The sequence below is a fragment of the Ammospiza nelsoni genome, chromosome 15 (genome assembly GCF_027579445.1).
Source record: "Ammospiza nelsoni isolate bAmmNel1 chromosome 15, bAmmNel1.pri, whole genome shotgun sequence".
NCBI lineage: Eukaryota > Metazoa > Chordata > Aves > Passeriformes > Passerellidae > Ammospiza > Ammospiza nelsoni.
The window spans coordinates 12,660,648-12,721,595 of NC_080647.1; the positions used below are offsets into that span (position 1 = coordinate 12,660,648).

Here is a 60,948-nt window from a genome sequence, read left to right on the forward strand (position 1 = left end):
CCTTTTGAATTTTAAATAAACTACAAAGAGAAGTGTTTTAAAGGTAAAAGATTGTAGGAAAACAAAGGAGTTCAACTTCCAATACACACAAATGCACAAAACTTTATATGTCTAAAACGAAATTGAGTTAACAGGGTGGGGAATTTGGGTTAATCTCTGTATTCCAGGCATGAATTAACCACAAAAAACCACCACAGACTGGATGAAGCATTTGGAAGTATTAGCTGCTCCCAAAGAGAGCACACTGAACTCAGTGGCTCAGTAAACCAGTCCCACAAGGCAACTTCTTTGTTCCCTCACACAAAGCACATTTAAGCACGTTTTTATGCAGGATTTGGTTCCGGTATTTTAAAAGTGGTAAAATGTGTGTACCATGTTGAATGCCATCCTGAGAGTCAGGAGTCCTGGCTTCTGTTCCCAGGTAAATTCCCCATTTCCATGTGATCTCTTCCATGGCTGGTCACCCAATCTTGCAGTCTTTCAGTCTACCAGCCTGCAGTATGGGTTTAATGGTATTTGTCTGTGTGAATAAGATATTTAAGACTGACCATTTACAGCAAGCTTTAAGAGTCTCAGATGAAAAGTATTACATAAATCCAAAGGATTTAATGCTTAGGAAGATGAAACATGATATTATTTTCAGATACTTTAAACCATTGACAAGAAGAGTTTTAAAAACCCATTTTGTTAAATTTGAACTTATGTTTATGAAAAAAGGCTTTTGGGGTAAAGTTTCTAATTCTTTTTTTATTACCCATTTTTAACAAGTTTGCTTCATTTGCAGGAATGGGAGAGAAATTGAAATGAAACTGTGAACCAACAAAGTCAGAATATATTGTAGATGTATACAAAACCTACCAGTTTACAACCTGCAAAAGCTTCCATTCAAAAAGGAAGGCAACTTGCCACACACTGCAGAAGCAATCCATTTTGATAAAATGCATGTCTTTGTGAATCATAAGCAGACTTTCCACAAAACTGTCTCTCTTTTTCTCCTGATTCCCTGCAGACGTGTGCAATTTTCACTGCCTGTCAGTTTATCAAAAAGACCAGAGCATCAAATTTCAGCTCTGGATTGTCAGGTCTGATCCCTATTTCCTTTCAAATTCCAAAATACTGACACATTGATTGGAGTTCATAGTGTCAGACAACAGCACTTAAGAGACATTTTTGCTAAAATATAGCTTCTGATCTATCTTTTATGTTGGGTTGGAGTTTTTTTGTTCCTTTTGCAGCCTCAAGAGTATTGATCTGGGACTCATTTATATATGATTTTCACCAAGTAGAAAGCAATTCGCTCAAACAAAACAGTTCTTTTGTATAACCTTTTAAAAGGGGGCCCATCAGAGGGGAATGATCTAGCTTATTTAGCTTGCCAGGACATCCCCCTCACACTTCCATGAATTGCCTGGATTTTTAAGTTCCCAAATGCAAGTGAGAAAGATCTATAACAAGTGCTCACAGCTACACAGAGTGTTCAGTGTATCGCAAAGTTCTGGTGTCTTAACAACATGTAAAAGTTGTGACCCCGAGCAACAAACATTTTTATATACACAGAGAAAAGCACTGAATATTATCTGTAAGGCATCTTTAGCAAATATGTTATCAGAGCAGATTTTCTCCATGAGATAATATCCAGGAATGTCTCAACACAGTGTATTGATTTTAACACAGAGTTCTCTCTAAAGTGTGGATCTCTGAGGTACTCAAAGAGTCATCCTGTCTCCTGAAGAGCTGCCCTTTCCCACTGGAGGCTGTGAGACTGTGCTGGACACTGCCCACACCTGTAATTCTGAGGCAGGAGCAGCATCTGGGGTACTGCAGTAGCTCCACAAATTGCATAACAATGGATTTGAAGCACTCTAATTCACGTGTACACTGTAATTTAATGTAAATGGTTAATTTGATTCTCCCTCAAATGTGGAAGTCAGAGAATGCTGCAGTGTTTCTCCAATTTCACTAACTAAGCTCACTTTCTTCCAAAAGTGCATGGGGGGGGGGGGGTTACTTCCTCCCTCCCCCCAGCAGTATATTTAGTGATTTGTGCAGATTGTATGGATTTGGTTGTGATGCAGAATGAAACGTTTGTTTCTGTCTTCCCCTTCAGAGAACACACTTTCCCTTTGACTTCAATTTTTCATATTTAAACCAAGAACCCTTCAAGGGTAATCTTTCTATATAAATATACATGTGTGTTTTTAAAAAGTGTGTGTGTATGTATATATGCACATACACAAGTATTTTGATCCAATAATCACCTTTTTCTGGGATGGCCATAGAGGGAGCACAAAATGAAATACCTGTTCCACCATACTCTCAACTAGGCACCTCCTTTCAGGGACAAAAATCGTCAGGGCTATTGTTAAACTGTGGTCACACATGGGAGAAAGATGGACAGGGTAACACTGTTTGTACTCACTGAATGAAAACTTGCAGAAGCTTCTCCAAAAAGTTTGAAAGGAATGAGGAGTAAGTGGGAAATTTTACAGAGTTTGAACTGAGACTAGAGATTCAATGAACAAGCAATCCTTAGAACTTCCAAAGATGAAATGAAGCCTAAAATAATATAAAATAGATTAATATAAAATAATAGATTTTATATAAAATAATATAAAATAAGTTATTTATTTAAAGAAAAAAATTCTTATCTAAAATTCTTTGCAAGAAATCTACCCCCTTCAAGAATGCTGTATGAAAAGTTACATGAACTTTATAATATTCATAATTTAAACCTTATCATATTTTAATATGATTTAAGGTTTAATATTCATAATATTAAACCTTATCATATCTGAGATGTGATACAAAAAGCTTTTGCACTATCCTTATAATTAATTTTCTATTCGTGTTAATTTCAGAAACCTTCAAAACATGTATATTATTTAAAAAAAAATACTAGGGAGACAATCATGGTGGGGGAGGAGAAAACAATACAACATTATATCTGTTCTAATTGGTAAAACCTTAAATTTCCAAAAGCAGAAATGCTTTTGTCAAGCACCTGAACACAGAATGGAGGAAAATACTCCATAGGCAGCTCAGACACATCATGCAGCCAAGGGAAAAGATGTATAATTAACTGAAGAGGAGCCTAGGAAGTTGTGCTGGCAGCACAGAGCTGGTGGGAGCCGGCCCCGCGCGGGCGCTGCAGCGCGAGCACAGATCTCCTTCTGCGGGAACTGACCTACATTCATCACACGAGCTGGAGCTGCTGCTTGCTCCCCTCAGCAAAAGGGACCTCTGTTCTAAGGCTTCCAGAGAGCACTGGTTATATCCAGACAAGACATGTACAGAACAATGAAACCATGAAAAGTGAATATCTAATTACAAGGATACATTTATTGTTAATACACAGTATTTGTTTATTGTGTACTCATTATAGCACACACTTATACAGCTACATATACTAGCTAAAAGAGCTGGTTTTCCTTTTGAGACATAAAGGAAATTGTAAAACCTATAATGGCTAGAAGAAATCCTTTTTATTTTTTTTTTGCAAAATACTTTGCTTCTTTGTGAACATGGAATCAAAGGATAAACAGATGAGTGACAATAAAGAATATGTGCTATGATGCTCTCCCTTTATTACAGAACCCTGTCTTTATGGAAGCAAATGAGTACTTCACCAAAAAGGTAAAAATGCCTTTGGCTAAATGAGGGATTGGTTATGAAGTTTTCAACATTATTACTTTTGATCCATTAGCACCTGAAGGCCAAGCCAAGATCAGTGTAGAAGTCTTGTTGACAAATCATTTACAATTTAGTTAATTAATACCAAAAGAAAACCAAGGCACCGAGAAGCTGAGTGACTTGCTAAGGGTCATAAAGTAGTTCAACAGCAGGGGCAATAAAAGAGTCCTGGTTGACTTTCAGCCCACTTCCCTTCCCACTGTGCCTTTCACCCTGCAACACACAAGACCCAATTTTCTCCATGTGTTACTTACTCTGTCAGATAAAAGTATAAACTGGCAAAAAACCCATGGAATTCTTTTTACTGGAATGAACTGGCATTGGTATTTCATTTCTGAGAGGATTTCATCATTTATCTTTCATAAAATGAAAAGGAATTCCTTGTTACTCAACCCACAAAACAAGAACAAAAACAAATTAAAAACAAAAACCAAAACAAAACATTTCCAAAGATCTAAAATATTTCCAATGCCTTTTAAAAAGAAATTGAGCAGAAAGCTATCTTTCACAGTTTCTTAATTCTTCATGTCAATTCTTCTATAATCAGAACCTCATTACTGTTAAATTTTGAGAGAAGCAGGTATGGGAAAGCTATGAAAACTCTCAAACTATGAATGCCCTCAAATGCAGAAGACCCTTCTGTCAGCATGAATACACATCTGTGGGCTGGGATGTGACATCTCTGCAAAGGCATAAAGCAACTGAGTGTGAGCTGGTCAAGAAGTCAGATACTTTTATTTTTAGGGAGATGAATCAACATATGACTCAAATATTGTGCAGAAACAAAACACACAAAGTAAAACATGCCCTCAACTCCCCTGGAATCACCATGGTGAGACAGAGCTCCTTCTTTCCTCATCAGCTGTCATGAATTGCTGTTTATGTGCAAACCTTCTATGCCATCTATGAAGCACTTAGACAGTGAAGTGTTGGACTCAGCATCCACTGGCAGAGCCCCTTTTCCTCCCTGTCTGTCCTCCAGTGCAGAGACAATTTTTCAGATCTGTTTCTAGTCAGGTTAAGGCTGATCCAGCTTCAGTCAGACTCAGGTTTTGCCTATACAACTCTGAGTAGTGCAAGACCAAATCCACCTGTGAGACAGGTTTCTGTACAAAGCAAGCTGTGCTCAGAGCAGGCAGCAGTGCTGTCAGCTGCCCATGGAAGCTCGCAATCAGCTGGCAGTGATGCCTCTCAGGAATGGGCAGTGAGCTGGGCAAGTGGGCACAGTGCCACACCAACAGATGGGCAGGGGTCTGAGGCAGCCAAGAGAACATGTATGTGTGTCAGGAGAGGGTACTTAGGGCAGGATTCCCATGGCTATCCAGCCTAAGCTTGCACTTTGACAAAGGAACGCGCCATTGCTAATCCAGCTCAGGGCTGGATTAAGTAGCAAGGAAAAAGAACAGCTCCTATCACCACTTGGGACTCAAGGTGGCTGGGGGGCTGGAACAGAGAAAAGCCTATTGCTGCATTTGCTTTTGTCTTTTACCACAACACTCACATGGGAAACTATGTTCTGAGTGGACAGGATATGAAAACCAGGAGCTGCTGTCTTCAACTGAGAAAGAGCTTTACTTCCTCTTTTTAATATACATACATATAAGGAATATTCCTCTTGCCAAGCCCCTTATTCATCTCAACAAGAATGTGAAGCACCAGTAATCATTTCCCTTTTTCTGCTGTACTTTGGTTATGCAATATTGGGGATAACTGCAATGTAAAACATACACCACACATTCCACTTACGTTCCACTTACTCAATTTTTCCAGTCCCTGCATGGAATTAATGTGAGGTATTGCAAGGTAGAGTTGTGGAGCAAAACCTCCATTGATGTCAAAACCTAAACTGAGATAGAAGTCAACATTTTGGGTCCAACCCTACCCTATTTTTCAAAGTAAATCATAAAACAATCAATAGGATCACAGAGGATCAGGTAAGGGCTGGATGTGTAGCTTTAGTAACCACAGAAGTGATTACCTACATTTAATTTGATGTAATGCATGCATAAACCTTCTGAAAAAAATATTGTAAATAACCAAATATTCAATAATCAGGACTAGTTATACTTAGATGACAGCATTTAGTACTTCTAGGTTATTCAGGATAATGGACTTTAAATAATTTCCATTACACTTCTAAGAGGCAAAGAGGTATTATCACCATACTACATGTAAAGAACTGACACCACAAACAGCTTTAAGGAGTTGGTTACTTTGGATGAAACAAGTGGCAATGGTGATGGATTTACAAGGAAGTTTCTGGTTCCTAATTTTGTGACCAAACCACTAGATTTCACCTAAGGTTTTAGGGCCAGAAGAAGTAATTTTTGCTAGGACTGCTAGGATTGTAGCTAATATAATGTGTATGCTATAAAGAAAAAGCAGTCATTCTGAAAATTAAAAAAAAACAGGATTTGATTCACAATGGCATTTGCAGGAATGCTGCACAGAGGAATAGGAAGCAGAACAGAAAGGGACTGCACATCATTTGCAGACCTTTGCAGTCCTTTGGGCTCATTGAAAGCACAGAGCCTAGCAACTAAGGCCACTGTGAATAGGTTTGAGTGTGAATGCAAGTATTTAAAAAAACTTTAATATTTATTATCTTCATAAGACAAAGTTATGGTTTTTTATTATTTTGCTCGATAGGGTTAGAAAAAAATTACATTCATGTTCTCACCAGTATGTAAATCACCACATTTGTCTGAAGAGTTCCCAAGACTTTTCTGAATTTAGTTGCATACCCTTAAAAAGCAGCATACATTTCAAGAATGAATGAATGATGTTCTACTATATGATATGATTTTTTAAAATCATCCTAAATTTGACATGCTGACCTTTCACTTACATCTCCTTCAGTCAGAAAAAAATAGAAAGAAAAGAACTTGGTTTTAATGAAAAAGGTGCAGTGTAGGAATCCTCAGTTCTATTTAGAAACTCAACAATCAGGCTGTATTTGAGCTGCAATCTTTTATTAGTGAATGATACTGATAGTTCAGTACAGCTACAACTAGGCTTCTGTACCTTGGCTCTCATATTCCAATAGTTACATCATGGTGATTAGTTACAATTTCCAGTGGTATACCAAGGGAATATTTTCTATTTTTATTACACCTGAATTTTTTTCATCAGTCCCACTCATTCTGCAGAACCAGGAAAAACATCATGAAGGAGAAGTAACAGAATGCCAACATTTAACACAAGAACAACCCCATCCTCTTTAAACATGGGTTGATGAGCAGAATGCTTTTGGATTTGCCTGTCTGTAAGAGGTTCTGTGAAGAGAACATAACAACATAAGCTTTGTGAAGCTCCCAAAAATGAGAAAAGCATGTTGTGCTGTATCTCATTTCTATGTAAAATTAATGAAAATAAAGCAATGCACTTCCCATGCATAATGAATAACCATGCCAAACTGTATCAACTTTTTCAGACTTTCCCTCTAGAGGGCTTTTAAATGAGGTCAACAGCAAACATATCTTTACATTTGATCTGAGTGGGAGCAGCACACAGTAACAGTGCTTGGCCATGCAAAGTGCAGTAACAAGCTCTTCTAATTCTGGTGATGAAAAATAGAATACTAAATACTGTCCTTGTATTTGTACCAGATATGGATTTCACAGATTCTGTTATGGAGAGAAGACAGGACTGTGAGTAGAGCTACACAGTCCCCATTAACAATGCTGAAAAGATCAATGCTAGCTAAGCACAAGAATGACAACCCCATATGTCAGATTCAGTAGGACCAACAGCACATGCCTGCTGAGGGGGAATATTATTCCTTAGAGGAATTTCAAAGAATCAGGCAAAATGCTCCCTTTCTACCTCAGAAACTGATAATTATGATCCTATCTTAACAGAAAGCAGCACCAGTATGGCCACAATAAGGAAAAGGCAGCACTAATTAAGTAAAGCTACCACAAAAGCACATGTTCTGTTTTCCTGGTTGGAAGCTGACCAGATCAGCACAGCTCAGTTCAATATTGTACATTTTTTTCCTGGTCCATGCAAAGACACTATTTCTTGTCTATGACAGACCACATTTTGGAAATACAATAATATACAGCAAATGTGTTGCATAACTCAGACTCTTTCGTTCTGTGCTCAAAATAAATCAACTACTGTTTTATTGCTTTCATAAATGTGCTTTTGTTATAGAAGAGAAAAATTCCATTAAAGAAATTATTGGTAGTGTTCTGGAGATCTCTCTTAGCCCTGGCATCTCCTGCTTATTTCTCACTTACTGTTAGTCCCTTTTTATGCCCAGCAGCCTCACACTGGCATGTCCCAGGGAAGTGACAGACATGGGAGTATTGGGGATCCTTCCCAGACATTCCCAGGATCTGTCTGCTCTGCACTGCCTTTCCCAGGCTGTTTCACAACCTCCACTCAGGACTTCCTGAGGCATCTTTGCTGCTGAGAGGCTGCAATGTAGTGGCCATGGGTAAAGCAGCAGCCCAGCAGCTGCAGGCTTGTCGTGCAAGGATAAATTCAGAACATGTCACAGTTCCCTTCCCCACAGCAAGATCAAACTGGAGCAGGCAAGGCTGGAGTCCCCAGGCCGAGCAGCTCCCTCTCCTGGAAGGATGCTCTCTCTTCTAAGTAACGAGATCTCACCCAGCCACCTGGGAGAGGGCAATTTGTGTGAGGGAGCTGTACATAAGAGTCTGTTGCAGGTGTTTTATTAACAGAACTAACCTAATTAAGAACCAGTCTTCTATACCAGTGGGGATAGAAGCTGAAGATAACATCCTTGCCTAAAATTTTCAATATTAAGGGTTATTTTTTTTTTCAGGGGTGTTGGCTTTTTGTTTTTTGCTAGTTGTATTACTATTATTTTAATTATCATTAAATATATTTCCAGCAAAACTTACAATACCTGATTTCAATTGAAACCATACTGTACTAGGAATGGGAAAATACACTCCAAAGGACAAAGTCGCTTGTCCTGGACATCTTGTAATCTGTATAGATTGTTTTATTTGGTTTTTTAGATGGAGGACACAATCACTGACAGAGTGATCTCATAGGCAGTCTCACAGAAAATGTCACTCCAAAAATGTTACTCTAATATTTCAAAAGTGAGGCAATTACTTTTATAGATATATTAAAGTTTTTTATTATTGTTATAATTTGAAATATTTCCCTTTTCCAAATCTTCACTCCCTCCAAAACTTTCTAACTCTGGAATAGAAATGCTTGTATTTAACTGGCAATTATCCATGATTTTTCATGAATTAGTACATTCTGTGAAGTTCAAAGTAAAAAGGCTACACTTCCATAAATTCATTCTTTCTTTTTGGATTCTATGCAGAGGCATTGTTGGAGTGTTTCTCTGCAGCCCCTTTTGCACCACTCACAGGACAAATCAAACCAGGCATCAGGATTCCAGAGCTGGGCCACCAAAACTTTAAAGACATCTTGATTACAGACACATATATTGTTGTTTGCTTCTCAACAGAAGCAACCATAAACCATAAATCACTTCACAGTTACCTCTTAGCAAGGATTAATCTCCACTTAAAATGGCAATAAAAAGAAAGAGGCACCATTTCTCCCCTGAAATGCTGAATCCTGGAATGGGGGCCTCACAGATCTTGTCAAACTTCTTTTTATTTGCATTTGCTCACCTAATTTAGGACTTGTTGGGGAAAATCTGCTTATTATGTTTGAATGCAGGGTCTTCTTAAAATTATGAGAAAAGCCTAATAAGTACAAACATAAAAAAAGCTTCTTCCTTTAACCCAGCTCTTGCCACACTGCATCTCTTCAGCCAGAATCACAGCCATGATGGTGGGAACACATTTTTATGTTGATCTTCAAAGTGATAATTCAAAATGGGTGTTTCGACATCCACCTCTCATTGAATTGAGAACTTGGAATGTATTTAAGTTGTTTCTGGTGTACAACTTGTTAAATACATTTATTTGCATAGTAAATTCTAATGTACTCAGGCCTGCCATTAAAAGCAAAGAGAATCCTCAGTACAATTACAGGTCAGGAATGTGAACTGCAAAGCCATCCCCACCCTGTTCTGATATTCTTCTCATCTCTATGTCAGCATTTCTCCCCAGGATGAGAGTCAATGCAGTTGATTTTGTCATTTTCTTTATACATGTTATTTAAAACAAAAGTTACTAGGTAATGATACTTCAGTTGCACTGAACTGGCAGAAAGGGATTTGGAAGAAAAAAGACATCCTAAAGTTCCTGGAGAAGAAGCTGCAACTATGCAAATTGTTCACAATCTCAGGAGTCTGGATGGAATTTAGGGAATTTGGGTTAAGCCCCCAAAGTGAGCAGAACCTACTGGGAAGGTGGAGTGGCTAGGCTAAGTGATCACTAATTTGGGCTCTCTAAGGTAATTTACATTATAGTAATTAAAGTTTAGATTCCCTTGCTGTTCTATTTACGAACTCCATTAACCTATGACCTTTCTCTGAAGTTTACACCCAACTGTTTTAATTTTTTTTCCTGAACAAAAGAAAAGCAGTTCCTATGGAAGTTATTTCTCACAATAATTAATTGTATTTAGAGCCCGAGAGGTAGATACACACTTTAAGACAATCCAGCAATGCTGTACTGTGTAATTATACTACAGATCCATCTTTTTGATCATTCAGATGAACCATTGCTAATATTCTTGGTTTTGTTTTCCTTGATTTTGCTTTAAGTACAGCCTCACAGCCTGCCATATGCTTTTCATTTAGTTGAATTTAAAATGATGGGTAAAATTCTGCTGCAAATTACAGAGATGCAAACAAAGAAACTACTTTGACCCTACATTCTTATTTGCCTGTTGTTAACTCAAAATTAATGACATTTTAATAAGTAAGAGCAATAACTTTTATGTTATGCATAGACACATTACATGGCAAGAATTAAAAAAAAAATCTGCAGCTGAAACATTATGGTATCTGCTTCTCTGAACAGGTATGACCACAGATCCTCAGATATCCCAGCCAGTGAGTCACAAACCAGCTCATTCTATTCCACAGCTGAAAGGCTCTGAAATAAATGTCAGTTTCTTGCTATGTCCTTATATTTGTCTCACACTCTTCCAGCATGTTATGATTTGGAGAGTGCTGCTTCTGGATGATGGACCTTGAAAGCTGAGGGCAATTGTTCCCATCCAGAGGCTCATCCTGCGCAATACAATGGCCTAAGAACATGGAGTAGAATAAAGAGCCTACTTAGAAGTGTGGGGGAAAAATGCTCTCCCAAGAAAGGGAAGGGAGTTAATCTGAGACTTTCTGCTTTGGGGCGCTGAAAATGGGCAACATGGATGGAGATTTGTGGAGAAAGGGGCACGTGCTGGGCCACAGAAAGGGCACAGTGCTTCTCCCAACAGGGGGAAAGACTGCACAGAGAGAATTCATGATTATGTTGGGCACCAGTGAATAAAACAGCATCATAAACATCAGTAAACAACAAAGCTCCAGAGCTGGTCTCAATTTGTAGAAGACCAGGCCTCAGGTATCTACTGCCTTTCTACTGGACCAGCTGCATCAGGCATTGAGAGCTACATCTATAGATTAATACATTTATATGGAGCTAATGTGAGGAGCAGAGATATGTGCACATTCACAGAGACACTGCCTTTCTGCTGTGGGAGGTATGAAGGAATATCTTATGCTTGGCTCCAGAATTATATTCATATAGATATCTCATAGATTCTTTTCCAGAAATAACTTATGACAAGATCTTTATATAAAATAAAGTTTTAATTAAAAATGGATTTCCCAATACCACAAGCTAACTATCCTTCAAGTTCACATTTTCCCTGAGAACCTGTTTTTTTCAATTTACATCACTAAAATACACAGCCTGTTCATTTGTTACATTGATACAAAGATATGACCATCTGCCATCCTCAAGACACCTACAAGGGATTGGTGTTTTTCTAACTAATCTTGGAAATGATATAGTCATACCAGTTTTGATGTCTCTGAAAAGAGACATCAAGAGCTGAGACACCAGAATTCGAAACAAAAAGTAGCCTGCACTTATTCCTTTAATAAATTAGAAATTTTGTCTCTTCCAAATTGCAAGTAAATTTTGAGTTAGTGCAATAGATTATGTTAATCAGATCATCAAGTTGTCATGCTGTTAGTCCTGTTCTACCAGTAAAATGTTAAGGGATGTAATGTTATTCATAAACAGAGCTACATTTTCAACCAAAAACACGAGTTAATTGAATTCCACAAAAATTGCTGTCCCTAGTCAATCTAACAGTTTCTTATCCACATGTGCTCACCAATATGTAAATAGGGTGAGTGATGTCTGAGAGCATCTTATTTATATGCTGATTAAATAGTAATCATTCCCAATAATTTCCCAGGATGTAGATGCCACTGCTTGGGATTGGTTTAAGATTATTATCAGTGAAAGTGCAAGAGTTGTTTAATTAAAGTTATTTCAAATTATGATTAAAGCACTTCTATTTTGACTAATGTGTATACATCATAACCCATGATATATGTGGTCTTGTATCTGTTATTCTAATCTATTAAAGGGTTTGTATTCATAGACGACAGATCTGTGAGTGTTTTGCAGGAGAGATAAAGATAAAATGCACATCCTGAAGTAAGAAACTAAAGTGATCTTTTGTGAAATCCAAAAAGGAAAACTTCTAACACATGTTCATAGGCATGGAGGAGAAATGTATTTGTGATAAACTCAATGTACATCAAACAAGCTGTACCTTAGGCTAACCTTTCCTCCTGACTAAAGCAAAGGCATTGCTGATAACAGAACAAAAACTGTCTCCAAACAGGATTTGAAACAATACAAAAAACTTTCAGTTTTCAAATAACTCTTGCTAATTTTCTCACATAAAAACATAACAAAATTCATTGGACAAGAACACTGGACATTCACTGGAAACTCCTGTATAACTTTCAAACTTGCATATTAGTCTTAGACACATTCCAGAAAAACCCAGAATGATGTAAGACATAATTTCTAGTTTCCCAGGGTTTTGTTAAAACTAACAAACTAATTGCATTTTTTACATAAGTTTATTTTAAAAAATCATATTTTCCATACTTCACATGAATAGAAATTCCATTTTTAGTGTTGTGCAAGCATTTAACTTTTGATTAGGAAACAGAAGTTGCAAATCCATTAGGTAAATAATTAATCTGTAAATTACTGAACTAGATTTACCAAATAACTGCACTGGCAATAATTTTGACATTTCACCTGAGAAGAAAAGGGGCTTTTTATTATATTTTTTCACTCTGATCTATACAGAAACATTTACTGTGTAGGTTCTGGAGTATTTTAAAAAGATTCCACAATCTGAATTAATTCTTAAAGATGTTTCCAAAATGTTTATAAATCACATCAGTCCCCTTGGGCAGCAGAAAACCTATCTATTTTCTCTGCTTGATTTCAGACTGTGCATACTGTGTGGTATCATTATTAGATATCAAGAACAAGTGTGATTTTCTTCCTTGGTGTGAAAAGAACATACAATCACTTAGTCTCCAAACCTACAATATAGGCTAGAGCAGGCACCTTTGTGTTAGGGTAGCTTCAAATCTATAATTTCCATTTATTCCCTGCTGGCATTGTTATTTCTTATCTCCTCTCTGCTCCCCCAGTAACATATGAGAGGGTACTAGAAAAATAAATAAGTGGACAGATGAATGAAGCATTCCTCACTTTAAAAAGATACTATCTAAACCCCAAAACTAATCCTAGTCCCCAGTATTTCAGAAATCACCTGCTAATTTCCACTACAATGTGTTTTTTTACCACACTCAAATCAACAAAGATTTGTAGTAACTATATCCCTGACCAAGGTTTTAGTGATGACCATTCTGTCAAACATACTACAGACAGCACAGAAGAGTTAGTATTTTCTCTGTTTTTTCATTTATAGTCTTGCTAGTTGCAAGAAAAAAATTATGTAAAATGCCACCCTAAATTCATCTCTAGATTTAGCACCACGTTTTTAGCAGAGCTACAGATTGACTCAGAATACTTTGAGGACAAATCTTGTCATAAATACCATGTATGAAAACTTCTCCCCCCTCGTTTATCTGCTCTCCTAAGAGAGTAGTTAAGATATTTTTATATTCAATGTGAAAACTTTTAACTGATGTCAATCAGTGTGGTTGTTGACTTCACACCAGTTAACAAATCAGTGGGTAGTTACTGATAACATGTATATCTAAAGCCCACCACTAATCCCAGTGGTTCTAGGATGTTTCCCACCTGGCTGAGCCCACATGCAGTGTTCACTGCAGGGTGCTGTGTGTGGCATCTGACCCTTCCCACTGCAGAGTGAGCCAGACACTGAGGGATAGTGAAACAACAGAACTACAAATGTCTCGTTCTGCATTCAAATGACAGAGATGACAGCTGGCACAATCTCATCCTATTCATTTTACCTACCAGTTTATCCTTAAAAGTGTCTCAAAATCACTTGATGCAGTAAGATCTTGAAATCTGAAGACCAAGTGCCCCATTTCTCTATTGCTTATTAGTCTACACATTTTTGCAAGGCAAAAATATAATTGTCTCTGTGTGTAAAGCTATCTGGGGGGAGCCAGTGTATTTGCATGCTAATATAAGGCACTGTTTTTAAAGATAGATCCCTCCATTATAAATGGAATATCAGAAAGGTGCCAATTTTGAAGAAGGAGTGTACTGCATTATAAACCAACTGCCTTGTGCAACTAACTAATTGCTCTACATGCTGTACAATCCGAAGATATAATTGACCCTGTCTGTATAGCTATTTTTGGGAACAATAAATCATTAGCATGCCAAAACCAAGTGCCAGTTACAAAGCAGGGAGTATGACCACTGTGACCATCTGCCTCCTAGATGAGAGAGCTGCACTTTTTTTGGGGGGGGGGAGAGAAAAAGACATCCTCCCCTCCAATCCTCTCTTTCTTACTGCTGTCCAAAATACAAACAGGGCTTATAGGATTTTATGTATAGGGCATTTGCAGTACTCTGCAGTACAGGAATATCTTTCAAAGGAGTCTTCTGTTCAGGCTGGAATCCTGATGGGAAGGATCCCTGTCAATGGCAGTACTGTGTCTTTGAATACTGTTTTGGGCTAGCAGTGACTCTCTCCTAGGGATGTTCCTTATTTCCACCTGGAGGATGGGTTCCACTCAAATACGTGCAGAAAGTCCTTTAGTCAAGCAACAGGCTTAACTTTTTCCATTACTAAGCAATAAACATCAGTGAATTAGAAACACAGGGGAATAGCTCTCTGTGTACTTGGAATAACAACAATGGGACAGATGCTGCAGCTTATATGATCCCAACCCATCGTGATTAATCAGTCGTGCCAGAAAAATACCCAAGATTTTGATATGTTTTTGTGTTCAGAATGCATGAAATGGTTCAAAACTACCTGCGTCTTTCATGTATAAAGCACTTATGTATTTCCATGATCCAGAAATACTGATGTTTACATTAACCATCTTTGTCCAAATTTATTATGCACTGAGATATTCATAAGAAGAAGTTTCTTCTTCACAACTTTATTACCCTTAGGGAAAGCTGCAGAGAAGTTTCCATTAGATTGTACCACTTTAAGCAGCTCCTGGCAAATGCTTCTGTTTATTTTTCTGGTACCATTAATTCTCATAGTAAAATAATCCAAATGTGTCTTTATAAGTGGACACTGTCTTTATAAGTGACATTGTGAGTCACTAAAAGACACTTGAATTTTAAACTGAAATTAACTGGATCATTTTTTGGAGATTCTGATGGGACCTGGTAAGAACATGAGTTTTCTCCTGCGTACATCTTGTAGTGAAGCAGGTAAGTGGAATAGAGTTTATGAATTGTGCACCATTTCTTCTGTGCCTTCAAGGATTTCCCAACACACACTGCTCATGTGAAATGAATTCTACAGTCTGCATTTGAGAATTTTGACTTCTGGGCTTTGATCCACAGACTTCAGTTCATCTTGGGAACATGCCAGTAAAATCCCTGGTGAAATGCAAACGAATAAACTTCTTGTAAAAGGGTTTACATGTGTATACAGAGGTGAGCTCCTGTCAGTAAATATTATCTCACTAAACCCAAACATCTGCCCTACTGTGGAGCATAAGTAGTTTCGCTGCCTCACATTGCCTGGTCATATTTATTTGCTGTTTTTAACTAAATGTTTGTTACAGACCTGTATTCCAATTTTAATACATTTTAACTATTTCTTCTAGAATGTCTATAATGACACTGTAGAATGTCTATAATTTACTCATTTTTAGTAGGCCTTCACTTTAAACATAGAACAGATTAATTTAATTTCACAGTATTTTAGAAGAGGCATGTACCTCTGAGCTGTGCTTGGAATGTTTTGTTTACTTGAATTTTCTGCCTAACCAAATGGAAACTGATAGACTGAGTCAGCAGGAAAAAGAAAAAAAGTAAAAAGAAAAGAGAAATGCAGTCAACAAAGATCTTCTTCCAAGAAAGTTTATAGTCTAAAATATCCCAAAGTGATGATTAGCAAACAAAGGCTACCAATCTGAACAGTGGAGTTTTATTTTCTGTCACTATCCCCACTCTGTTCAACATGCTTACATATACTTGCTTGGCTTCTCACATCAGGAGAAACAGCAGATGAAGTCTGCCCTCAAATTATATTACAATAAATAATTACACTGCAATAACTAAATAATCAATCTGATTTACTAGGATAATTTTCTAACTTTCCCACATCATACTTTACTAATACACAAAATTGTAGCATACATTTATTAATAAAAAGTGATTCTATTAACACAGCAATGTATATTAATAAAACTAAGCAGAGTTTTACAAATAATCAAAGTTTTGCTGTCATCAGAACTTTGTGGTAATTTCTTTTTTCTAAATACACTTTTTCAAGTCTGTTGATAGGCACTGGAATATAATGCTTTCCTACTGTGAATTGTTTTGAAGTAAGTGCAATTCCCCATCATTTTTTATTCATAACTTTACAAACACCCAACTGCAGCAGTGAAGGCAGCCTCACTTGTGCTGGCACATCTGGCCCGGAGTGCAAGCCCTGAGAGCAGGGACTGAGAGCTTCTCCCCCGAAAACTCAGCAGCTGCAGTGACATAACCAACACTCCCCTTATGAGGGCATTAAGGCACATGACTTTCCTTTCTTTTCTAGTTTCTGTTCTTTTCTAGAACCAGGAGAAATGCCTTGCCAAGGTCCTGAGGAAAGCCCAGCCCCTGCAGCAGCAGCAGCCCAGGAGAGGCTCCTGGTGATGTCAGAATTACTCAGCTGCAAACGCCGCGGTTCCTGGGGGTTCAGAGCGCTCAGAGGAGGAAGTGGCTGGAGAGGAATACAGAGAACTCGCTGCTCTTACGCAGCAACGCATTTTCTGTTTCCTATAATTGCAATAGGATCCGTATCTGATGCAGCCCCACTGTCCATACTTGGTGCTGTCATCAGTTTCAGCTTCCAGAGCTCATAAACATTATCACAGCTCACATCTCTCATAGACATCATATTCACAAAAATTATTTGCTCTGATATGAAACTCATCTTAAAAGTCAAGCTTCCTAACAAGCACTAAAGCCACCTCTAAAATTTAATTTATCGGACTCTAAAATACAACTACTATTTTATAGGCCTATTTAAATTTTAAAAAATCTGCAGGAACTGTAATATTTTTAATTAAGTTTCAAACTGAAAAAAAGCAAATGTTTATACTAAGCAATTCCAACTTCAGGCTGAAAAGCTGGTGTGCTCCCAGTGGTCATAGCAAATCTATAAGAATTACAGTGCATTCTCAAATTATCTTGAGTAATTCCAAACAAACTAACACAGTTTGCAAGACATAGAACATTTGAGCAATTAAAAAAAATACAAAACCAAGAACAAAAGAATAATAGCTGACAAAAAAAAAATTCCTTTTTTCCATGCCTTTAACTCACTGCCCCACTGAGAAAGCACTATTTGACTTCTATCATGCAATTAAAACAATGTTAAAATCCTCTTCAGTGTTACTGCAGCATCTGCTTCACTGATTGGTGTCAGCTGAGGTAAAATTTTAGTCTTTATTTTGCAGGATTCTGCAGTGCCTAGCAGATGCTTAGCTATTGTCTCAAACAAGCAGAATCTAAGCAGTGAAGACAACCATATCACAAACAACTGTTAGAATAATCATGTAATATGAGTATTCAATGCACTGCCTCCTGCATTTCTTAGATCTCACAAACTATAAGGAAGACAAGAATTTTGTGATGTAATCCTCCTCCTTCACTTTTCCATGGGGAATGTAATCTGTTAGAATTTTAATAATTTAATGCAAATACATCCATCAAACCACATGTGGAAACAGGGCCCCCAAATTTATAAATACATTTATTTAATCAATTTAAGTTTGATAGCTTTAAAGGACAATTATTTGAGGGTCACGCACTGTGCACCCTAACAGTTGTACACAGGCTGCCTGGCCAGGGAATGCAGGGAAAGTGTGAATTCCTTCTGTCAGAAAGTCTTTTTGTTAGTGAGATTCAGTTTGTCACCACTATTTTGAGGTTATGTAACAGAATAAAAGTCAAAATGTTGGAAAAGGCTGTCACAACTCCCAGCTCTCTTTGGCACCTTTGGCTGAGACAAGGAAATAGCCCAACATGCTGATTTCAGAGGCACCCAGAGCTAGGCAAGAACTGTCCCTTCTCCCTGCAGCTCTGCACAGGCGCCTCAGCCCTGGCCCCCAGTATCCCCAGCTTCAGCTACCAAACCTCTCCTGTCAGAACCTGTCACTTAGGGAAAACTGGGCCAGACTCCAGCTTGGTTTTGTAATTTGGATTACAAATGTCTTCTTGGAATCAAATTGAGTAAGCCAAGCTCATTAAACCTGTCCTAGACAGCTTCTGAAGCAAGGTCACCAGAGGTAGAATGTTATGAATTAATATACACACTCCAAAACTTGACCTATTAATTCCTTTCTTTTAATTTTGCTTCTCTCTTTCAAGAGTTATTTATGCTCATTTATCAAAATTTTTGGTAGCCAAACAGGAAAATATAATAATAAACAATAAATAATGAATAAAAATCAAAGTATTTATCTTCAAGTTTTACAGGAAATAAAGCATAATAATGGCACCTTGAATTTATTCTGTTCTTCATAGGATATGAAATATGAAGAAAGAAAAGACAGCAGGAACTGTCATACTGTCCTCAACACAGATCTAAAGAAGATGCAAAGAAAACTCAAAGAAATAGCTTTATGATAGCTGACTAAAAATTAGAGGTATACCCTACTAATATGTAGGGTATCTCTTTGTTAGAGGAAACACTACATATTCTGGATTAACTTGAAAGCATGTGAAATGACCTTGCTGAACTTTTTTCAAGAGTTTCACCAGACCTTCATTCAAATGTTCTGAGATCAGTAGTATTTTTCTGATTGGCAAGATCTGCATTTTGATCAGAGACCTGCAAAAAGCACCTGAGCATGTCCAGCTGCTGTGAATGGATCCTGGCTTTTGTTATTTATGGCCTGGTGGAAATGCAGTCACCATACCGCTACATGTCATCCTGTTTCAGACAGTTGTACTGCAAGGAGATGAACTTTGTTAGTGGTCAGGCTGTCATAGGCATTGTAATAAAGTCCTTCTTTGTCATCCTTCAGGTACTGAAGTTGAAGCCTCTCTCCCCCAAAGCTTTACTCCAATCATTGAATCAGGGTTGAGACTAAAATCTTACAAAATTAGAACTGCCATCACAGTGATCTCACTGTTGCAGTATCTATATAATCTCACTGTTGCAGTATCTATATATCTATACATTTATACAGCTATAAAATCCTTTCCCTGGCTCCTTTGCATTACTCTGCAGTATTACTATTCAAGGCTTCCTAGTGGGAGCTGCTGCTGAATTGTGTGGTGACAGGGTTTGCTTTCATAATCAATTACGAATTCCACTGAAAAAGGCAATCCAATTATTCCCTAGCTCCCAACTATGCCAAGCACAAGAGCTTATGAGGCCACACATTCAGTCAGATAAGGGAACTGATCCAGCTTAAAACTGACTTACCAAAGAAAATAGTAAGCCCTCATTTGGGTGACCCCATGGCCACATGCCAATGGAAATGGAAAGAATCTTCCTCCAAGAACAAGAAATTCACAGTCTCAATATCATCATTTCAATTCACCTATGGATTTTCCATTCTCACTTCTCAGAACACAGCCCCTATTTTTACATAGATTGTATTGCCTGTTCCTATCCATCCAGCTTTATGAGTCTGTATTTGTCTGTACTAAATGAATAGGTAGATTTGTTTGCACAGTCTGAGGTCACAGAGTAGCACAAACTACTCTTCACGGGTGCCCTGACCAGGTCATGACCTGCCACCCAAACAATTTTTCCATCACCCTTAGGTACCCCAGGATGATTTTATATCTATCATTCACGTGCAGAAATGCAGAGAGTCAGACCTCCTACTGTCCCCACATAAACACGGTAAAAACTTTCCCATTTACATGATGATTCTCTATTAGCAACTGCTTTTTGATAACTGTTAGTTATCCAGCACTTAATCCACTTAAGATGGGCTTTGCTGATATTGTAGTGTTAATTTTTTATCAGAATGTCACACAGTAGTAAGTCAGATGCTGTACAAAAGCCTAAGTCCATTACATCTACATACACAATAAAGCCCACCCTATCATCACCAAAATTTTACTACTTGAGCTTCCAAAGCTGCTGAATTCTTTTCCATTTTTTAATATTCCATGTCTAAGTTTTCAACCTTGAACAGTAAGTGAAAAAATGGAAATTAAATAATTTACCAGTTTGAGATTCTAACCAGTAAATTGCTGTGAATTTGTAACTGCACTATCATTTTCATTGTACTACATTGGCCATTTAGGTGAATGATAACCCAGGAGACAGCACCATGCAGGGCTAGCAAACAAGTAAATCATTTAGATTGCACACTGCTTTCAACTGAAAAAGGGGCAGTAAATCTGTCCTGCCATTGCCTTCTCTTTTGTTGAATTTTCAGGATGGTGCAGTCTTTTCATTGAAACAAATAAAAAAAAATTCTAGAGATTTAATTTATTGTCTGGGTTTTGCGCATAATGACTGAGGCTGACCAATGCAAGGCAGTGCCCTGGAAGAATAGGCTTGGCCATTTAAGATCGTGCCAGATAGAACACACAGCTGGTTTAAGCAGACGAGGAGAAAATTCTGGTTACTGCATGGCACCATCTAATGGCTTCGGCTTTAACTGCAGGAACTCAACCAGTGTTTAGTGCTGGCCATACAAATTCTCCTTCTATCATTATTTTGCTCACTTATCTCACTATGTAGCAAAGCCATATTGAAGAAAAAAATAGGAAATAATGTAAATTTAAAATATAAATCTGCGCTGACAGCTTACATGGTAGTAACAACTGCAACCTCTTTTTAAACCATGACTGAACACCAAGAGAAGTACTTTAACACAAACAAAATTTAAGTATACAAAGAACACAGTGTTGTCTATATACAGAAATAACAAAATACTGTATTTTTAGAGAACCCCAAAATGGTTTGGGTTGGAAGGGACTTCAAAGATCATCTACTTCCAACCCCACTTCCATGGCAGGGAACATTCCACTAGACCAGGTTGCTCAAAGCTCCATCCAGCCTTGAACATTTTCAGGGATGGTGCATCCACAGCTTCTCTGGGCAACCTGTGCCACAGTCTTCCAATCCTCACAGGGAAGAATTTCTACCTAACATCTAATTTAGAGCTACTGTCTGTTAGGTTGAGGCTATTCCCCCTTGTCCTGTCACTACAGGCCCTTGTACAAAGTCCCTCTCCATCTTTCTTGAGGGCTCTGCAAGGCCACAATTCAGTCACCCCAAAGCCTTCTCTTCCTCCAGCTGAGTGGTCCCAATTCTCTCAGCCTTTCCTCAGAGCAGAGATGCTCCATACCTCTATCACCTTGGTAGCCTTCTCTGGATTTGCTTCAACAGGTTTCTGTGTGGAGGACCCCCAAATTTCTACCTTACTTTTGGAAAATTTCTGCTAAGGAAAGGTATGCCTAGATTTTAGGTTATTTTTCATGGTGGAATTTCATATTTCTTTGAAATTATGCTAAGGAGACCACATAACTTTGTACCATACTGTGACAACTACTTTTTTTGTTTGTCAGCAAGTTCAAGGAAAGAGGTAATCAGGACACTTGGGTTGCATTCCCATCTGCTGGTGTTGTACTTCCTGTGTTATACTGAGCAGATCAGTATGGCTGCAGGAAAATTGGTTTTGTTGCAAGTCTGGAAATGCTAATATTAAAATTCCTTGTAAGTATGCCAATTATTTAATAGTCTTTAAAGTATATCAAGTACTAAAAACATGCATTGTCATGAGACAAAAAAATATTGTTATAGCAATTTCCTTGCAGGAGATGTAATGGCCAGTATCTATGCTCAGAACAGCCACAACATAGGCAGAAATCTTCATTTGAATATAAGGTGTTGTATAAGACCATGACTGACATTTAAATGTTAATAAAAACCAAGTGGTACTTGAAAGTGAAAGGCTCCATAACTTTACCATTCCATCAATTCCATTCAACACCGTTAAAATGCAGTTTAAACCTGAGAAAAGGCTGATTGAGCAGAGGAACAGGTTCCCTGGAGGGGCTGTGTGGTCTCTGCCCTTGGAGGCACTGAAAAGCCAACACAGCTCAGCCCTGGGCATCCTGCTCTAGCTGCCCTTGCTCTGAGCAGGGATGGAGTGGCTGCTCTCCAGAGGTGCCTTCCCATTTCAGCCATCTGTGGGGCTGTGATTTTCTAAAATTTCTGTTACTGCTTTAGAAACAAAACCCAAAACCCCAATGCAGAATTAAATTGTGTTCATCTCCAAATCTTGTGATTATCCTTCAAATCTTTTAAGATTTAGAAAAGTTCCCTCTCTTATAAATATTTAGGATAATATCTCAGGCTAGCTAGGGAGTGTACTACTGGAAAGATTTAATACTGGATCTGGAACTAACTCAATGGCTCCAGAGACAAACTAAACATAATGAAAATGTTACAAATCACTGAAGTGGAATTCAGTCACAGCCAGTATATTCCATAAAACACAGTTTTTTTTCATTTTAAAAATAACTCTTTGAATAAATCAGAAAAAATTTAAAGGCAGATCTATAATGTAATTTAACTGTTCTCACATACTGAAAAAATACTTACAGAAGTTCTAAGAATTGAAATAACACTTTATGAAAAGAGTGAATAGAAGCACAAAATCTAATGATAGGGAAATAGAGTTAACACACATACCCCCCTCTCTCTTACCCTTTAAGAGACACAGTCAGAAGATCTTGCTACTATTTTCTCCATACACACTTTCACATGTTCAACATGTGTCCAGCTAATCAGTTATTCTTGTGACCACTGCTGCCTTGGAGCCTGTTCATACCACTACTGCAAAAGCCTCTGCTGGCTCAGCTGGAATTTGGTTGTCTGCTTTTAGGGTTACAGGGAGAAGCTTTGGAAGTGCAGCTGAGTGTGACTCATGTTGCAGGCAGCAGGATGTGTATGGACACACACTTTGGCAAAGCCTAAAGCACCATGACAGTGCACTTCTATGAGATCCCTCAGGTTAAACTGGATCCCGAACACAGCCTTGAGGTCTGTGCTTCAGGGATGAACTAACACCCTTGTCCAGCTCACAGCAAACTGAGATGTGAATAGGGAGCTGCTGCTTCCAATGCTTTGAACAATTAAAGTCATGGTCACTTGGACAGGAGTGCAGTGTATGCCACAACCTGCACAGATAAAAGAGGAGATAGTCTGAAATACACTGTTATTAATTGTAAGAGCAGATACATTATTCAAACATGTAAAAAAATTAAAAAGCAAAAATAAAAAAAATATTTAGTGTACTAGAAGCACCTGCCTGTGGAAAAAACCCAAACATAAAATAATTACATGCTCAGTCACAGAATCATATATTATAACTTTGCATTTATGTAATATATTTACAGGTCTGTTCCAACTACAGATTCTTGCAATTGGAATACAAAAGCCCTCTGGCAAAATTTAAGTATGAAAGTGTAGTCATAGTTCTTGTTTACAGGGATAGTTGTAGAAGCAAGAAAGAGAAACAACAGCCTCAGGCACTGACAACAAGTTCTTTCCATCTGGAAACGCCATGCACATAAGGTAAGCTGCTTTACAAGGTAAGCAGAGGAACAGATTTACCATGGTTGTACAAACACACAACAAAAGATCACCAGAGGATATACATGGGGAAATAAATAATAAGTGCATAAATGTCTAAATGTATTTTTTTGTATGAGAAGAAATCAGAGCATTTGTCATTTGTATGAGAAGAAATCAGAGGATTTTAATACTAGCATGGCTAGTATTAAAACTAGGGAAAAAGATTCACCATCTTCCTACACTGAAGAGAAAACAGAACACAGATCCAGACCCAGTGGACTGCCTCCTGTTCAGTAGAAATATTTGTAGAGTTGTATCCTTTATGTGCCTTTAAATTCTGTGAAATTCTTCCTCTTCCTTTAATACATCATTCAAGCTTGGTAGCAGAGAACAGACCTTTCAACAAACAGCACACTTTCCTTTCTGCATAAATTAGGTTCATCTGGCTGGACAATCTTCATCCAGGGGTTGAAAAAACTGGTTTTGTAAATATTCTGCACTCCACTATCAGTCAGAATCTCTGCTTTCCCCAGTTCTCTAAAATCATGTCACATCCTATTGAAGTGTTAAGTAGAAAGACAGAAAAATGCAAATTGCTGTTCACATTGAATGACAGTTTAGAGGGTTTGTGTAGCACAATTCAGAAACTCTACATTATTTCACTGCTTGCATGTCTATCCTCTGCTACTGACTGCTCCAACTACAGTGCCACACACTCCTTCTCAGAAAACAACTACATCATAATTTGTTACTTGAACTCTTTTTTTCTTAGCAGAGTACTTCCACAAATTTCCTCCCAACTAGTTCCTCTAATAAAGAATCTATTTCCCTTTTAATGTCCAGCCCTTTGTATGTTATACATACAATTATTACATTATATTCTGTGGTTTTAAAATTAATCATTTGGATACATCAACAAGGAAAAATACTGTTTTCTCCTTTGTACAAAAAGAAGCCTTTCTGAAGAATGCCTGTGCAGATCTGATAATGCTCCTAGAACAGAAAATACATCACATCTACCCAGCAAGAACAACAGTTTCTCAGCAGCCACTATCTGTTGTTTCTCCTCTTGCTGACAATAACCCTTCTGCTGAAACTGTTCACTTTCCCTAAATTGCTATGTATTACCAGAACTGGCTTCCCTTTTTTCTGTATGTGCTCCCTCCCCACAAAGCTCTCCCAGTCACCACCTTCCACCTGGTCTCATGAAAATGATGTTATATAATAATTCTGTCCTCTACATTCAGGACATTCTCCAGCTTACATTTGCCTATGTTGTTTATCAGGCAGACCAAACATCTTGGAATATAAAATGTAACTCAAAGGCCTTCCATATATGATTCTCTGTATTTTCTTGCTACGATGATTTACCCTGGAACTTCCAAACTAAAGATCAGCTCAGACTATGCATTCCCTACTGACCAAAAAGCTTTTCTCTGAATTTTCTTTCTAAGAAACAAAGAACCAGAATAGCACTGAGATTCTGACACTATGCTGCAACAAACATGACTCTATCAGTTGGCATGAAACGTAGATGAATGGTTTGAAATTGATGCTGAACTGGAAGTGTGTATTACACACCAGCTTTTAGCTATATGAACCAGTCAAGTAATAATTTTCAGCTATATTTACAGCAGAACTGAGTTTTAGTTCAAGTGCTTCAGATGGCCAGAGGCCCATAGAGATGCCAAACTCCTGCCTTTTTGTTCCAGCTGGATGGCTTTGCAGGACAGCAGACTCTGTCAGTGGCAGCACAGCCGTGCTGCACAGCAAGCTTCACACCACAAGCACTATTTCTTCAGCCTTTCTATCTTGACTTCTACTGGGCTAATTTAGGTGGATTTATCATTAATTAATACTACAATGAATACAGCAAAGCCAAACAAAGTTCAACTGCCTACAAATAAAATATAAAATAAGGCACTGAATATGTTCACTGCTTACCAACTTCAGGTTCTGAAGATTCATTCCCAGTGTCTATTTTTCAGGCAGTTGAAATAACATTCAAGGAAGTGATTACATGAAACAGTAATGAAAATATATTCAGAGCAGTTGATGAAACAGTTCCAGGGTAGTTTTATTTTGTATATCTAGAAAGAATGTATAAGGTTTTGTCTTAAAGTCTCAGTAATGAAACAAAAACCTTGGGAGAAGGATTGTAATACATTTGTAAATAAATAACCTGCCACTGTAAGGTGAAAAAAGGCATTTTATAAGAGGAAAGGAAAACATTATAAATGCTGAGATCATACTTCTAGATCTTGTTTCAGCAGCATCCCATGGCATACATGATAAGCTTAACCAAACAGTGACTTACATTTTAATTTAATTTCTACAGTTCTTAGCAGAATTCTCAAGACAGCGGAATAATCAGAACATAGAAGGGTGAGCAGTCCAGAGCCTCCCCACAGGAGATCCCTCACCCTGCATTTTAATCACTCAGGAATGTATGAAGAGGAAATACTATATGAAATACATATATAAAATAACTTGAATACATTACAATGCTGTCTGCTTAAGATGATTCCACACTTCTTTACCTCTAAATCTTTCACTAACTCTATTCTGGTGTTATCAGCAAAGCTGAAAGGGGCAAATAAAGCAGGGGAGAGAAGCATAAAAAAGGCCATACTATTAACTCAGATATAATGAATAGTCACTTATGGCACTTTAAACCATTCTTAAAATTCATGGAAACTTTGCTGATGTGAAGTTTCTCTCCTACACAGTCTTCTCTGAATTACTCTTCAGTGGGATTTCCTCTGTGATCAGCAGCTCTAATAACCAGGCACTGCAGAAGGGTTCTGCTCTGCTGGTGCTGGGTGGTCACAGTGATGTCTGACAGACTGTACAGATGAGAGGCTGTGCAATACTGGAAAGGGGTAGGAGGCCATTAGTCTCTTTTCCACAACCTTTCTGTCCTTTTGCTCCCTATGGGATGATTTTACAGTGGCATAATGCAGGGTTTGTACACCCCATTATATGAGTCTGGAAGGAGCTCATGGGCTGCTGGGTACCTAATCAGCCTCTCCCAGTGGCAAACAAGGGACTTCAAAGGAGGAACAAAAAAGGAAGAGCCCTGCTTAATTAGTGCTCAGCTGAGAGGAGCAGACTTGGTGGAAGACACAAGGAGAACTGATTCCTGTCAGAGTCCCCTGGTAGAGAGGAAGGTCTGGCAAAAGCTGTTCCCTTCTTTGGCTGCCAATGCTCAGCTTCACCTTCCCTGAGCCACGGCACCACAGACACTTCCATGAGTCAGCAGTTCAGAGAAAAGAACAAAGAATCTGCTGTCACAACACCCTAGAAGCAAACATAAACTTCTGTATGTCCAGGTCTAATTTTATATACACCAAAAGAAATAGAGGTTGTCCTATCTTAAGCAGAGGGTTACATCCATGCTGTCCTTCAGGTGTCCCAGGGCTGCGTGGAGCAGCAGAATGAAGCTGCAAAAGGCTTTTAAACAATAAATTTGTGAACTTTCGTGCCTTTTATTATAAAATACATTAAAAGATTTGGTTTTGTCATAACAGGGGTTTTTAGGTCTTTTTCTTTCTTACATTTTACCTAAGAAATATCAGAAACTAAATCTGGTTTTTGGTGACTTGCCTGTGGGAATGGACAGTATCTGAGGAGAGAACAATGTTCCAAGACAAAGATATGTTCATAAGGAGCTCATAAATTATACTAAATATATAGGAACAAATGAAACCTGAATTTCTCTTACAGAACTCCTACTTCCCAGAATTGTGAACCACATGTGACTCTTAGCATGTTATCAATATATTATTCAAAACAATAAATTTTAAAAAACTAGGAAAATTAAAAGGATAACCAAGAAAACTTTCAATGGATTTTTATACCTGTGCCTTGTCTTTAGCAGAAATGGATTATGAGAAAACACTGTTACAGAAGAAGTTTTTTCTAAAAGATTTCACTATCAAACCAGCTAGATATTTCCTGCTTAACTCTTTTATGTATGCATGTGTATACATGAATATATTTAAATAAAACCATTTTCTCCTTTTCCTTGGTACAGTTAATTTTAATTTTAAATGTTCTTTCTCAATTCAATTTTTCTCTCTCCAACTGCATATTGGATCAAAGTTGGGATAACTAGGTACACAGGTATTAACAGAATATACCATTTGAGTGTAGAGACCTCCAACATGAATATTTTCTCTTAGAAACATTTTAATTTCTTGCTTGCATCTTGCTGTGTTGGAAACAAAGTAGATTGATTTCTCACACTACCCAGGAGAACTCCAGGCATTGACAGCTGAGGAAAGGGACACAGAAGCTTTGGAGACATTAAAATAACAGAGACAAGAGTTTAAAAACAGCATTTATACAAACTGCTTCACATCCTATATTATGAAACCTACTCACGTCTAGAGCCTACCACTTTGTTTTCAAAGACCAAATGAAGTGCACAGTCAGATTTATTATATGCTTCAAAAAAAGAGATATGTTCTCTGAATAAGGAATCCATGCTCTAATGCACAGCAAAACAAATGTACAATTTTCCTATTTCACATTATTCATACTGAATATCATAAAGGTGCACAAGCATTTCTATGCAGGTTAATTTATAGACAGGGAAATAAAACTCATGTTAATAACAGAAATCTGTAAAAGCTCAAGTTCTTAGAACAGAGGTTTTAAAAGCAAGCAGAATTAAGAGTGGCTGCTCACCACAAGGTAACTCAGGGAAAAAATGTTAAGGATGGATAAACTCTGGTGACAGTGTCTGTTTATTCTTTATCTTAAGATAAAGAAGATAAAGGCCTTAAAATGGGCTTTAGAGGGACATAATATATAATATATAATGTGACAAGTGAAAGAGCAATCCTAAGTGTGCAAGACCACAGGTTTCCTACTCTAGGAAAGTACATGGTTTGAAGGCATGCACATTGGCTCTGCCATCTGAGCACAAATAACCTTGTGTGCCTCAATTTCCACTGCTGCAAAACTAACAGCATTTGGGTGCTGCTTTTGGTTGGGATCACTAAAACCTCATGGTTCCACAATATGGTTTAGTGGGCATGGGGGTATTGGGTTAACACCAGACTTGATTATCGTGGAGGTATTTTCTAACCTTGATGATTCTATAGAGTTCATTTTCTTTATAGAAAGCCACTATATATATGGTTTGGATTTGTGCTGAGAGCAGTGTTGATAATTCAGGGCTGGTTTTGTTATCACGAGCAGCACTAACACAGAGCCAAGGGCTTTCCTGCTCCTCACCCACCCCACCAGCAAGAGGCTCCCAAGGAGCTGGGAGGGGGCACAGCCAGGACAGCTGACCCCAGCTGAGCCAGGGATATCCCATAACATGGCACCAGCTCAGCATGGAAACCTGGGCAGGAGGAGGAAGGGGGGACGTTTGCAGTGATGGTGTTTGCCTTCCCCAGTCACTGGCACAGGTGATGGAGCCCTGCTGTGCTGGGCATGGCTGAGCCCCTGCCTGCCATGGGGAGTGGGCAATGAGGCCCTTGGTTTGCCTCACCTGTTAAACTGCCTTTATCCCAACCCAGGAGTTTTCTCATTTTTATCCTTTTGATTCTCTCCTCCAATGAGTGGCCCTATGGGGCTGAGTTGCAAGCTGGATTTAAACCATGACAACTTATAAACTTATCTAGAGGGTCCTGAGAATTTAGAGGTGATATCAGACAACACTGGTACAGACATAAGATGCATCATTCTGTTACTATTTACTTAAGACATGGGACACAGATCAATAAGCAAAGATGTGAAGTGTTACTGTAATACTTTCTCATTATTTACTAGAAGCCATCTTTCCTTTACATTCAAAGTAATCCATATTTCTCAAGGATAATAGAAATTCTTAATTACAAAATGATGATTTAGTCAGTGCACCTGCCTTTTAAGCATAAAATACCTTCTTTACAAAGTATGTGCCTCTTTTGTGATTTCAAAGAACCCTGCAAATGTAGAAGAGTGTGAAGATCAACAGTCAGCAAACAGTCAAAAAGCTTTCTGATGATGAATGGCCTCCTTTGAAGTGGTCTACTTCAATATTGTTATTTCTGGAATTTCAAGCATGAACTCTATGAGCAGCCAGACTACACATTTCTATTCAGTGGCAATAAAAGTCAGCTAATTTGGTACCAACTACAACAGGATATTATCATTTATGTACGGTTTTTATCTCATAGTTAAGGACAAATCTGCCAAATTCCACAAGATATTTCCTTATTAAAGGGAAGTTTAGAAATGGAGGAGCTAAGGTGTTAGAGTGCAGATCTCTAATTTTTTTCCATTGAAATGAAAACTTCACCCTTGGAAAATATACTTCAGTGCTGAATATATTCATTAGCTTTCTGCATTTGATTCTAATTTGATGACAAAGAATTAAAAGGATGTCATATTATAGTAAATGCAGTTTTGACAATGGGTTCACTCATCCATTGTACTAAGTCAAAAAAAGTTCTTGTATTAAAACGGCTTAAAATTTTCAACAAATCATCTCAAAAGGTGATTAATTTACATCTTAGCTTAAGAAAAAAAATCCTGTCACATTCATTTTCATTTTATTCCTTAAAAAATAGTCAAAACATATTTGCACATTGCAGCACCACTGAGTACTCCCCTGAAAAATGACAGTGCATAAATTACAAAGCAGGCTTTTTACAGCAAACACAGATCTGTGCACAAGTTAGAATAACATTCTCTTAATCCCTAAAGCAGAGCAGTGATAAATGCATCTTTAATATATTCAAAAGCTGTTACTTTTGCCTTTTTTTAAACCAAACTGCAGCGCTATGAGCTTAAACTTCTCTCATTGCATTGCTCCAGGCAGTGGATCTCTGAGCACACACGCTTTCATCCTGTGAATGTGAGAGAATAAACCAACGCCTGTTTGCCTGCCTTCAGCATAAAGGCATTTGTAGCTAGACAAGAACCTGTGAGATATCAATCATGCTAATGAAACCTGACTGCTCTAAAAGGGGCTGGCTGAGAGCTTGGCTTTCATTTGATAAATAAACATCTGAAGTTGTTATCTGCTGCAAATGCTTTCACTTGGCGTACAACAGGAACTTTCTTGTTGTAACACTAATATTTAAAGTAACACTAGAATGGCCTGTATGTTAACTGACTCATAGTATTTGTCTGTAATAACTATATTAATATTAATTTCAGAAACTTCTATGCATTGAAAATATAAGCTTCTATAAATCTGACAGAAAAATATAGGTATACTTCAGTGCCTGAATAAAATTTCCCAACAGTTGTTTCAATTTCCTACCACACAGTCTACCTAGAAACTAATTAGCATCAATAAGAAATCTTATATCTCTTAATATGTACCTATGTTTTGGTGAAAATGTAGTTGGATTATAAAACAGCAAAATAACAAAGTGATATTAGTGAGAAAACTACTGATGCACTCCATCCCTTGTACCTACTCAACATGCTGTATTTATATGGCAGTCAGCTGCCAAATAGATGGCACCAGAAGATCAAAATAGTTGCTTGTCACAGCATGCAAAGAGAAGGGAATTTTCTTTATCTTTACACACAGTTCTTTGAAGCTGTCCTGGTCCCGAGGTATCTCTCAATTAAATATCGCTATTTCCCCTCTCTTCCCATAAAAAAAAAAGAAAAAAAAAGAAAAAAAAGATTGCAAACCCTTTTATTATGCCTAGGGGGAAGGATGAAAAATTACAAACATTGCCAAATGTGTAACTAGAAAAACTGCCTTGAAGTGGGTGGGGGTGTTTAGATCTTGGCAGCTGCTGTGTAACCAAAAGCTTTTACAAAAGCTAAAGTAATTTAAGTATTTTCAGAGAGGCTCCCAATTCTGGTAGTTATTTTCCTGCAGACACCATAAGTGGATCAGCTTTTCACACAGCATTCACGGGGGCTCTCATCCAGAGTGAGTGCTCTGTCTGCCCCCTCAACAGGACCAACCCACAAAAGGACAACATTTTAGAAACAATGCAAAATACATCCTTTAGAAAGCATGAAATGTAGCTAAGAACTGAAACTCTGCCTGTTTGTTCGCTAATTTCTTTAAGTCCTGTTAACCAAAGAAATCAGTAAGGTCTAGAAAGGTACCTTCTGTGGCTGACAGGGATACTCAGTACATCTTTACTGAGATTTCTAAGGGAAGCCATAGGCATTGAACACACTAAGATTTTTTTTTTTTCAGCTGCCTTTTGCTTAGAAAGCTGAAATTTCATGTCAACTCCTCACTTTCTCAGTTTTGAGGAGCTAGAGGTCCAAGATGGTGCCCTCACTATTATGCCTTGGGTGATACAAAAATGGCTGGAAAAAGCCTCAACACTTATAACAGCATCAGCATATGCAGACAGCAAGAGTAAGGTTTCATGCTAGAATGGGATTTTGAAATTTTCTGGTTCTAACCTATAATTCAAAAGAACTACAGAATGTGGAAGTCATCTGCACCTGGGCAGAAGTTGAATAGCACACATGTATACACAGCCTGTGAAGAACTGCTAAGCATCAAGCAGATTCAAGTTTTTGTTTAAAAGCCAAAGAGCAAGTACAAAAAGCTTAAGTACAATCAAGCAACAAGTGACTTTTTTTTAAAAAAAAAGAACATTAATCTTTTCCTGAATTAGTAATTTTGTATTTATAAATCATATATTCAGTTGATCAGGTGTCTTTTGAGATTCATATTGAGTAACATACCAACGTGCAATCAAATGAAGGTTAAAAAAAAATCTATTTTTTACATATGATATGAAATGCACAACTCCCAAGGAGAATGCCACAATATAAGCAGAACACCCATATAACTTATTTTTTTTCCATGTGCACAGAGGCCTATGATTAAAGTCTGAGCTCCCATGGTTTTGATGCATACAAATATGTGTTACACACACTGTCTCAGCAGGCACTCATTATGCAGTCACAGCAAAGAAAAGTAAATGCCTCACTGAATTAGAAGGAAGAAGGAGATTTTTCACCAGTTCTGTTGAAAGGCAGAAACAACAACTTAAAGAGGAATTATTGCATATCCCCTTTTTACTCATTATTTGGGATAAAACAGTTTACTTGTATAAATAGCTAAAACAGTAATTCAGCTAAAAATCATTTCCAGAATCTATAAGCCTCAAAAATTCCTTACCATTCAAAGAGTAACTAAACAAGTATACAGGACTAACTAGGCAATGTAAAACCTGAGTAAATTATTAATTTAAGCCAAAAATAACAACCTGCCCTTTAACATTTTGGGGATAAATTTTATCTGTTCAATTACTCAGATGTGCAGTCAGTGAAAGCAAGAGTTAAACCAGGAGATGTGAACTAGTTCTTTACAGTATTTTTCTTACATGGTGGATGTCAATTAACCCAATAGTTTCAGACAGAGTAAATAGCACAGATTAATATTCAAAGTAGTCTAAAAAATATATTACAGTGATTTCCTATGGTTAGGACTGTATATCACACTTTAGTATCCACTAAACTCTTAGTGGATACTAAATAAAAGTATAGAAGGCAAACTCTTCTATAAGTGAATGTCATTTATCTATACCTGATGGAAGAATTTATTTTTAAGAATGCAAATGCTGACTACATATTTAAATTAATGAAGCATGTGATATAGGTCAAGGATGAACTGGAGAGAATTTTTTTTAGTAGTTTTAATGCTATCTGCAGCAGTTTTCACACATTCTTAAATTAGTCTGTAGGCATTTTGAAGGTTAAAGAACAGTGAACTTTGAGAACATAATCATGAAGTTCAATGTGAAGAATAACTTAAATCATATGCTGGAAGGGAGGCATTTCAATTTTGCCAGAGGCAAGGTAAAAAGCTCAAAAACAACTGTGTTCAGTGGAAACTTGCTACATAAAAATACAGGTAAGAAAGAAATAGTAAAACTAAAGTTGAAAACTACACATTTCTCATATTTCTTTCCTGCAGTGGTTCTCCTGCTCAAGCTTTACAACCTACAGAGTGAAAGACAAAGGGTGCAGTGACTGTAGAAATTAAAAAAGTATTTATCAATAAGGAAAACAACTGTAAAGTATGGAGTGGCATTTTGAAAGTGTATCTCTGGGAGATCAAATTCTTCTCAGCACATCAGGAATGTCATCTACACTTATTATTACACACTGATTATTTCATAAATTCTTCCACTTCCATCTTAACACTACTAGAGGTTCATAGTTTTCACCAAGACAAATACTCCCACAGAAACACAGCAGCTGCAACTGCACTGCTGGGTCATTGAGGCAAATTCTGAAACTCCAGCTACTAAGTTTTAGACTGCTGTTTGGCCAGGCTTCAGCTCAGCTTATATTAAGTGCACAGCCTGTGTGATACCATAGGCACCTACACTAAACTATGTACTCTAAACATGGGCACTAAGTCAAGCATTTAAATAACTTCACTAGCAGTTTTAGGGCAACCTTTTTAACAGATGCAGAGAGTTAGAAAATATCAAGCATTTATCTTTCCCCTCTAGCCTTTTCTTCTTTGTAGTGGTTGAAATTCTGGCACTCTGCTGCTAACAGGATTTGCACAGCCAATGTTGCACCCAAGATCTCAGGCAAAAAAATCTCTCACCCATCAGAACTGTGGGGTTTTGCTGACTATTTTTGATGGTTTAAATTTTCTGTTGAATTTTAAACCCAAGTCTTCCTCTTATTAAAAGTATCATTGCATAATTATTTCCCATTTTTAGCGATGTAAATTCAGAATTATTTCCTATCATCAGCTGCTACTGATCTGTCTTGCTAAATGCACTCCTACTTCAGATAATTTATTAAAAGAATACCAAATAGAGTCTGTCCCTCTTTCCACAGAAACATCTAAACTTCTAATTTAACATTTAAATGCTAAGATTACCAGCTCATGATCTGCAAATCACAATGACAAACAGGCTTTAAAATTATTTAAAGTACATTTTACAAGATAGCCTACTTTGACTTGTGAGATAGGTAACCTAAAAAGTGTTTTCTGTGTTTCCAAAGGATGTAAAAGATGATTTTGATTCTTTGAAGCTGCCACAAAGAACATACAGGAAATGCCAGCAACATACTATAATTAAACAAATATGAGCAAGTAAATCTCAATAGTGAGTGTATAAGCCCAACAGTATTTCCTTGTTGCTGCAATTACACCTTCTAGCAAGGTTACCATTCTTCAACTGAAGGCCTCTCCAATAAGAACCTCAGCCAACAAATTATTAAAACACTGTACCTCATTTGCATACAGTATGAGGGTAATGAGAGCAGTATCAGTCACTTTTTCCTTTCCACCCTTACAGGCACAAACAGCACTGGAAGCATCAGTCAGATTTAGACCGAATGTTGATGCCACAAATGCCACCAACAAATACTTCCTTATAAAATCCCTAACATTAACTGGCTGCTATGAGCAGCTCCAGATCTTCAACTGTGGGCCATATGTGCAGGATGTGTTAATACAAAAAACTTCCACTTAGTCTGTTGAACCAGCGAGTTTTGATTACTATTACAGCTGGATCTTTATGTACTAATTAGTTTCAAAATTTCAACATTGGCACATTACAGAAGAGTCCCACATAGAGCAAACAACAAAAGTCACAGAACAATTAAGTTTGTTTGTTGGGGCTTTTTACTGCTGGACTCATCACAATCACTTTTTCTTGATTTCTGATAAGTCTATAGTCTTTGAATAGATTATTTTGATTAATTTCAGAAGTAATCCCAAGAATTTATTAAACTTTAATAATCTGACACACTATTTTTCATGTTACAAATGCTACACACAAATATTGATATATGGCAACACACATCACTGCTTATTGAGCCTGCTGCTCTGAGGCCAGAGCACTGGCAGTGTCTCAAGGGTGTGTCACTTGAGGAGACAGACCCTCTGTCTGATCATGAGCCCTCATGCAGGTGTTCCGCCCTCACATCTCACTTCCAAAGACAGGACAAGAACAAGGCACAGGCACAGAACACAAAAGCACAGCTTTGCTTCCTTGGAAATGCACTCAACAAGCAAATCCTGCTTCAAACCCTCAAAACCTCATGTGCTTGAGGCACTGCATTAGGAAGATGCACTCTAAAACCTTTTCCCAAGCCCCATGTATTCTCACCTCTGTTGGAATAAAAGGCAGGTCATCATTTCTAGAATAAAGGCACTTGTCCTGCAGTACCCGCCCTTTCTATCTGCATATTAGGATAGATAATCTCAGACCTAACAGGAGTGTTAAAAATATGTTCATTAATGCTCACATGACAGTTTCATAATTAGGTTACGAAGGAGATCTAAGGACTGCGAAAGGTAACATCATTAACATCATTTTTTTAGGTAGGTCTAATTTCTGTTATCTCCTTTCTTGTGGTTAGTCATCAGGTTCTAGCCCCAAAACTGTTGTGCTGAGCCCTGCTATCTACCTTTTTGCTCTATGCTTCAAAACAATCCATTTCAGCTCAGGTCTAGACTGCCACCATCAGCATTGCCAATACCCCGCTGTGCAGCTACAGCAATGATTTATTATTCAGTGACAACAATGCAGCAGAAGTGCTGGTGCTATGATTCTTCATATAGATTATGAGTTCAATCAATCTGCTGAAGATCTTTTTGTTTCTCTGATGTACTAAGACATTCTCTACAGATAACACAGGAGATCACATAGTAGAAGTATGAATCTCAGTAGGAAACTAGCATACTTTATTTCAAACCTGTCAACATTCTTCATGTATCTCCAAAAAATTATTCATTACACCTTCCTCCCACAAATTCTCCAAATTAAATCTGCTTAATACAGGAAATACAGGAATGGGTGGGGAAACAAAAAAAAGCACATTCAGAAAAGCATGTTAAGTTTTCTCCCATCTCACTACATCTTTCACTTTTAATAACATAGTGTGCTGAGTTAAGGACAACATTCCAATAGAGGTACATAAATATTTGCATACAGTGATAAAAACATTTTCCCTGTGATTCTGAAAAAAAATGCAAATTCAGGGCTCATTATTAACAAGCTGAAGATTACTAATTAATGATTTTACTTACAAAGAGTAATGTTTAAAAACAAACAGCTACATTCATAATTAACAGGAATAAAAAATATATGGATGAATCAATCACTTGTTGCTTTTACATATTGGCTAAAAATTGATGTGCTGCAGAATTACAGTTTGGAGTGGGGAAGCATCCACTCTGTGAAAAAACCTCAGTATTCATCAGCTGTTTCTTTATTCTCTGCTTTCTGAAGCTGCAGAGGAAATTACTACCTGTCTGTGATAACTGGCCATTAAAACTAAAAGAACCCAAATTAGCTAAAATAACTGCTATCTTACTAAAATGGAAGCAGGCATTTAACAACATAAATAAAACAGAACTACAGCAACAAGTTCCTTCAGATGTCCAGTTTCTTTATGCAGAACACACAGTATGGGTGATGATGTTTCTGGTGGCTTGTGATGTATTGTACAACCATTTTAAACAGTGATACAATATGTCATAGACAATAAATTAGTAAATACTGTAGTGGCTTCACAGTCCTGCTCTTTCTCATCAACATGATTCCATAGTTCCTGAGGTTAAAAACTGTCATGACTTTAGATTTTAAGCACTCAGCATAGAAATAATTTATATGTGGGAATCTAAAGTTGCAAGACTTTATTACACTGCACTTGCCCTGTGCCATTTTCACAGGCAGTAACAACACTGAAGGCTCTACTGTTTTCAGCACTGCCAAAACTGATACATCAGACTTCAAGAAAGTTTAAATATTTATATCCAGAACTGTTCTTTTCAGGCTTTGCACAGATTTAACAGCATTTAGTTTTAACTCTAGTAATTTCTGTGTACACTTTAAATTTGCATGCCAGATGTTTAAATGCCACAGAGGATTATTATTGCAAATTTACTTATATAGATCCATCCCTCATGTATGTTGATGTTAACAAGAAAGTAAAGACACTTCCAGAGGAGGCAACACCTTCTGACCAGACTCATAGCAGGAGACTTGTTGATTCTGAGTTCTGTATATGACCAACTTACTAATTTCACAGACTTACATCTGGATCCTCATTAATGAACATATAAATTAAACATGTTCAATTTTTCACAGGCTAAATTTTAGAATGCTAGAACCAGTTTTAATCCTCACGTATCAAACCAAACAGTTCTATAAGTGACTTTCATACATTTTTTTGAATCATCACAATCATAAACATGCACAGCAACTCTATACAGACATCTATATGCATATTTTAAGTTTCCCCTTTATTGCAAATATTTTTAGACAAAAAGAACAGAAAAACAACCTGTATCAGCTAGGAGCAATATCTTCCCTGAATTCTTTCATCATTTTCTTTCCAGTAATATAACTAATCATTTATTAGAACCTGCTCTAAAACAGACTATACAGACACTAATATTCCACATCAACCAAACAAAAATTACCTCAAAAGTCCTCAAAGCACAAGTAAAAAAACTTTCTCACCAAAAAGACAAGAAGAAACAGAACTAAACTGACCCCTGATGTGGATGCACTTCTCTCAGGGAAGACAGCTCAGAGAGGAAGATAATTCAGAGGAAAACTGCATTTTCCATTTTGATTAGTGTTTTATCAATAGTCAAAAAGTAAAGTTTTAGTCATAAAAGAACATACAGAACCAGTCAATTGCTTTTGCATATGAATTCTTTTTCTTACAGATCTTGTCAGGAGTATCTTTTGTGGTTAATTCAAAATGGTGAGGCAATTCAGTTTCTCTTCTTTCTTAAAGTGTCTCCTGATTAGATGAAACTAAAAGGTACTTAGCCAAACATAGCAGAATTTATGGAAGAACTCCCAAGCATTTTAACTGTATATATAAAGTACATTTTACAAAGGAAACAAAGGGAGTCATTAATATTTTAGTTTAGTAGTGCAAACATTCTATTACTTATCTATTAGAAATAGCTCCTTAGGATTTTTTAAAATTTGCAGTAACACCTTGCATCTGAAAACAGATTAAAACCCCAAATAATTATAAAGCTAGACAGACAGCATCAATTAGAGAATTAAAGATACCTACTCCCTTTATAGCAGGAGTGCAATTCAATTTTAAAAAAGTTTTCAGCATTTCAGAGGGCATGAACCCTGGTTGAGGGCTTATGGCCATAAAAAGGTGTTGATCAGTCTTATCTTTTAAAATGTTTTATGCAGCCACATACAGCAGAGTTGCCTGTGGATTGGACATAATAATCAGCAGGGGAAGGAGAGCTCATTACTGCAAGCTCTCCTTCCCCTGCAGATTACCTCAGCGTGAAGCCACGTATCTCAATCAAAAAAGATTGCTATGGAGAGCTACACAAGGTGTTTCTAAATCAGCTATCTTGGGGCTCAGCCTATAGCTGCAACCTTCTTTTAACCTTCAGAAAAGCAGAAGAACCTGGATGGTTTCTAAATATTAGCCATCTGCAAGTTTAGAAATGAATCACTTAGCAGATGAAAGTGCCCAGCAGACCTGGCTGTCTCATGCTCACACAACTGGTGCCCAGTGCAAACACGTGGAAAACTGAGCAGCAAGATCTATTGGAAAAGGGACAGGGCAGGACACTGCACAAGTGGGGGGCAGTGGGGGCCTAGGGGCATCTAGCACATTGTAGAGTACTGAGAAGAATACTTAATGCTTTGGCCTGTTGTCTATATCTGTTTAAAATATTTCTCAGACTCAAGAAAACTTTGCTGTAAGTCACCAACAATCTATGATTATGACTATTTATAATTCCCAAATTTTTGACAAGGCTAGTGATGTCAGGGATGTGTTACAAACCAGAAATATGCTCTACTTGTAGGGTGTGGGGGGCAAGATGTGTGTAAAAAAATAAGAGAAAACACAGTACTGCAACAAATCTGGTAATAAAGAGAATCATCTAAAGAAACTGGAGACACGTTTACTGAGCCAAGCTCAAGATAGTCATAATTTTTTATGATAAGTACAAAGAAATACAAAACAGCATGGCAAAATATTGGTATTGTTTTAACTATAATGTTAGAATCAGAGACTGAGTAAAATGAAGGCAAAGGGGGCAAAATGTAGAAGGCTGGTAGAACTCCTTATGATGGAATTACTGCCAAAAGAATACAGCTGCAGCATCACATTTCATATTGTCTGATGTTCTAAAATGCAGTGTATGTTCAAATGTCAACACAGTACAGAGTCTCATGAATGTCAGCTATTAAAATAGTGACCATTCAATACAAATAATTGTATTGAATTGTATTTCATGCGTTATTAACAGCTGAAATTTCAGTTTTGACCCTCAGTTTCCTGGAACATACTGCCCCACATCAGTCCCCACTTTGGAAATGAACTGTAGCTGATCAAGTCCCTTGACCTGATTTTGACACAAGATATCCCAGCCCCTATTGCTGGGTACTGAACCCTGTAAAATCAGCTGCTAAGTGAATGTGACAAGGAGCACAGCAACGCTTGCCTATCTAGATGAGATCAGGGCTGAGTCCTTACAAATGATGTACCAAGCATTGTTTTAGCTCCACAGAATGCAGTAACACATTCTGTAATGGGAATTACATAGGTTTTGTTCTATCAAAATTAAATTTAGGGACACCCTAAGAAAAGCTAGTATAGAGGCACTGAGATGAAGTAAGAGGTTATGGAAGCACAGACACAAGTGGCATAATTTCCTGTTGGTGAGATTGTCTGTGAGGTATTATAATTTGGGATTGGTGTTAGCAAGTGAGAGCCACAGTGACCAGAAAACAAAAAAGTGCATCTAACATGCTGAGCATAAGCTGATCATCTGCTAAGATCAGAATGAATTTTTTTTTCATATTCACTTTGTACATTATCTTTGAATGTATGCTTTGAACCATTATCTTCAATTCTGAGAAAACCTGCTAGAGTCCCTTTACCACTCATCACACAAAAGGCTGAACAATACACAAGGACTGCTAATTACATAATTTTATTTAAATGTTGGTAGAAATTGTTACATCTTCTGATGAGTGTCCCAATATATGGGACAAGGTTTCTACAAACCAAGTAACACTATTTTGTGAGAGGAGATTTTCAACATATTAATTCACCTTTGGTAGTAGCACACGTACCTTCTGCTATTTATATTTTATTTAGAGTTGTTATACTTGAGATTTTAAGTACCCTGGAGATTTTTCTTTAGATCAAGGAAAAAAAAGATCTATTTTATTTATGTGATGGAACACATGATACAAAATCATGCCATAATGTACATAAATGAAAACAAAGCTGCTTACACAACATGAGAACATTCTGGCCTATATTTTCTCCAAAGGAAATAACCCCTACATAAAGTACAATTATACAGTGGAAAAATACCAAAAGCAAATACCAAAACCCCCTGAAAGCTCATTACTCACTTACAACTCTAAACAGATTCAACAGGTTCTTGTACTAACCATGCACATCTAGTAAAATGGAAACAGCTTAAAGCAAAAAAAGCATTTAAAGTAATAACCCTGTAAAAACTAAAGTGGACTTAAATTCACATCATCTATTAATTTCTCTTCTTATTATGATTTTATATAAAGGAATGACTCTATGGAACATTTTGAACAAGATATTGGAAATATTCAGGGGATAATGGGATAACGAAGCAGAAATTTCAGAAAACGGTAATAAGTAAAACTGAGTCTAAACAGTTAAATTCTATCAGCCATAAAATACTTCAAAATACACAAAATTCACTGAAGGTATATTTAAAGCATATGTCAGAACTGGCTCTCATGAAAGTTATCATCAGAAAAGAAACACTTAACCCTGCAGCTACAGAATACTGAGGTTACTTGTAAGGCTTTCCCAATAAATATCCATTTTTCACAAAGTCAAAGACTTGAACAAAAAAACCCCCATTATTAGTCCTACCTTCTGCTCTATGAAGTTCCTCCGCCCTTCTAAGCATGGGATCCACCCATCTCTCTCAATGTAATTCCAGCAGATCACTTTACTCTTTCCACCTGTGAGTTGCTGGAATAGTTAAAGTAGCTTTGAGATTTCTCATGCTTAAAAAATGTGTTTTAACATAGTAAAAGACAAAAGAAAGGTCATCATTACTTTTCCCCTTTGTAAATACTACCATTTTTTCTTTTCCTTCTCTAACACTTTTATTTTTCCTCTTGTCTGTCTCCCCTAACTCACTCCCTTTGGTCAACATTCTCTCGTCTCTTTCTTTCTCTCAAATGCTGTATGCATGGCAAAAGCTCCCCAAACACTTTTGTATTTACTGCCCTCAGCTGAAAGTTATGGCTTTACAGGACAGATTAATCTCCGTGGTTTTTATTTGGACATCTGCAGTTTTTTCTCTTCCGCACCTGAAGAAATTCAGGCAGGACTCAACTCTTCAATTTGTTGCAGCACTAGCCATCTTTAGTGTCACTGTCTGCTTTAATGAGGTCACTTCGATTTGTATACCTTGGAAACTACCATGTAAAAACACGTGTTCACTGGGTTTTTCAGCCTATATATATAGGCTGCCCATTAAAACTGAACACATCTATCAGGGCTATACTATTCTAACCCTCTCCTCCTCCAAATTCTCTTTTCCTGTAAGGTCTCTGAATTTTACTGCGCTTACTAGATCCCCACACTGTTTCCTGTTGCCAGGGCTCACAGCGGGACCAGCACACGCAAAACCTGTTGTCAAACAATAACTGCGTTGTTTAAAACGCCGGTATTAGAAGGGCAAAGCCTTGATGCAAAACGCCATCGAACGCACCAGGGTACAGGTAAGGCTGTCCACAGAGAGCAGGGCTGGATGAGGGCACTTTGGGAAATTCTGTCCCAAACAAACCAGTGCGCAGAGAGAGCGGGGAGGTGAGAGACACTCAATTTTCACATGCTGAATTATTTTAGTTATGACCAGAGCTGCGGGAGTCCCGCACGGCCGGGCTGCAGAGCCGCACGGGCTCCCCGCGGTGCTCCGGCCCAGGAGGGCACCGAGCGCATCCCCGAGCCCGGCAGCGCCGCACCGGGCACCGGAGAGCCCCGGGCAGGGCACACGGAGCTGCCGCCTCCCCTCAGCACCCACCACCGGGCCCCGCCGCTCCGGATCGCCGGGGAGCAGGCCCTAACCCCATCCCTCCTCCCGGGACGGCCGAAAAGCCGCAGGGACAGCGCGGCCGCGATCCTTTCAGCGCAGCCCGCCCCGGCCCGCGGGGCCACCGCCTCCCGGCCCGCCCCGCCCCGCTCCCGGCACCCACCGTGCGGGCGGGCCGGCGGAGCGGCGGGGCCCGCGGCGCAGGTAGGCGGCGGCCCCGGGGCCTCCATGGCCGCGCGGCGGCGGAGCGCTCCCCGCGGGAGCCAGCGCAGGGCGCCCGGGCCGGGCCGAGCTGTGGGGAAGCGGCTGCGGCCGTGAGGCGGCGGCCAGCACCGGGGCTGTGCCCGGCCGCGGGGGCGGCTGTTCGGGCGGCCCGGCCCGAGCCCGGAGCGGGAGCCGCCCCGGGGAGGCCGCGCTGCTCCCTCCGCGCAGCTCCGCGGCTGCAGGGCCGCCAGCTTGTCACGGGCATCGGCCGCTGCTGGAGACTGATCCCCGGGCCTCTGTGTTTACAGGAAATAAGCGGCCTCTAATGCGAGGAGCACGATGAAGTTCGGTTGCCTTTCCTTCCGACAGCCCTACGCAGGGTTGCTTCTAAACCAAGTCAAAACAGTAGAGACCCGCTGGCGTCCTTTGCTAGCAGGCTACAAGAACTGCACCATTGCTATTCATATAGCTGTTAAGGACTGGGAAGATGAAACATGGAGAGAAATTCTTTTGAATAGGCTCGACATGACACCAAAACAACTGCAGGATTTGTTGGATGAAGGGGAAAAATTTGGCAGAGGAGTTATTGCAGGTAAGTATCTTCAGGTTGTATTTTGTAAACAAACTTTCAGTCCCTTAACAGTCACTGAAATATACGTCTGCTCTATGTGTTTGCACTCATTATGATACTTTTTAACACTTTGAAGGAGTGGAGCATGAGTTGTGATGGGGGGGTCTATTTCAATTCTGTATGTTTCAGCACAATACGTGTCAGTTTCACACCTTGCATGTTGAGCTTAGGAACTCTTGCTGAACCGTTGTGCAGTACTCGTGGTCAAGCGAATTCATGATGTTGCAGCACTGTGCATGCCATTTTAAAGTATATAGAAATAATTACATAAATAAATCCTTTTTCAGTTTTACAAGCCCCCTGTGTTGCTTTTGGTATTTGGCTGATGAAGAAGTTTGTTTCTGTAACACAGTGAAGAGGCAGTGATGTTTCAGTGCATAAATTGTGCTGACATACAGCAGATGTGCACTGTACACTTAAAGAGTTTTTAGTGCTCATTTTGTACTATTTTGTTGTAGGTATCTGTTACACCATCTTTCACTGTCATTTGAATACTTTTAGCTATTCCTGCACAACAAATTAATTCTATCACATGCACTGAATGTTGTGGTTTTGCAATGCTGAAAACTGTAGGTCCTACGTAACATGTAGGTTTGCAACCTTAACATAAATTGCGTGCTTAATTGTGGTGTAGGTAGGAATTTCAAAATAGTTCAATGATTTAAAAATGTTAATAGTGGCTTGAGAGGAGCAGAGAGAGTTTTATGCTTTACTGAAGCTGGTCCAAGGCCAAATGTAGCTCAGGAGTTTTGGTAGCAGCTGTGTCTCCTTAGATGCAGGCTGCTTTTCAAGGAGTTCTGCTGCACTGGGTTGTGGTGATTTTAACTGTTCCCTCCTCCTTTTCCTCATCCATCTGAGTTGTCACATGGACTTTTGCAGCAGACAGCACAGGTGGGAGGTGTGCCTCCCTCTGACTGTGCCCTTCAGGTAACAAACTGGCTGTTCTGTGGCCTCAGGGAGGGCTACCTGTGGAAAACTTTTCTCTAGGAGATCAAACTGTCAACTAATTTTGTGTTTTAATTGTCATATACAGGATTAATTGATGTTGGAGAGACATCTCGATATCCAGAAAACCTGCCTCCTGAAGAGATTCTGGAGCTGGAAAACAAAGCTGTCCTCAGTAATCTAGAACAGAAATACTTGACTGTTGTTTCAAATCCCAGATGGCTCCTGGAACCAATTCCTGCCAGAGGGAGAACAGGGGTGTGGCAGGTGGACATCCCCGAAGAACTGATCCCTTCAGAATTGTAACTGTTGCCCCTTACTATTATTTTTCCTGCCTAAATGCAGACCTGTATTTAAGATGCTGACTTGTGAATTACATCAGCATTTTGACTAGGATTCTATTCCAAAACTATTTGAAATGGCAAATACATTTGAATAACTGCTTTTTGAGGCAAAACAAACAAGATGTGTCTTTATGACTATTACATGAAATTGTTTTTCTAGACTTTCTGTATAAAAAACTAAGTAAATGCCATTTTAAAATGTACAGTTATGCACTGTGCCAATTTAAATGTAAATTAAAATTATTTTTTGATACCTGCGTCTGATTATAGGAAAATGGTGCTTAAAAGCAGGCTGCCACAATTTATAGGACATCCCAGACCACTCCTTGTCCTGCCTTAAGGATAGATTCTTTTCATTCACATTTCAGGCACACAAGATGTGCATATGATGAATACAGCTCTGTGACCTGACAGACATTGCAGAAAGGCCAGTTTGAGAAGGTGCCTTGTACAAAATTGAGCAAATATTAATTTTTTTCCTCTTATTTAAGATGAAAAATACTAGTTGTCTTTGAAAATATAATACTGAATTTAAAACTAGTGTGAAGAATTCTAAATAATAGCCACTAAGCTTTGGCACTCTCAAGAGTTTTTCAAAATTCACACCCTACATTACAGTGAAAACCCTTTTGATTTTCTGGACCAAGGCCACACCTAGAACAGGACACAAGTGGCAGAGTCTCAGTATTCAGACACTTTACTGGAGCACTTGGGAACCTGTTCCCTTAGACTACAGCACTTGTGCCAGAGCTGTGGCCCTGGGCCAGTGCCTGCAGCTCCAGCTCTGAACCCCACGTGGAGCTGGGCTGTGACCTGGAGACAGACTGAGCTTCCCAGGGCTGGGAAGTGACTGCAGGGCAGGGCTGGGTGAAGGTCCCTGAGCAGTTCCTGGCCCCATCCAGGCCCTGCTGTGCCTCAGCTGAAGGGGAGCTGCAGAGGCTGGAGCTCCCCTGTTTGAGCAGCAGCAGATGGAGCTCTGTGGGCAGCACTGCCTGAGGGGCTGCCTTGGCTCTGTGCTTGGCAGCTGAGACCTTCCCAGTGCAGAGCTGTGCCTCTTCTCCCTTGCCCCTGCTGTGCATGGACTGCTCTCCTCCTGGGACGTGGTTTCTCATGCAAGCTCAGCCTCTGGTTTTCTTCTCCATGGCAGTGCAGGCAAATTGATGTCCAGTGACAATCCCACTGATGCTTGATTTGTTGAACCAGAATATAATAAAATATATATAAATTATATATAAATAAATATATATATATATATATATATATATATATAATAAAACTGCAGCAAAATTTCAGCTGTGGGATGGGACAGTGCTGGGTTGGGTTTCAGGCAGTAGCTGGTCCAGCCAAGAAAGCAAAGCTCTGGAGCATCTGAAATGGAAGTGCTGCATCCAGGTTTTACAGGCATACACCTTGAACACATGCAGAAATGTCCACACACTCCTTGCTCTTCCTGCCATCTAACATTGAAAAAATGAGACCTGTGGTATTTGAACTATCTAAACGTGGGTTACCCAAACAGAGAGCAGCTACAAGGTTTTGGGAATATGAGACATCTGGTTTTATAAACTACAGGACTACACATTTTGTAGACTCCATTTCTCCAAAGCACCTGTAAATCCAAGGCACACTGTCAAAGCAGGTCTTTCTTCAGACAAGAAAATGCTATGCCAACACCAACAAGATCCTATCTTGAAAAGTTTAATCATTTACAGTAACCAACACAAAGCTGGTAACAAAGACCAAGCTATGATATTTATACCAGCTAACCAACAGCTGTGAAAACTACCACAAATGTTTCTGGCACAGACCACACAATGTGAGAAACAGCTTATTAAACAGCCAGTCTAATGGGAGAATGGTACATGCTGCTCAAGAAGAACCAAAACATGAAACTGGAAAAGCAACAAAAACAACATGTAACTCCCAAGCCAGCACAAAAGTTGAAATACTTACATGAATATTTACACAGCTAACTCAAAAGTATCATGTAAGTCACCATACATTCTACTTCCCCTCCCAAAAAAAGGTTTCCAGTGTTGCCTCGGAAGTGCAACACTTTTGTGCCTCTGTGATGATTGCAGCTGAACAGAGAAAGAAGAGGTACTATGCTAAGGCATCCCAAAGCATTTAAAAGAGACATGAAAACAAGTGTATATTTAGGACCTAAAAGACACCTGGAATAGCATAGGCATTTCATACAGGGTTTTTAAAAAAATACTTTTAGATAATACTTATACTGTACACAACAGGACTTTTAAACAATATATTACACTGCTAAAAATGTTCATATAAATACTATACAGGCAAACGTGCAACCAACCTGTTAGGAAGGTTCACAAATTAGACAACCACATACTTCTGGAAAAGCACTCAGATTATCTTCAACATTTCTGATTTGTGTAATCCAAGCCACTGATTCAGCAATACCTATTTTAAAGGAATTGGGACAAGGCATGAGATGAAATACATCTGTCTGCTGATGACCAGTTCAAGTTTAATATGCTACTGTCATCTTAATCTGGCATATCAATGTTTAACTTGGGAGGTGGAATCACATATTTTCCAGGACTCTGGGTAATGACCACTCCAGTCTTTTTTCGGAACATTGGTGCAATTTTTGGTGGTTCAGGCAGTGGTGTTTCTTCTGTCTCCTCGTTATCTTCATGATGAAGATCATAAGAGATATTTCCATATTCTCGCAAGAATGGGAAAATTTCAAGCAGGAACTGGCAAAAGTCTTTGCGAATTCCAAACCACCCTAAAAGAAACAAAATCATTTTACATTATTAACAGAATGAACACACAATTAAGTAGACAGACTACTGAAGGTCTCTTGATTTTTTGCATATAAATAAGATTTGTTAATGCTGCTTCTCAGTGTTCCTTATGCCTATCATAACATTACAATTCAGGTTATACACACACAGACAGTCTGGACAAGCATTTGCACAGTTCCATGTCTGCACATGCATGCCTGTGTGTATATCTATCTGCATAAATTACAGCTACACCACCCCAGCAAGAATCCATTTCCTTTCACACATCACACAGTGTTGGGTCACATCAGTATAGAGAAGAAACACAAAGACTTTGCACCTCAACCAAAGTAAACAGTGCCACAGGGGAGGACCCTGTAAGCACTGAAACCTTATTACAACTGCCTGAAAATAATAGTACTACACAGAAAAGTCCTTTCTGAAAATACAAATCTTAATAAAATACATTGATTTTTAATCTGTTTCCAGGATTCTGAAATACTTACAGTGATTGCCTCCTTTTTGTCCAAATGTTGTTGCCATTAATGTTATCAGTGAAAGCCAGAGAGGAACAAATATGGGTATGAAAGAAAAAGAATTATGCCCATCCAGTCTGTGTACTAGCAAGATCTAAATGGAAAAAAATTATACGTCAGTTTAATTGCAATACTCACTTTCAAACTGCTTAAAGCATATGCTGATCTGAAATCTTAAACTTCACACATCAGTGAGAAAAAGTGGCCTTCACAGAAGCATGTAGTTATAGTTCCAATGTGATGCAAGTTTTACTCAAGAAACATTAAAGGAACATAGAATTCTTGTTTGTGTTTCATCTTTCCTGTTAATATTTTATTCCAAAACAAAGAGCAGCATTCTAATTTCAGTAACTTCAAAAATCGTAATTCATTTCTTACTGAAAAAAGAACAAGACACATCAAACTCATTATGGCCTTTTCTACCTCAAATGTGAGCAGTGGAACTACAATTGTCATCCAGCTGACAGCCATGGTTATGTGTGTCCTCCTCTGCTCAGCGATCACGTCCATGGAGCGCAGGAACAGCACAGACCACACGATGTAGTAGAGCACCACCAGGCACAGGAAGGACATCAAGATCCACAGAGGGACACAGACAACCTGAAAGAAGGACACATTTGATTTGTTTCAGCTGTAGGATTTTTTTTAATAAAGTGAGCCTACATATTAAGCCTAAACAAGAAAATGAAGTCTTTAACTAATATAATGTCTAACAGAAGGACATCAAGCTCATGTGTGTTGTTTCAAGACATAATCAGTTCAGGGCAGGGGTTCTCAGCTTTCTAAACCCCATCAAGATGAAACAATTTAAAATTAAGGCAATGTAGATCAACTTGAGTAAACTTCTGTGATTTTGTGTGGGCTCAAACTGTACTTGATTTTTAGTAAGTACTTCCACACTGGATACCTTACTTTAAAGAGTTTCAATCCTTTCTCAAGTTTTTTTTTTTTTTACAATAGAAAGATTGTCAGTTTTATGGCAGAAACCCAGACACAGAAACAGCACTTTTGTTCTAAAGGCACTTGGGACAGGACATCTCAGCAGTTCTGACAAAGACTACTTGCACAGTAAGTGGATTTACATTCATGGTAACACAACAAATAGAAGTAGTTATTTACCAATTCTCTAACTCACCAATCATTTTCATGGCTTGTTTAATGTTCCCATTGGGAACTTTGGGTGAGGATTTCTCTTTCAACTGCTGCTCAGAGATGAACTGCAGCTGATGGCACATTCCTCTCCCTCAGAGAATGATGTGCCCAAAGAACAGCCCCTGATTGCCATGACCACTGAATGGTGTGCCAGACCTTCAGTGAAGGATTGCTAAGTGAGCAAAAATGGGATCATGGACTGACCACGTATTAACTGTTCCCTAGAATAAATATCTTTATGAAGTTCAGCATTTAAACAAAGATAAAAAGAAAACACTGGTTACATACAAGCCATGGCCATCTGATGATCTCATCTAGTCTGAGTGCAATAAATATGAACTGTAGAATATTGACTGAACACAAGATTTCCAGCTAGAAAAAGAAAAAAACATTGGTTAACTTTTAGTATGAGAAACTTACCTCTAGGATAACCAATGAACCTGTCAAAGCACTTCTCTGACCCCATTATCACTGAAATATGAAAACTCATTTGTATTTACATTTTCTATTACTAAACATCCCTAAATTTGTGTGGGTGTGACCCCAACCAAATAATGTAGAGTCTGATGTTTTCAAGATCTTCCTTAAAAAAAAAGGGGGGGGGGCACTTAGAGTGATTAGAGAAATAAGAAAAGCCAAACTAATCACAAAGAAAAAAGCAAAGCCTCAGAAAACAGCTGTACTTTTCATACAAGAAATACTGCTAGAATAAAATTAAGTAGTGAAAAGACTTTCAACTTAAAATTAGTAAAATGAATCTTTTGGAATATTTCATAGTTTCACTAATGGGCAAAACTACCAACAGTCCAAATTAAAAGTCTAATTAAAATTAAAAATTCTGTCTAGGGAAAAAAAAGAAATACATGGAATATTGGAATATGACATCCAAATTCAAATAATTTACTGTATAATTGAGAGATATTTTAAATGACATCGAAGACATGGGTTTTGTGGCAATAGAGAAAAGCAATACTTCCCATTAAAATGTTAATGAAAGGTTTTCATGAGTTCTGCTTGCCACTATGAGAAACAGCCTTTCATTATACTTTGTTTTTTTTTTTTTAAAGTCTGTGTCTAGCTTGAACAAAGTGAGACAATGAAACACCATCACACTTGGCAAGATTCTGCTTCCAAAGTTTATGGGCAGCCCTACAATGGATAGGGTTTTCAGAGACCACAGAATTATTATCTGAAAAGTCTAATTGAAGCTTTTGAATGCAAGCTAGAAACATTACTCATTTTAATAAAAAACATGCAGTTATGTAAGGCCTCTTTCAAATGTAAGATTTCTCTGAAGGCAGACACTACATGCTACTTTTCACTAACACACATGATTGTGTAGATTGGGATCTGGATAAATGCCTTTGAAAGTTACAGTTCAGGGAGTCAAAAATCCAACAGGCAGCAGGTACTTGCCAGCTTCAGGGACCACAACAAAGTCTCCACTGTTCAACTATAAATTACTTTAAAAAGATTGAAAAAGTACACTTAAAATAATTGTGTACCACTGGCTTTCTTAAAAGAATAAACCACCAACACACCCCCCGCCTTAAGCATAAGACCAAACAACCAGAAAGCTGCAAGAGCAAAGAGAGAAAAAGATAAAAATCAGAGGATCAATTGCTGTAAATAGTTTATAGAATCAAGTTAACATATGAGATCTATGTGGCAAGTGCACACATATTTGCAGTGGCTCACAATTTAATGAATTCAACATGCTTTAAATAAATAGTGCTTTACTGAATATAAAATAGTGTAACACATAAAAGGAAGCTTTTTCTGAGCCCACCATGACACAGAGACAAAAACCCCAGCATGTACTTACTGATCACCCAATCAGATGCAGAACAGGAATGAGCAGATAATGTATTTCAGATTAAATACTTATGAAAATATTACCAGATTAACAACTGCTTTGATTACTCAAGTCAAAAATTGATGTCCTGTATTAAAGGCAGACCCTGATGTTTCTAGCAAATGAAAGGGAAATAATGAAATCTTCACAGAGTAAAAAGAAGAGAAAGTAGAACAGCACTAGGTGAAGATGACTAAGAGTAAAAAAAGAAATAAAAATGGGTTGAGACAGCTGTTGCCTTTTATGGATTCCACTTTCTTCTGCCAGCACTTAGCAGCTGTGCAGTTATCTGTAAATCAATGGGCAATCAAGCATCATCCAGTAGATGGCAAGCACTTCCACAGAAATTTTACTTTTAGCAATGCTTAACTATTAAGAGAACCCTGCAAAATAAATTTCTATTGGCAAATGTTGCAAAATGAACTTAGGATATCAGTTTACCAGCCAACATAACAATCACTTACCAAAAATGTTTCTCTCTAGTGAAAAACTCATCTTATGCTTATGTTAGAGAAATAGCCCCTTGAAATTAAAATACCTGAAAAAGCTGAGCCTCATCTAAAAATCAGATTTTAAATTGTTACAGGGTAGTTTGAGGACATAGCAAAATGAAAAACTCCTTAAAAAAATTCAGTATGAATTCTAAATTTATACCAAAATGTCACAATTGCAGGAGCACCTTGAGAATCCTTCCAAGGTTCTTCCAAAACCAAAGGGAGTTAGAGATAAGACAGAAGCAGAAAATAAAACCCTAATGTTCCTGCCTACCATTCACATTCCCAAATTAAAGATTAAACATATAGACTGTGACATTAAGACATTTTCATAACATTAAGACATTAAGCCCTGATTACATGGGGCTCTGGAAATTCAATTCTGCCTAGAGACAGTGCTTGCAATCAGTGGAAATTTTGCTATTGTTTCCATGTAAGTGTTTGGTATTGATCTATACTGCAGAGTTCCTGGTGACTTATTTTAACACAAAATAATAAAAAAGCAGGTTCAAAACATGCTGCAATTTGGTAGTTGAAAAAACTAGAAGATACTAGAAAAAGTTCTATTATTCTTGAGCCTGATTTCACTCCCATTGCAGGTGAGTGCATTTACAGGTGAGTGCAATTAACTGGACTGGTGTAGCCTTCTGAACTGTGCTTTCCTAAGAGACAAACTGCAGGATTCTGAACTGATCCCAAGCCCTGCAGAGCCATGAAGTGAAGCCTCACCTCCAGGGACCTGTCGTGTCGGAATCCCCACACACAAGCTGCAACTGAGACTGGAGACACAAAGAACAGGGGCATGAACACCAGAAGCCAGAAATGGGTTCCTCTTTCAATCCTGTCACACACCAGGACTTCAAACATCAGCAGGAGCAGGTGGATGCCTACTGCAATTAGCATTGCTTTGAACTCCACACAGGTTTCTCCTTCTGCTCTGAAAAGAGGATAAGGAAGAATTTACTTGCCTAAGAAAGCACATTACCCTGCAAACAACCCAGAACATTTCCTTCAGCTTCAGATATAAATTTGATAAAAATATAAAAGCACTTGTTTTTAATAAACATATACATTATACCCATTAAACTCCACTGCTGATGACCTAATAGGATTTCTTTCCCATAAAGCTCCATGTTTGAAGTATTTTACTCAAAGGGTGCAGTGGGATTTTTACAATTTGAAAATTTTTGAAGGCTTCCATAGCTGGGCAGATAAAACAGGATTTCTTTGCTAGTATATCAACAGTCAGTTATCATAAAGGCTGTTTGAAAACAAGCTAAATTTAAAATTATCTGTTTGATTTCTGCACCAGCATTCATTGAATTAACATCTTTCTCCAGAATTTCTTTATTTATCCAAGCCAGAATATTGGAACAGATATTTTCTGGTACTAAAAGTAAAATGACAACATACAGAGCTTCTCCCTATGCCACTAGACCCAATTCTAGATGGGGCAAACAAGACCTGAAAAACACAAAAATGTGTGTGTATCAGGAAATCTGTGCCCCAAGATTTTTCATTTAATATTCACCACAGACAGAAAAGACATTTATTGCACTTCATTTAAGGTCATTTTTCTTTTGCCCTGGAATCTTGAAATCCACAATCTACTCAAATTACCACAAACCTCAACACTGCTGTATTTAAGGCTGTGAAAGTTACTCTGTCCCAGACTGCCAGGACAGGACATTCCCTGCTGTGCCAAACAAACACCGCTCACTTACCGGTACTGAGGGTTCCGGGCCCACACTCCTGTTCCCACCGAGGCACCCACAATCACCATCAGCTTCCACAGCCATATTGGAGCAAACACAGCCCAGTAACTCCACTGGATTTTGTCATCCAGACGCAGAGAGAGCAACACAGAGAAGAGCAGCAGGCAGGCATAAATAAGGAATTTGCTATTGAACAAACAAAGAAAACAACCCAGTCAGGAATCAAGGCAGGCAACTTCACATTGACTTTGTAGAGGACAACCCAGTCAGTCACAGCTGAAATTTCCCTGGGATGCTTCCTAATAGAAAAGGTATCAAGCTTCTTTGCAAAGAATCAAATATTTCATCACAGATACACAGCATATGTCATCTATTTCATTTATAAAACCATTGCTTCAAGGAAACACAGAAAAAGCATTTCTGCATAGCAATCTCAGTGAATGGACTGAGATAAATAGTTCCCTTCCACAAGGATCCAGTCAGGAGCTCTGTTATTAGAGGCACACAAATATACTAGCTGTACATGTTTTTAAAAATTGTGTTCTGTCATACAAATCAAATGAAGTAGCTTTTGATATTCAAAACTGAGTTATACAATTTATGAAATTTTATCCACACCAAGTTATTATGAATTGGGGCCAACTTCAGATAATTTTTTTCTTAATATTAACATTCCATTAAAAAACAGTATTTTAGAAAGAAAAACCCAACAGGTTAAATGTTTAGCAAAGTTACCTATTGTACACTGAAGTTTCTCACTGGAACATCGAGGATGATATTTACAAATTTAAAATAGCTACACTGGTACAGTTTATAACAGAGTCAATTTAAGAATTAATAAACATATCTGTATACTTGAACAGTGGCACAGCAACTGCTTGTACCACAGAAATCAGACAAAACAATTACACTGTAGGCAATTTCCTCAAAGGACAGGAAGGGAAAAGTCTCCCACCCATCCACCCGAAGCTCACTGACTGCTTTATAAAACACATAAATAGGTTTCAACACTGTTTCAGTGAAGCAATTGTGTTTTAAAACATGGATAACCTAAGGAACAGAATAATGCAGCAACAATCAGGAATACTTTAATTTCTCCAACAGCACAACTCAAACTACCCACCTTCACTCACATCAAATAACAAAGCATTCATCAGATCAGAATTGCTATGTTTGATATCAAGCTGTTTTGTTTCTACTCAGAACAAGTGTCTCATCTGCACCTTAATAATGAAGAAAAGATTTATTGTGTCAGCATCTCCCTGCATGCTTGATGAAACTATCCCAGGATAGGATGATATAAACCGGTCACACCTCACAGCAACAGAGATGTCTCAGCTCCTCGGCTAGTCATCCTTTTCTGACATTCAATATTTGTGTCATTTGCACGTTCCCTGGCTCCTCAATAAACACGGCAATGAAACATCCCTGCTCCCCGGGTGTTCCAGGCACACCAAAACATAAAGACACCTGCAAAACTCCAACATTCGGCTTGTTCATTCACCCAGCACCCAAACAAGCTGCAAGCACCGCTCTGAAGCAACAAAACTTTATAAGCGTCTAGAACTTCTGTTCCTACTTTTCCACTAACTCTGACCACACATATTTCAATTGTGTGTTTCAGCTTCTGTTACAATGCACTTCCTGGAGCTTTGGTTACCCTTTTGTTTGTCCAAACAACTGACTGAACACGGCTTGCTCTCACGGGCATCATGTAAAGCCTCTTCCACGTGCAAGGTTCTTCCAGGACTCTCAGCATCTCAAGCCACCTTGCAGGTCCTTAGTCTGTGGTCTTAAAATTAAAACCCGGTAAAATTTAACTAATTCTCTCGGTTTCTTTAAAAGTTACATGTCCGTACTTGCTTGGGGAACCAGCAGAGCCCCGGGCTGTTAATGTTAAGGGAGCCGAAGGAAGCGCTCCCCTGTCCCGGTGCTCGCACCTGGGACACGGAGCCTCCGCCGCTCGGTCACAGCCCGAGCTGGGGCGTGCGGGGCCAGAGCACCGCGGTAAACACTGGAGCACAGAAAGAGCTGGGAGCAATGTGAGAGTTACACAATAACAAAGCAGACGAGGGGAAGCGGGGCTGCAAAGCAGATGTGCAGCGCTCGCCCTCCCAGCCCGGACGGCGAAGGAGCCGCGGGGAGCCCGCACCGCCTCCCGGGGGATGGGAAGGTTGGATTCGATCATCTCGGAGATTTTTTCCAGCCTGGCTGATTCAGTGATCCCGGGCAGGAAACCAGCCGGGAACGGCGTGTTCCAAACGCCGCCCGAGCTCGCGGTGCGGAAGGGCCACCCGAGGCCGCGCTCCGCTCCAAAGCTGCCGGGTCCCGCACCCAGCGCTGCTCCCGGCCGGATCCCGGGCTAACCCTGCCGGGCGAGCGCTGCCCGTGCCGCACTCACCTGGGGTTGAAGTCCTGGAAGAAGCCGCGCAGGTTCATCGCGGCCCCTCTACCAGGCGCTCATGGCGCGGCCCCGCCACCGCTCCAGGGCCTGGCCTGCCCGGGCCTCGCCGCCGCCCCGCGCATGCGCGCGGCCTCTGCCGGGAACCGGGCCGGCCCACACTGCCGGGCTTCGCAAGGAGCGCTGCGCATGCGCGCCAGGCAGGGAAGGGCCAAGGCAGGGAGGGGCCAAGGCAGAGGGCGTGGTTAGTGGGCGGAGCTATGGTGAAATGGGCGGGGCTAAACTGGGCGGGGCGGTCCCACCCCGGCGCTTCCCCCTCTCGAAGAATTTTTTCCTCATTTCTCTCCCAAATTGGGTTTTTGCCAATGTGAAGTCAGTCGTGCGGGTCCTGGTGCTGCATGACCTCGTACAAGCCCTTCTCCAGTTCTCTCGGAGCCCCTTAGGTCATGGAAGGTGCTCCAAGGTCTCCCTGGAGCCTCTCTTCCCCAAACTGAGCAGAATTTGGATGACAATTTCAGAATCTCTGGGTAATTCTGGGACATTTCAGTGTCTGGGACAATGAAATCCCTGGGCATTTAGGGACAGCTCTACAAAACGTTTGTCATAATCCAGTATTCACTGAAAAATGTTCCAAGTACAAATTTGAAAAAACCCAAATAAACTATGTATGTGCCTTCTTGGAGACAAAGAAAAGGCATAAAGAGAATCAAGGTGGATTAAAGTGAAACAAATTGTGGTCAGAAAGGAGAGAACTGGGCTTTCTGTTGTTTGGGGTTTTTTTGTTTGTCCATTTGTTTAAGTGAACGTAATTAGCTGTTGGAACAAATTACCCTGAGAAACAGGAGATTTTTCACTTTTAAATAAAGTCTGGATGGCTCTCTGGGAGATAGATGCTAATCTAACTCATGCTAATCAGTTTGACTGTAACAAGACTTATGAAATTCTACAGCAGATCTACATAGTTTACACTATGACTCCATGCTAGGGCAGATAATCTGGTGGCAGATTTTTGAAGTGAAAATCCCCAGAGCTCCTCCCTGAGGGTTATATTGCAAGCAAAAAGCTAATAAAAACAAGCCAGAAAACCAAAACAAAACACCACAATCATATCTTAAGCTTTAGTTTTTGCAGAAAGATGAAATTGAGTAAATAATCCAAACCTCCCACCACCTGCCAGCAGGACTGGTGATTTTTACCAAAGAAGTTAGGTGTGCATGCAGGGTGGTTTGTTAAACACCACAGCTGCTCATAGCCCGTGACAGTACTCATTCGTTACTACAGATCAATAGTATGGTGATGATTCCTCTGCAGATATTCACTGGCAGATTGTAGCCAACTGTAACTCCAGTGGCAAGAGCACAAACAGCCGACAGACATCCACACCAGGAGCTTTGCACACAATAAATTCACCTGTGAAGCCAGCGCATGGCAAAGGCTATGGGAAAGCAAGGACAAGGACAAGGACTGGCAGTGGGGAGGGTGTGAGGAGCCTGGGGAGAAATCAGGATAAGAAAGAAGCAAGAACACATAATGGAAAAATGTGGGGGAAAGGATGAAGGCTGGACACTCTCCAGAAAGATGGAAAGGACCCTGACAGGATATGTGCCAGGGCAGTACAAAAGCTTGTAAGGAACCAAAGAATTAACAGCCTTAAACAACTGGAAACTAGAACCTTGGTTTTCATTATGCTTTTGAAAAAGTTGAGCCTCATCGGTTTGGAAGGGAGAACAATTATGTGTGATGTATTTGTCCAAGGTAAAATACATCTACTGCAATGCATAAAGAAGCTACTAGACAAGGCCTGTAAGCAGCCAGATGCAATCATAAAACAAGTCAAAATATTAATAACAAGGAATTAGCTTGAGAACTTTTAATAATTCAGAAGGCTAATAAAGCAGCTTGGCATTTCTGAGAATATTCATGAAGTTCTGTAGAAGTAAATCAAGAAAGATTTGTTCTGCAGTTACAATGTTTGGCTGACTGCCCAGGCAGCAGAACAGTTCCTATGAGGTATGAAGAACTAGGAAAGAAACCCCTGGTTACAGAAATGAAAGCTCAGGGAACATATTTTGTACTGGTACCTCAGGAGAGCAGAGCTAAATTTTTTGATTTGAAGTCAAATAATTGTGAATTTTAGGAGCTTTCTTAGATTTTTTTGGTGGTCTCAGATTTCCTGATGGCTATGGTGAGATACTACCCACACATGTGAGGGTGATGTTAAGGAGAACTGGAGGGCAGAGAAAATCCAAGCTCTTGTCTAAACTTAAAGACTTAAAAGACTTATCTTAAGTTTACATTTTATAGTAATTTAAGGGTAGGAGGAATAATATGGGCAGCAGATAAAAGAAGCAGCAAGTCATCTGATTTCTGTGAAGTCTTTGTGTCTACAGCTGATTGAGACTTGAATGCTGGGAACTGAAGTGAATCCCCTGAGACAGTTTATGTTGGAAATCAAACACAAATTTTGGTTTCACTCAATTTATCTATTTTCTCAAATTAGTTAAAGAAGAGATATAGACTCTCTTTCATAGTCACTGCCATTACTGCTTTTATAAGCCATCTTGTACTCTTATTCTGCTTAAAAAATATAAACTAGGAGGATCCCTATCCTTGACAGGCCAAAGTTAAATGCAGGAAATAAAACCTGAATCAGCCTTCTAATTTGAAAAGCTTGCTTTGCTGTTGACAGTCAGCCTTGACTCCTTCCTAACACACCATATAATTCACATGTCCCATTTGCTTTATAGACTTCTCCAAGTGCCACTGTTAGGTGACTGGAATGCTGCAGCATTAAAGGGAGGACAGCAGATCAGCAATAACTGACTGATGTGGCTGACAGCAACCATGAACTGTTTCTAGAATAATTTTTCACGGTCTATGACAGAACATCAAATTGTTTACAAAAACAAATCTTCAGGTTTGAAAATCCCCATTTGAATTTCAGTTGATTTTGCTGTAGGCCTTCCTGTTAACATTTATTCACAGAATAAACAAAGTGTGACCAATAATTGACAAAGAAGAGATTGTTCAATCTATTATAATGTATTTATACCAGCCAGTAATTTTGCACAGTTAAGAACAGTAATGATCTAATAAGTATATATGTGTTATTGTCATTGGCATTGCACACAGCTGCTTGGTTCTGAAATGAGGGCCTTCAATTTCAATGAAATTTTCAGTAATTCCTGCAATAATATTGTTTTGTGTCCTACTTGGGAGGTTAGAATGATTTAAAGCCTTTACCCTTGAACGTTTTGCTTCTGTCTGTTGGATGTTGTGCCTCTAAATTACTGTCCTCCCGCCTGAAACATCTTTGCAGAGTTGTAGCAGTTCAGCAAGTTGCAGTTTATATTAATGCCAACTATGACTGTGATGTGAAGCAAGTTACAATACTAAATCACCATGAATTTCATAGGCTGTTCTGCCAGCTGGATCTCAGAAAATGCATTCTTGTGCAGCTCTTTGTCCTGAGCAGGATTTGACACAATGATTTGATGTCACCTGCAGAAGATGTGTCTGTTTATAGTCGATGTTTCTGTCTTAAACTAATCAGCTGTTTTACTCATTGCTTGTTCTCCTGTTGAAAGGACGGTCATTTAAGCAAGTTTGTGTTCCATGCCTCTTTTCCTGTGCAGTCTGTGTGGTTTTTCTGCCTCACCACAGCTTCCAAGTTATTCATTTTTTATGTTGCTCTACACACAATTTTTTCTTCCAATGTGCTTAGTAGCCGTTTAAGGTACAGCATGAAAAGAAGGCATTGGATCATTGTTCTATGAATAAATCCTATCAATTTCCTCATAGTAGTGATTTATCAGAGCAGATTCTTTTATTCAAGGCTGTCTTAATTATTTTTTAATTTCTTTCTTCTTAGTTCCTTCCTTCTTCATTTCCTTTAAGACTTTGATGGAGGATCAGATCATGCATATTGTCCTGGCAAAATTAATATATTGTTCTATTCTTAAACCCATCCAGCACAAAACAAGACTTATTTGGAGTTTTTACTTTCAGCCCAATTGAGCTACTTGTTCCAGATGAACACGAAGCTCCTCCTTACATGGCTCCTTTTTTTTGAGTGAAGGCACCTGGAAATTTTACCTACAGCATTAATCAGATTAAGAACTTGAGTGCTGACACAGATCAGGTGTTCCAAGAATCTCAAGCATCTGTGTGCCTGGATAACACACACTTCAAATGCAATTTCTGTCCCTGACTCATCTGGGCTTCTCTCAGAAGTCAAGTGAGATAGAATGAGATAAATGCCTAAATACCTTCAAATTAAATAAGAGGTTTTGGATGCTGGACACAAGAGGTGAGTTCCACTCAGGGTGCCTCACAGCACTGTAATCATTTGCAGCAGGGTTGCATGTGAGTTACAACACTGGCATCCTGATGTACTAACACTGTGCAACACAAACTTCAGCCAGAGATGCTAGACAAGGATAAATGAGGCTTCATCTTATCAGAAATTGGATATATCATAGCTCCTTTTGCAATACATTCAGGGAAAGGCAGCATTGGGTTAAATATCAATATTATTGTGGCATATTTATGTGGCTCTTACAGAGATAAAACACTTAACCAGCTACTTGCTGCATTTTATTCTGTGACAATGACTTATTTACATCTCACCACATTGAAAAGACACACAAAGATATCCTAAAATAATACAGCTCACCTAAGTCTCTGATATTTCAGCCATGAAGTAAGAGATGAATTGTTAATAAAATTGGATTGGAGACAGGAAATGAAAGTGAACAGCACCAAAGGGAATTAGCTTTTTTTATTTTTTTTACCTTTGCTTCAGGTCTGAGGTCTAGCAAGATGACATTTTGGAATTTTGGAATCATCTAGGAGCTATCCAATTTAAACATAAGTGAAAATCAGAAAGCTTCAGCTCAGTGGTCCAAAGAGGAGTGTTGGATTACCTCCTCTCACAAAGGATGACTTCAGTAAGAGGACAGCATGAGCTGATTAATCTTCCCTGGGCTTTCAGCTTTACAAGTCTACCAGCTCTTTGGTTTTTAACTTGGACTGTAGTGAATATGTGTATATCTTTCGAGGAAAAACAAAAACA

At 38.7% G+C, this 60,948-nt stretch overlaps 2 protein-coding genes across 3 annotated transcripts; one reads left to right on the top strand and one right to left on the bottom strand.

Moving 5' to 3' along the window:
- The first annotated feature begins 42,312 nt into the window (after window positions 1–42,312).
- On the top strand, window positions 42,313–45,222 carry LOC132080044 (protein EOLA1-like). 2 transcript variants are annotated; one of them, XM_059483025.1, is made up of 3 exons: window positions 42,313–42,530; window positions 43,354–43,637; window positions 44,710–45,222. In XM_059483025.1, the coding sequence occupies exons 2-3, from the start codon at window positions 43,385–43,387 to the stop codon at window positions 44,925–44,927; spliced, it is 471 nt and encodes a 156-aa protein (XP_059339008.1). In that variant the 5' UTR covers window positions 42,313–42,530; window positions 43,354–43,384; the 3' UTR covers window positions 44,928–45,222. The 2 variants fall into 2 exon arrangements, with proteins under 2 accessions (XP_059339008.1, XP_059339007.1); XM_059483024.1 differs by lacking the exon at window positions 42,313–42,530 and adding an exon at window positions 42,984–43,045.
- A 1,425-nt stretch (window positions 45,223–46,647) lies between these two features.
- Window positions 46,648–56,044, bottom strand: TMEM185A (transmembrane protein 185A). The gene is made up of 7 exons (XM_059483088.1): window positions 55,875–56,044; window positions 53,483–53,659; window positions 52,488–52,695; window positions 49,698–49,781; window positions 48,681–48,857; window positions 48,228–48,351; window positions 46,648–47,723 (listed from the first exon to the last, which is right to left on the bottom strand). The coding sequence occupies exons 1-7, from the start codon at window positions 55,910–55,912 to the stop codon at window positions 47,479–47,481; spliced, it is 1,053 nt and encodes a 350-aa protein (XP_059339071.1). The 5' UTR covers window positions 55,913–56,044; the 3' UTR covers window positions 46,648–47,478.
- Window positions 56,045–60,948: the final 4,904 nt, after the last annotated feature.

Coding starts and splice junctions, on each gene's coding strand:
- LOC132080044 (XM_059483025.1), top strand. CDS start 43,385: ATGAAGTTCGGTTGCCTTTCCTTCCGACAGCCCTACGCAGGGTTGCTT. Junction 43,638..44,709: donor TGGCAGAGGAGTTATTGCAG/GTAAGTATCTTC, acceptor TGTCATATACAG/GATTAATTGATGTTGGAGAG.
- TMEM185A (XM_059483088.1), bottom strand. CDS start 55,912: ATGAACCTGCGCGGCTTCTTCCAGGACTTCAACCCCAG. Junction 52,696..53,482: donor GCCCGGAACCCTCAGTACCG/GTAAGTGAGCGG, acceptor TCCTCTTTTCAG/AGCAGAAGGAGAAACCTGTG. Junction 47,724..48,227: donor ACAAAAAGGAGGCAATCACT/GTAAGTATTTCA, acceptor TGTTTCTTTTAG/GGTGGTTTGGAATTCGCAAA.